At 37.0% G+C, this 72089-nt stretch overlaps 1 protein-coding gene across 1 annotated transcript; it reads right to left on the minus strand.

Annotated features, from left to right (window-relative positions):
- Window positions 1–21454: 21454 nt before the first annotated feature.
- On the minus strand, window positions 21455–34933 carry sall1a (spalt-like transcription factor 1a). Its single transcript, XM_073836063.1, has 3 exons — window positions 34090–34933; window positions 24261–27670; window positions 21455–23057 (listed from the first exon to the last, which is right to left on the minus strand). Exons 1-3 carry the CDS (start codon window positions 34160–34162, stop codon window positions 22617–22619), a joined length of 3924 nt encoding a protein of 1307 aa, XP_073692164.1. The 5' UTR covers window positions 34163–34933; the 3' UTR covers window positions 21455–22616.
- Between the last annotated feature and the right edge of the window lie 37156 nt (window positions 34934–72089).

Here is a 72089-nt window from a genome sequence, read left to right on the forward strand (position 1 = left end):
GGTAAACAAATAAAATATTTCATTTGTATAGTATGTTTTTTTTATTGATTTTAAAATTATTTCCTTTATTTGACATTTTTTAATAATTAATTATTAGCTTTTCATTAAAGTCATGAACCCCCTGCAGTTTCTTCACAAACACCAGTTTAGGAAACCTTGATTTTTTTTAATTTATTTATTTTTTTTTGATTGAGATGTATACGTCATCTAAAAGCTGAATAAATAAGCTTTCCATTGATGTATGGTTAGGAAGGGACAATATTTGGTACAGAGACAATTGTTTGAAAATCTGGAATCTGAGGGAGCAAAATAAATCTAAATATTGAGAAAATCGCCTATAAAGTTGTCCAAATAAAGTTCTTAGCAATGCATATTACTTATTAAAAATTAAGTTTTGATATATTTATGGTAGGAAAATTACAAAATATCTTCATGGAACATGATCTTTACTTATTATCCTAATGATTTTTGGCATAAATGAAAAAAGGTATAATTTTGACCCATACAATGTATTTTTGGCTATTGATACAATTATTTGAAAATTTGGAATCTGAGGGTGCAAATAATAATAATAATAATAATCTAAATATTGGGAAAATCACCTTTAAATTTGTCCAAATGAAGTTTTTAGCAATGCATAGTACTAATCAAAAATTAAGCTTTGATATATTTATGGTAGGACATTTACAAAATATCTTCATAGAACATGATCTTTACTTAATATCCTAATGATTTTTGGCATAAATGAAAAAAAAAGGTATAATTTTGACCCATACAATGTATTTTTGGCTATTGATACAATTATTTGAAAATGTGGAATCTGAGGATGCAAATAATAATAATAATAATAATAATAATAATCTAAATATTGGGAAAATCACCTTTAAAGTTTTCCAAATTAAGTTTTTAGCAATGCATATTACTAATTAAAAATGAAGTTTTGATATATTTATGGTAGGAAATTTACAAGATAACTTCATGGAACATGATCTTCACTTCATATCCTAATGATTTTTGGCATAAAAGAAAAAATGATCATTTTGACCCATACAATGTATCGTTGGCAATTGATACAATTATTTGAAAATCTGGAATCTGAGGGTGCAACAAAATAAAAAATAAAATCTAAATATTGAGAAAAGTTTTCCAAATTGAGTTTTTAGCAATGCATATTACTAATCAAAAATTACGTTTTGATATATTTATTGTAGGAAATTTACAAGTTAACTATGATCTATAACTATGATAAACATTGTCTTCACTTAATATCCTAATGACCTTTGGCATAAAAGAAAAATCAATTATTTTGACCCATACAATGCATTTTTGGCAATTGCTACAAATATTGCTACTACTACTTAAGTTTTGTGGTTCAGGGTCACATGTAACATTTAATGCACTTCTTGTTGTTAATAACTACAAATGGAATATATTTTCTTGCTCTTTGTATTTTTATGTCAATATGGTACAAGATTATCCTCTTTAATCAATGTGATAAATGAATTAGGTCAAAAGTAATCTAAAAGTAGTCTGTAATGGATTACATTACTAACTACAATTTTGTTATGTAATTTAGAATCAATAATGGATTACAACTTGTAAGTAATCTAGAAAGCTCTGATAATATATAATAATAAAAAATGAAGTAATATTTAATATTTAATACATATTTTAATACACAACTTAATAAAGGTAGCTTACCGCAGATATAAAATTTTAAAGTAGTAAAAACACAGCTTTCTTTAAAGAACAATGCTGTTATTCATAGTGCTCAATCAGTGTGCATATGTGTGTAGATAGTCGGGGTGCTGATAATGCTGTAAACCCCGGGTAACTCACTCTGCCTCCAAGTCAGTGTGGCCCATTTAAAAGCCTTTGATCCAACCTGGGGTGAATGAGTCACTGACTAAAGCAAAGACACACACACATACAGAGCACCAGGGGTTGCATACTCTCACATACAGCATGGAAACCAATGATGAAACACGTACGCATAGAATGAGATCACCATTGTCCACAGGAAAACACCACTGGTTAGCTATGACTTCAAAACAAGTGTATCTGTGTATGTGATGATACTAAAACACACAAGATATAAACGGAAAGAGAGAGAGAGAGACCCTGAAGGACAGGTCTGCTCCCCGAGGAAGGCCATTAGCTCAGGCCTGGGTTTCATTAGTCTGAATAGTTTAACATTTTAACATGCCACCGCAATGTGTGTGAGATCAGCAGCTACAGACCTGACACCTTCTCATCAACCTCTCCACGGGAGTCACACACATGCACACAAACACATGAAATTGCATGCAAACCAATCCTTCACAAATATCACCTATTCAATATTAAAGTGTTGGGGAATTAATAGTTATATATAATAGAAATACATAATTTAATTACAAAATAAATGTAACTGTAATCTCTTTAAAAAAAACAGAAAGGGGTTACATCAGAATTTCTTTCCCAAATTGCATTGACTGCTCTAAAATATAAGACACCAATGTATCAGCAGTTTAAGACATGTTTATCTGATAACTGTTTTTTTTCCTATTCAGGCTTTTTTTTTCAAGATTGTTTTTTTTATTGTTAGATTGTTATTCAGACACCAAATATAATTATAGTTCATTTATGTAAATAAGGATAGCAAAATAAAGTTAACTATGACATATTATATACCCAATTCTTCATACAGTGGACTACCAGTAAAATTTGGGTCCAAAAATTGATTTGACACTTTGACCTGACCATGTTTTGTTACATACCTTTCTATCAAAGTTATCTGACATTATCAAGAAGAATTTGTTCTGACACAGTTTAACTCTTGAGTTCTCGTGATATTTCGAAACTATAGTGAATAAACTGATAATGTGAGAAATGTTGAAGGTGTCTGAATAAATTTTGGTTTGCCTGTAAAGATGTGATTTCATAAACAATGTCTTGTTATAATTTCAAATCTGTATTTAACCTCAGAATGATAAAGTAAAAAGATGAAGTCTTATTTTGTGGTGGCTGTGCTTTAAAATTAAATTATTATATTTTTAATTCAAGTGATGAAGGATTTTGAAAGTCTGACGGTTATCAGTTTTGAGTAAAACTGTAAGGTTAACACTGCCTGCTTTGCATATTTGAAAATGATTAACAGTTGAAAACATTTGTTAGAAATTTAGAAAAGTAATCAAAAAGTAACACATGCACATACATACATATATATATATATATATATATATATATATATATATATTTATATATTGGAATGTGTTATGAAATGCAAACTTTTAATGCATTTCTGGTATAAAAATAGAAAGATAAAAAGGTTTCTGTATTGTACTAAAAAAGAAATAGCTAAAAGCTAAATAATGTAAAAACAACATCCAGACACAGTTAAAAGTAAAGAGAGAGAGAGAGAAAGTGTGTAAAGGTGGGGGGATAAAAGAAAACTGGCAGAAAGAAAGTCATTATTCTCTCTGTGGCTATGGATAAGATTATATTGGATTAGAAGAATTTTGCAATGCAAATGAAAGCTGGTGAAATCAATAAACTCTGTTCAACTCAATATGCAAACTAATTAAGAGGTAATATAATCAAAGTAGAATAACATGAGGAGCGAGGGTTCTTTAGAGAGAAAACCCAATCAAATCTTTTTATGAGAAAGATAAAATCTAAAGCGATCTCTCTTTGTACAAATGATGACCTGCTCTTTGTGCTAGCTTAATAAAGGAGGCTTGTCTTAAGAGGTTGTATTCAATGTGCATATTCCAATCAATATGAATTACATAGTCTCTTATCTATGGTATCACCAGCAGACGGCTAAACTAATTAATGTTGTATTGAGTGTTTAAACTCAATTATGTTCCAAAGTCACAGAAAGACACAGAGAAATGTTCTGCTCTGTGGGGATACAGGCCCTGGGTTGTTTCGGAGCGGTGCATGGTGCGCTTGCTCTCCCGGCGTGATGTCGTCAAATGATTTTAAATAATTATGAAGCTAGAATCGGTTGATAATTGATGCTGTTACACTCTTGAACAATTGTGAGATTTCTGCTCTTCTTGTTTTGATTTTGAATAGGATGATGCAATAATTTAAAACCTGTTTGTTGATACTAGAGTGTTTTATGGTAAGCTATGCTAACCACTTCTCTCTCTCTCTCTCTCTCTCTCTCTCTCTCTCTCTCTCTCTCTCACACACACACACACACACATGTCGCTTTTCCATCTCGCTTATTCCAGCTGATAGCCCATTTTCTAATGCTAATGGCAGTGTGTGTGTGTGTGTGTGTGTGTGTGTGTGTGTGTGTGTGTGTGTGAGCAGGAGATGTGAGCATCTTTGTGGTATGAGCGCATAGTTTGTTCGTCCGCTCGTGTGTGTGTGTGTGTGTGTGTGTGCGCGCGCGCGCGCGCGTGTGTGTGTGTGTGTGTGCGCGCGCGCGCGTGTGTGTGTGTACCTGGTATTCATCACGTTGTGGGGACCAAATGTCCCCACAAGGATAGGAATACCAGTAAATTTTGACCTTGTGGGGACATTTCTCAGGTCCCCATGAGGAAACAGGCTTATAAATCATGCACAATGAGTTTTTTTGAGGAAGTAAAAGTTTGCACAATCTCCTGTGAGGGCTAGGTTTAGGTGTAGGGTAGGTGTAGGACGATAGAAAGTACGGTTTGTACAGTATAAAAACCATTACGCCTATGGAATGTCCCCATAAAACATGTAAACCAGTGTGTGTGTGTGTGTGTGTGTGTGTGTGTGTGTGTGTGTGTGTGTGTGTGTGTGTGTGTGTGTGTGTTGGCCTGTATCTAATGTGCTCTGACAACGGAGACAGATCTGATTCAGTTGGGGACTGGATGTGGGGTAAGTGTGTAGCCACCCTCAATAGACTTGTTAAAGATTCTTATCACTCACTCACTCACACACACACAAACACAAAGCCATTCATGACACAGGCACATACACACAAAAGCATTCGTAGACATGACACACACACACACACACACACACACACACACACACACACACACACGAAGTTTGTTTCCTCTATTCTCTGTGCAGTCACCCAATGCGTCACTCATTACTCATTAACCAGGTTCACCATGCCTGTATTAAACATCAGAATTTCTGTATGTAAATAATTTGCAAATATTATAATGTATTATAAAACAGTTAGTTCAGGTCGTCTAAATGCAAACCCCTTTCTAACAGTGTTTATACACACTTTTCACTGTTTGTATGTCCGGATAGCATTCCAGAAAAGCTGCCAGTCTGTTTGTTGCTTGGATGAGCAAACATTTATTTGTTTTATTTTATTTTATTATGTTCTTTATTATATTATATTATATTATATTATATTATATTTAGGGGTGGGCATAGATTAATTTTTTTAATCTAGATTAATCTAGATTAAATCTTGGAATTAATCTAGATTAATCTAGATTAAAATGGCTAATTTGAATTCTGCTGAAGGCATTCAGAATATGTGTGCTACCCAAATAATGACTAAAAGTAAGTCTTTGAGAATGGATCATAAAGCTCATAAAGCTGTTCTATGATAATTTGTTGATGAAAATAAATTATGTTCAATTAGATGTACTTGTGTTTACTAACTAACTAACAATGAAATTATTTTTTCTACCTATTAGATTGTGTGTTTTTTTAACGTCAACACCTACCCAGCCCATTACATGTTACACCGTACTTTTATTTTGACAGGTTGCCATGAAGTTTCTGTGTATACAGTATGATATGATGCTAGTTTTCTCAAATGAAACGGTAAAAGTGACACTCACAGCAGTTTGGGAGATTGAGTTTATTTGTTCATGTGAGATGAAAATGCCAAAAATTACCGGGAGCGTCACGTGTGTTTCAGTATGCGTGTAGTAAAAGCTCGTCTCCGCCATGCATACATACAGCTAGGCAAACGGAACATATCAGATTCATATTAAAACGGTCTTTTTGCATTTCAGTTTTCACATACACTAGTCCATATCGCGATTTGAATTAAGTGACAGAGCAACATTTGATTTATGAATCCAAAAAACGACGAATTTACGTGGCATTTCGCGCTATAGTAGATTCTGTTTTCATGAATGGAGGACGACGCGATCCTGTCTGTGTTTTGGTGGAGGAGACTTAAACGCGCGACCATATTCGGTATACATCCGCGTTAAACTATCAAGGTGAAAGTCACCATAGCTTGCGTAGTTTAGACCCAGCTCCTAACCCAAATTTGAGAATAGATTAACGGCGATATTTTTTTTTATCGCACGATAAGAGTTTCGCGTTAACGCAGCACGTTAACGCCGATAACGGCCCACCACTAATTATATTACATTACATTCTGAAAAGTGTACTGTAATGAAAATGAGTAGAAAAATGTATTCAGTACAGTGACATGATTAAAATTGTGAAGTATAATATATATATATATATATATATATATATATAATATATTATGTCAGAATTAAACAACAGCAATAATAATAATAATCTGGTAAATTAATATTATCAGAGTAAAGTTATAACTAAATTATAACAGTAAAATTAGTTATAAGTATTATTACTGTTGTTGATTATGTAATTATATTATATTATATTAATTATATTATATTATATTATATTATATTATATTATTGTTCTTAAAAAAGTTTTATGAGTCTTTGTTTTTTGCTTTTTTGTGCTAATTAATTTATTTTTCTCTCTCTGTTCCAATTTCTCTCTATATAACAGATTTTCTTTTGGCCTTTTGTTGTTTTTTGAAAATTAGTTGAAAATTTCAACTAATTTTCAATTATATTATATTATTATTGTTCTTATATTGATTGTTCTTAAGTGTTAACTGTTTTTTTTTAAATATATATTATTATATTATTTTATAATTATATAATTTTATATTATATTACTGTTCTTATTTTATTATATTATTGTTCTTTAAAAAAATTGAGTTTTATAATTTTTATTTTTTTGTGCTAATTAATTTCTTTTTCTTTCTCTGTTCCTCTTTCTCTCTATATAACAGATTTTCTTTTGGCCTTTGCTTTAAAAATTTCAACTCATTTTCAATTATATTATATTATTATTATTCTTATATTAATTGTTCTTAAGTGTTAAGTTAACTGTTTTTTGAAAATTAGTTGAAAACTTATTTTCAATTATATTTAATTATTATATTATATTATATTATAATTATATTATATTATGTATATTAAGTATATTGTATTATATATATATTATAATTATATTATATTATATTACTGTTCTTATTTTATTAATTTATTGTTCTTATATTGATTGTTCTTTAAAAAATATGGAGTTTTATAATTCTTTGTTTTTTTTTGTTCTAATTATTTTTTTTCTCACTCTGTTCCTCTTTCTCTCTCTATTTAACAGATATTCTTTTGCCTTTGCTTACATCAGTACACATACTAAGTCTTAAGTGAACTGTTATGTTTTAATTAGTTGAAAATGAGTTCAAAATTTAAACTATTTTTTATTATTATTATATTATATTATATTATTATTCTCATATTGATTGTTCTTTAAAAAAATATAGAATTTTATAATTCTTTTGGGGGTTTTTTGCTAATTAATTTCTTTTTCTCTCTCTGTTACTGTTTCTCTCTGTTCAACAGATTTTCTTCTGGTCTTTGCTTACATTAAGTGTTAACTGTTTTTTTTTTTAAATTACTTGAAAATTAGTTCTAATTTTCTAAATAAATCTAAATTATTATGTTATAAATATATCCCTTAAACAGTGAGAATGTGACTGTAATGCAAGCAAGCAATTCTTCCATAATCAAACACTGCTTCTGAAAATGATCAAAATAGCTGTCTATGTGTAGTTTATGTTTTAGCTTTAGTTTACATTTTCCGAATCACTGTTTTTCTTGCTTTTTACAAGAACATTGGGCAGCATGTGTGTCTAAGATGTTGCGATTTGGCAAGACTGGTGTTTACTAGTTTCTCCAAGACCGTGTGTGTGTGTGTGGATGCAGAAGCTAGGTATGCGATGTGTATGTATGTGTGCTAATGGTGTGTGTGAGTGTGTGTCTGAGTGTGTGTGAGGTCTGAGGTGTCATGTGACAGCTGTACAGGATGGCATTTCTTTGACACTAAAGAGTGTGAGCAGCTCTCCAGAATTTAAAATTCAGATTTCAGATTCTGTGCATATGTCGATACGGCAGTCACATCCGCACTGTGAGACTGCCCTTCCTTGCCAGGCAATCTGTTCATCTCCAGCCCTTCATTAGTTCTCATCTCTTCCCTCTCTCTCTCCAGGTCTCGCACTTCTTTTAGCTACTTTGTAGTTGTACTTATTCTGATTATCTAGCAACTTTTTCCCCTCCTAAACAGCACATTTAAGTGATTATTAAATGCTACATTCACAGTCTGAGAGAGTTAATGATTAGAAAACAGTTGACTTAACACTTAGTATGTGTCTTGATGTAAGCAAAGACCAAAAGAAAATCTGTTAAGTAGAGAGAAAGAGCAACAGAGAGAGAAAAAGAAGTCAAGAAAATAACTTAGTTTTGTTACTCATCCACAATTTCACACACACCATGTTTTTCCATATAATGTTTGTGTGAATGCAACTACATTGTTGACAGGAAATCCTGTAACAACCCTCATCAACCAATCCCGGCTCAATGGAACAGTTTAACACACAGAACCGCTTTTCTCATGTCACCTCAGGGTACATGATTAACTCCCATTAAAAAGGTCTGTTGCCGATGGTTACCAATGCCGAGATGGTGACCCCACTGAATGTGTGTTGGTAATGTGGTCTGGACACACACACACATACACACACTCACATGAATACACTGAAGCTATTTACAATAAATACATTTTTCTTCAGTGTTAAATCGTCATTTTTCCATGGCTTTAATTTTGGTGGTATACGTAAGGTAGTTTAGGAAGCTCTCATACTGTGAGACTTCGCAAGAAAATACGCCAGCTTCTTTTTGGATTAATCACAACAAAAGCAGGTACAGAAAGGGAGGGAAAGAGAGTAAATTAAGCAAGTCTCACTGAATGATGTCATGAATATATTTAGGGGATTTGCTTTTAAAACTATGACATATGTTAATGAATGCACATACATTTCAAAACATTTAAGATTTGTGTTGGTTTTTTTTATTTTATTTTACTGCCATCATATTAAAACAAGGATTATTATTAATTATGTATTCTGAGAAATTGTAAATAGATTTGATCTAGCGCTGTATTTCTCAAATGTATGTGTGTGTCTTTCATTGTATTTTTACTCTCTGTGTGGGCCTTTATTCACCTGACTTACCCAAGAGATTCTCTTTATCTAAAAAAAAAAAAAGGTTATTTCATTCAGCCGTCTGGCTTACAGCTTTGAATATAACTGGCTCCATCTTTCCCTCACAGAATTCATGCTTCACTTCACTCCAATAAAAGCTGGGCCTGGCCTGCTGCAGAATGGACCCTAGTGACTGTTTGGAGGCTATTGAGAACGTTCTCCGTTTCATACAGTCCCACTTACAGCTCAACGTTTTCATTAATGGTGGTGAGCGCATTAACCCAGGCCAGCACCCAATTACTGCCAACAAGGGACTGATCCGTCTCAGAGCGCAATCTGAAAATGTTGTCATGCAAAAACAGAGCAGAAAGAGAGAGAATTAGAGAAAGAGAGGGAGGGGGTGGAGGAGGGGATGGAATTCTTTCATTAATTTAACACTCATTAAAGCTTGGGAGGTAGAGCTGATTTTAAGTCCATTAGTTGTGAATGCAGGTGACACTGACAGGACCTCTGAGATTCCTCAATCTGACCGAGTGGGGTGGTTGTTAAAAAAAAAAAAAAAGTTTTTTTTTTTTTCGTGTACTCTTTCTTCCTCTCTATCTCTCCCTCTCCACGTCTCGGTCTTTCTCTCCCTGTAGGAAAATGTACCAGATCTCCATCCATATTTAATCACTGCCATCTGACATCACTTAGAGGTTATGTTACAGAAATGTAGAAGTCAGGGTAGAGTTACATTAATATATAATCTAAAACAAAAATACAAAATGCTTTGAAGTGTCTCAAGACAACTGTCCCTTTCCCTTATCAATTAGCATGGACGACCTGAGAAATTCCTCAGATATGTAAAAGCGATTATCGTGAATTGCGGTAAACTCCAGTTTGAGGCTGATCATCTATCACTGAGTGAGATGTAAATAACACCGGCCGTTGAATATTAAATATCGGAGATGTTTTACGGGTGTAAGTGTCACATGTTCGTGTGTTGAGTTTCATGACATGGCTCCTTGTGGAGCTGGGTGATAGCGCTGACTGATTTGAGTTATGTGGTGAGGAGAGCAGATAATCTTACCTGGGTCAGGCCTACCTGCCTCCATGGTCAGGGAAGATGACACCTGTCTTGTGTCCGCACTGCTGCTGAATGGAAGCGACTGGACCAAAATATAGCGCTGTAAAGATACAAGGCCTGCATTACTGAATGAGTCACAGGCATCACAGGCATCATTTATGTGCTGCTAAATGTCACATGGGATGTTCTGAAAAGTTTTAGAAAGTGAAATTACAGTGCCTTGCGAAAATATTCATACCCCTTCTTTTTTTCACATTTTGTTATGTTAAACTTATGTTAAACTGTTTTAAATGACTTTTTTCCACATCAGTCTGCATTCCATACACCATAATGACAAAGCGAAAACACAATTGTCACAACTTCATAAATGTATTCAAAATAAAAAAAACTGAAATAAGTACATTGCATAAGTATTCATACCCTTACCTCAATACTTAGCTGAAGCACCTTTACAGCTTTAAGTCTTTTTGGGTATGATGCAACAAGATTTGCCCATCAACATTATCTGCCATTCTTCTCCTCACCTCTTCACCTCTCAAACTCAGCTTGAATGGAGTCTGGCAGACATTTTTAGGTTTTTCCAGAAATGTTTGATTGGGTTCAAGCCCAGGCTGTAAGGCACTCTTGCTGTGTGCTTACGTTCATTGTCCTGTTGGAAGATGAACCTTCTGCCCAGTCTGAGGTTCTGAATGCTTTGGACTGGGTTTCCAATAAGGCTATCTCAATATTTTGGTGCATTTAGCTTTTCTTCTACTCTGACAAGTCCCTCAGTCCCTGCCACTGAAAAACAGCCCCACAGCATGAGGCTGCTACCAGCACACTTTCCTTTTGGGATGGTGCTCTGCAGGTGATGAGCAGTTTCTGGTTTCCTATAAACACGATGCTTGAAATTGAGGTTCATCACACCAGAAAATCCTGTTTCTCACAGTCTGAGGGTCCTTTAGGTGCTTTTTTGTAAATTCCAAGTGTGTTTTCATGTGTCTTCACTGAGGAGGATTGAGTCTTGCCACACCACCATAAAGTCCAGATCGGTGAAATGTTACAGTGATGTTTGTCCTTCTGTAAGTTTCTCCCATCTGCATATATGATCATGGAGCTCAACTAGAGTGACCATCAGGTTCTTGGTCACCACTATAGCCAAGGACTTTCCCCATCAATTGCTCAGTTTGGCCAGGAGGCCAGCTCTAGGAAGAGTCCTGGATGTTTCAAACTTCTTCCGTTAAGGGTAACGGAGACTACATGTTTCTGTGATGCATTTTCAGCAGTTAGACCTTTTATTAAGAAGTGTGTGCCTTTCCAAATCATACCCATTCAATTGAGTTTGCCACAGGTTCACTCAAAGTGTAGTAACATCTACAAGCACTATGAATGCTCCTAAGCTAAATATCAGCTGTCCCAGATGCAATGAAATATTGCAAAGGTGTTAAAAAAAACTGTTTTTTGTAGATTGATTTGGGGGGAAAAGTAATTTAAACAGCAGTTTAACATAAGACACTGTACATGTTTTTACCATTGGTTGAGTCACTTACTGCCTAAGTAAGTCTTGTCATCCACAGCACAATGTTCTTAGGCAAAATAGCGTTATCAGAAATGTTTTCATAGTAATGACAGCTTGAGGGTTGTATTTCACAGCAAATCTCTCAGAGGAACACTGACACCCACACAGCAAACTAAATAAACAATGATAAAAAATCCCCATCACAGATATCACACAACAAACACACATACAGTATTCACATACAGCAGACTCTCTCTCTCCTCATACGGTGAAATGAATGCCTCAGCAGATCTATATAACAGTAATTCAACAACATAATCAAATTGTTAGTGCAAATGCTGAGCATCCCATTCTCTTTCCGCTAGTTTCCACCGCACACACATACACAGAGCAATCATACAGTGGACCACTGACCACAGGAGGCTTGGCCATTATAGTACAGCCATAACTAACCCTGATTAGAGCCGTATTGATGGTCTGTGACATGCAGTTTGCTAAAATATGCTGCCCGGTCAAACGGCTGCAATAATGAAGTATATGAGAGTCACTAAGTTTACTCTGTTGTTTTAATATGGACGGATCGATTATCTAATAAAAAAAGCCAAAGGCCTCTAAGAGGTTTTAAACTACAGGGTGGACTCTGTTTCTATTGGTAAGTAAATGTTTTGTGCTGCAGATGCAGAAAATACAAGTATTCTGGGAACAAGTGCAAGTAAACCATGTCTTTAATTCTGGTTATTTATTAATATTTCCTCTCTCATCATTATAGTCATAGATCATTTTTAAATAGTTTAGATTATAAAAGCATAATCTAATTTATTGCTAACATACATCTAAACAGAATTCCCTTTTTTTATAATCACTTGCAGAACATGTCTTCAAGGTTAATTTAGAACTGTTAAAACCAGGCTTTAGCCAATTAAAAATTAACCTGTGAGATATTTGTCATTCATGCCAGATGTCATGGTCACGTCTGGACTGAGAGCATTATAACATCTATTTGAGGCATGCGTTCCTCTTGGATCAAAAACGTATTTGGGTCAGTCACCCTGCCGACCATAGCATCTCAATCAGTAACACACAAAAGCTTCCATACAGGTGTTGTAAATCTTAGCACGTGTTATTCGTGGTGTACTGGAAAGAACCGTTGATATCAGTATGAATGTCTACAGGTTTTTTTCCAGGCCCATAATACAACACTGGAAACTTAATGGCTCCTGTGAGAGACTCCTAAAAAGACCTATCAGGGCCTGTATCTCTATTCCCACCATTCAGAGGTGACAGAGAGAGCTCAGTATCCATTTAGAGTACACGCATACATATTCATGCTGACAAGGTTTATTGCGCTGCCTCACGGCCCTCATCGCAACAGGTTAATATTAAAACTCAGCCGTTACTCCTGAGATCACACCAGAGAGGAAGAAGGAGAAAGAGATGGATTAGGGGGGAAATACAGAGAGAAAACAAGAATGAAATGAACATAAGTGTGATAGACAACAACAACACCAAAAGAAAAAAGAAAAAAAAACAGATCTGGCGCAAAGACTAAAAAAATATTGAGTGAGAGGAAAGATTACTAATATTGGCTGAATAAAACAAACAGGTTTACAGTACATTTACATCTTTTATGCCAGAAATCATTAGGATATTAGGTAAAGATCATGTTCCATGAAAATATTTTGTAAATTTCCTACGGTAAGTATATCAGAACTTAATTTTTGATTAGTAATATGCATTGCTAAGAACTTCATTTGGACAACTGTAAAGGTGATTTTCTCACTATTTAGATTTTTTTGCACCCTTAGAATCCAGATTTTCAAATAGTTGTATCTCGAACGAATATCGTCCTATCCTAACAAACCATACATCAATGGAAAGCTTATTTATTCAGCTTTCAAATTTAACCCTTACAGTACCGCCGCTCCCTATACGCAGAGTACGCAGTCTGCGTAGGGCACCAACTCCCAGGGGGATCCCAGCTGCTCAAAAAAAATATTTTTATTATTTTATTATTATTTATTTTAGTTTTTATATAGCCTATTATAATAATAAATTAATATTAATAATATACATATACAAATAAACAAAAATATAAACGTATATATTGCATTTTCTGTGAACGCAGAGTAGGCTAGTAAGCACACGTGATTACGCGCAGCGACGCGCCTTTACCTCTGTTTACGGCTGCCTATTTGGCCAAAAATGATGATAATAATTGATGAACAATATGCCTGGTCCTGGAAAGAGACATCAACAGTCCGGCGCCGAGAAACGAAAGGAAAAAAAGCCCAAGATGAAGCCCGTGCATCACTTAGGTACGTTCATAATCCTGTGAAACTTTATTTTATTCTGTCGACGTTAATAGTGTTTTTAATGTCGGTAATAATTTCACGACTAACGCATCTTTCTTAATATGAATACAAGCAGATCTAAGTAAACAAAATGACTTAAAATGCATTATATTAAAACACTGAGGCAATAATGATTATTGATTAATAATGACTATATGGTGCCATTAAATAACAGTGTTAAAATACATAATCTAATACAAAATTAACAGTTTACATTACAATTTTAATAGAAATGCCTGAAAAGGGCACCAAAGGCCTGGTAAATGCAGCTGTTACACTTACATGATGATCGAATTCCTTGTGCAATATTGACCAAACATTTAATTAAAATGTCCACATAATCTTTCCTATCATTTCCTCAACAAAAATATGTGGACATCATAACCCTTGTCTGCTTTATTGTCAAAACTGCCACATGTACAGTGCATGTACAGGTGAAAACACAGAATAAAAATATATTTAAAAAAAATACAGACAAATACAAATATTATATATTCTATAAAACACAATTTACAAGCATGGATATGATAGAAAGATAGATAAAAAGGCAGATAACCATGGTTTTTATCATAGTAAAACTACTTAATTTCCTTTTTTATGATTCTGAGATTATTAAATCAATCAGACAACTGTATTAATAAAATCATAGCCATTGGAGGTAACTCTTTTTTGTTGATAAAACTCTTGCTCTTGATCTTGCTATTTCGCTCTTTATTTACCTTTTTGACCAAAAATAACTTTCGTAATATTTGGGGGAGGGGGCACAAAAGTAAATTTCTGCTTAGGGCACCCATTTGGCCAGCAGCGGCCCTGAACCCTTATGACTGCTTAGTGGTCCGGTGTCACATTTATTCATTTAGCAGAGGCTTTTATCAAAAGTGATTTACAAATGCGAAAAATCACAAGAATCAAGTACAAAGTCCTGCAGTGAGAAAAAAAGAGAAATAGAGAAAATGCAAAAGTGCTCTTTCTAAATTTGCAGTATTTCTTGGGTTTCTCATACTGTTCATATGATAAATTTGAATAAACACCAATTTTGTAATACCGAAAGCAAGTTAAGGCAATTTCTAGTATAATTAAGCAGTATGATTGGGTAATTATATACTAAACTGTTCTTGCTTCAAATAATTATAATCAATCAGCAATAATCAGAATTTTAATAATCATTTAGGACAATCATTTTTAAATGTTTTTATTGTATGAATTGTATATTTTATAACCAATTATTTTTGTTAATAAGTAAAATAATACTGTAGGGGACTGATGTCAACATAATGTTCATAATGCCTAATATACAAAATCTCATGAGTGATCAAATAAGAACCAAATAGCAGAGAAGATGTGACTGAAAAAAGTAGGCAATGAATATTTATATTTGATATTAAGTATATTTTACACATACACTACCAATCAAAAGTTTTTGAACAGTAAGATTTAAATTTTTAAAAAATATTTTTAATATTTAAAATGACTTTTCTATTTGAAAATATTTAAAAATGTAATTTATTCCTGTGATTTCAAAGCTGAATTTTGTACTATTTAAATGAGTGCATACCACAATCAATGAGGCTGATCACAGTGTAAAGAAATGCATACATTTATATGCACCTATCGCTAACATATGCCATTTTCCCTTCTTTCTGACAACAGATCCTCCGTTGTCATTGTACAGTAATTGGGAGGATTGAAGAGGAATGTGTGTCCTTACAGTGCATCTTAAGACACTTTGACGATGAGGAAACGTAATCTACAGGATGACATTAACGGAGGAGTGAGCATCTACCTGTCTTTGAGCCCCATGGCAGACAGTGCAGGCTAAGGTTACCGGCCCTCATTCTGATGGTGAAAGGAACACAATCAACCTACTTAATCTCCCACTGCTCTTAAAGGAAGAGGAAACCGATCTGGGCTCCATTCTACAGACAAACCACACAAGAGTACATGGGCTTCATCGTAAAATGGACCTACACATTAAATTACACTCAAGCACTGGAAGCACAGATGGCCTAAATGCAGGCCTTCTCTTCTTTTATTCACAAGGGAAAAAAGAAAGGAGGGAGAGATAGAGGGAACTGTTTTCATAACGGACAGTGTCACCACCCTTGCGGCCCTGAGACTTGGAGAGTGAGCTCCGAGCCCCTAAAATTTAAGGCATTAGCATCAGAATGAGGCCTCCTGCAATAAAACCCCAACAAAAGAACTTCCAGCAATTTCAGCAGTGATGATAAACCCAAGCCTGAGACAGCCATCGCTCTGTGAGAGGGACAAGACCTTACTGTACGCCCTCCCCTCGTACTGTTGTCAGGCATGAGTGCACTAATAAAGTACGCACCCAATGTCTGCCCACTGCCGCCTGGCTTTTAGGACCCCACAGTGAGAGTCCCACCTGTCTATCTAGGGACAATGGCAGCTGTAATACAATATCTCTGTGTGTGTGTGTCGCTCTGTGCCAGAAGAAAAGCTGAAGGAGTGGACAGATAAATGACTCGCAGGCCAGGCCTCTGTCCCACCTCAGGAAACCATGTAGAGTGAACCCGTGGCCAGACCGAGCAGAAGACAGAGCCCTGATTCAGGATTTAGCGGGAGAAAGATAGAGAGAGATATTGCCTATAGAGAGCAGAGAGCAAAGAGCAAAGAGTAACAGAAAGATTAGGAAAGCTGTACTTTTTTACTGAATTGTTTTCATAGGTGGCTTCGCACCTGCTCTAAATTCTGACTTCAGACACAATGCATAAAAGTTGTATTAAAATGAGAGTTGTGCAAAACTTAGAGTTGAATCGTTTTAAATTTGAACGTTTTTCCTCCCTGGTCCACAAAGTCATAAGTCACAAAAGTCATTGTAAGTGGCGTTTCAGATATTTGTCATTGTCTTGACAATCTTTGCATTTCCAAAAAATAAATAAATAAATTATAATTTAATATAATTATATATATAAATATTTAAATATATATAGAACAAAACCATGAGAGTCAACTTTTTGTAATTGAGAGTTATATATCATCTGAAAGCTGAATAAATAAGCTCTCTATTGATGTACAGTATGGTTTCTTAGGATATTTGGCCGAGATACAGCTATTTAAAAACCAAAAAAATTACCTTTAAAGTTGTCCAAATGAAGTTCTTAGAAATGCGTATTACTAATCAAAAATTCAGTTTTGATATATTTACGGTGGGAAATTTACAAAACAACCTCATGAAACATGATCCTTAGTTAATATCCTAATAAAAGAAAAATGTATAATTTTGACCCATGCAATGTATTTTTTGGCTATTGCTACAAATATACCCGTGCTACTTAAGACTGGTTTTGTGGTCCAGGGTCATAATTTTACTTTTCTAACATTCAAAATCTATTCTGCAACCTATTTGCTACCTCAAACATTTTTTCTGTTTTGAAAATGCGTCCATTTAATTTTAAATGGTGCACCAACTAAAAAACTAAATATTATAAAAATTAATTGAAGCATCAGATCAGCCTTAAACCTCTTTTGCTGTTGTGACATGAAAAGTAATATATTTTGTCATTATATTTAAAATATTTATTAACAAAAATGATTTTTTTTTCTGTATATTCCATCTAAATGCATTTATACTTCAGTTCTGCAGCGTTAAACAGTACCAGTGAACTTATTTTTTCATTGTATGCTGCTTGAGATGCAGCTTTCGGTGCTGTTCTTGCGGTGTAAAGATGGCACATGTTGGCTTTGATTACTCTGCCATGATAACACAAACACACAAAGACAGGCTGAGAAATCTTCCTCCATGTTTGCTCTTTCAATCTAAAGGGTCCTCTTTCAGCCAGCTGTGTACACGTCTCAGAGACTGAGACTCTTTCCTCAGGAAATCATGAACCATGAGAACAGAGGGCGGGAGTGAGTTAAGAAAAAGGGAGAAAATACTGGAGTAGTCAGGATGAAAGTGAGGATAAAGGACAACACTAATAACATAGACAACGAACAGATGAAAAACAAAATGAGCAGTGGATCCATGAAGCACAAAAGACAACACTAATTGCCCTAATTGTATCCTTTGCTCCTACACGGCCCACTACTGTCACACTCGCCTGTCACCTGGGAATGATTGACAGGTGGGCAGGTGTGGTGCTGAGCAGTGGCGCGGTCGAGCAGCACTTCAATTGTCCCAAATGTGTCTTTGATCTCCCCTGCGTAGACCAAAAACACAGCAGGGAGTCACAGCCAGCCCTCGGGGCTAAAGCCAGCACAGACAATATAGAGCAGAGGTGGGTCCGTTACGTGAAGAGGTCACACACTCTGTTGAGAACTCCCTGAGGCTCATACACGGCACTGAATCCTGTCAGATCTCATAACCTTCCTCTTTGATAAACTGAAACAACGGCCACCTGCCTTATTGTTCACTCATTCACAGCACACCTCCAGAACTGTACACGCCGCAACGCAAATGCAAAAACTAAATAGTCAATAGAATTAAATACAGTCTATTATTACATCAGCCTTTTCTGAGACTGTGTTCTTAACAAGATAAATCTACATAGCATCAGTCAACCTGAGGTATGTAAAGCCTCAGATTGTAACTTGTTCTCTTCCACATTCCACCACTTTTGTAAAATGTAATGCAATAAATGGCATGTTCTCATAGACAAAAATGTATATATTATACACAAATATTACAGTTAACCAAAATAAAAAAAATGCACTAAATACAACAAACTGACTTCATATCATAAAAAGTAAAAACTAGAAAATGATCAAATGAGAAACTGAAAAGTGGAGAGGTGCACTCAGTTTCTTCAACTTTGTGTGTTTTTAAAAATGCTCTGCATTATTAGTCTCAGAAAATACGTCACGTTTTTTTTTTTTTGCATGGCTGTGGACGTTGCAAGGCAGGGGATAAAGGGTGTCCTTATTAATAATATTATTATTTCAATTATTTTATTCCCTGCTTTAATTGTTTGTCATTATTATTAACAGTGATGTGGTTAGGTGTGAACAATTTCTCACTTTCTCATTGTCTTTCGCATATACATGTACAGAAGACCTTTATACAGACACACACACATTTTCTCTTTCATTGATCGTGTCTACAGCTCATCCAGTGTGTGTGTGAGTGTTTTAAGTAAATAAATAAATAAATAAATCTATTGCTTTATATAAAATTGTCTGCTTCATAAAAACAATTTCAGAGAATGTTAAATTTCAGTTTAAATCACATTATTAGAAATGCATATGTTTTGAGTTGGTATAAATAAGAGTACAATTTACTCTGCATTGAATAATAATAATAATAATTATTATTGTTATTAGGTAGTCTCACAACAAATGACAAATGTGCAGTGTAAGAAAAAATAACATTTATCTGTTTTTGTGCATGAACATCTCTTTTAATTTTCTATTTATTCATGGTGTGTATTTGTGCTTTTTTTAAAGAGAATAAATAAAAAAGAGGGAATTATTACTGAAAAGGAGAAAATTACAATTTACTGAATTAGGAAACATTGAAGAATTAATTTGGAACATTCTGCTTTTTTATTATTATTATTATTAAACTGATTACATATCCGGCCATCAATTATTATTATTATTATTATTATTATAGTTGCTATCAAATTAAAAGTAAAAAATATAACAATTAAAATAGGTATGCATCTCATGGTTCAAACTGCAATTTGATATTTTCTGATATTATGTGATATTTGTTTTTATTCTTTTGTATGGACATCCTAATGTTAACACACATACAGACATAAACACTACGTTGTTTAATAATTTTTAACAATATCAAGAACTGCAAAAAATCTCTGAAACAATTAGGTTCGCATAATAACGTACGTTATAATTAAATTAGCCTATATATTTACCTCAAGAAATGCAGTCCATAATACGTTTGACGAAATTAAAAATATATAAATAGCCTACATAAGAACTGCATTCGTCCTGGAGCGAAGTTTAACGGGTGTGAATCAAACTTGAATTTCGAACACCGATGACAGATGTCATAATTGAGAGGGGTTTCGTGTCAATGGTGTCAATAAAGTACGCGCGGTCTGTCACTGAGGAATCCGGAAGCTGACGAGATGTTCAAACAAAGCGCCTGTCGCGGGGTGCTCAAACAGAGAGCACAGATTGAGAGGGGCGGGGACCCTCTGCCGCTCCCGGACTGTTTGCAAGGGTCATTTAGCATCGCGATCTTGTAAATATTGGGGAATTTAGCCAGCTATAAATCCGGGGAGGAGGCGGCGTGGGGCGAGAGGATGCAAGCCTCGAATTAACAGATCCTGCGTTTCAGGAAGTGCAATGGTGTGTTAAATTAAATGCAGCTGGTGAAAAAGCAGGACATATATTTTATTTTAAACGATGATAGATTGATGGTTATTATTTTTATTTTTAGCTTTTTTTTTTAAAGCCCGCTATAATTCATCCATGCCATTTCCTTAAAGGGTTTATTAGTTTTAAAAGTGGTTGAATAATTAACAAGAAGCAATATTAAAATTATAACAACATAAAATCCCAATAACAGGATATTTTATGCTTTTGTTGGCTTGAAGAGCGACGAAAGCAAATGCCACGTTTCGTTTGTACATCGCAAACTTAATATAAATAGGCTACTTTATATATTTTTTAAATTATCAAAGTGTATGACAATTAGAGTCCGGCCAAAACAAAAATCTCCGGATGAACATGAAACAATTGTAGTATTAAATTAAAGTACAATCTACAAAATATTTTCAGCTAAAAACCAATTCACTCAAAGAAAACGGTTTAGCCTACATGAAAAGTTTTCCTTATGAGACAGGAACGGTGAACCAATCCATCTAAACAAACGCTGAAAGAAAGGGGCTTCTAAAACGATCGATTGTTTAATTAAAGATGCTGAAGCCTTTCAACCGGCAGAATGATGAACTCAGAAATGTGACTTACAGCGGAGCTGCATGTGTTTTAATGAAGCGCTCTGTAATTGCATTTGCATCCTGACTGACGCGCTCTGACACGTTGAAGTTATGTAACCGACTTTGGATTAACATTTCACACGTTTAATGCACTCTGTCGGGAGAAGAAATCCATAGTCCATCAGCCAAAGAAATTCTGCCTGAGCTAAAAACAGAATTATCGACTGAGCAAACTCAACATTTTAAAATGAAAAATACGCATATAATTTAAAAAAGTTAAGATGGTTGAATAAGCTTGAAATATATATATATATATACATATATATATATATATATATATATATATATATATATATATATATATATATATATATATATATATACAATACAAATAAATCATCAAGACCGACACTCTTTCTTTTGGAAAACTGATGTATTTGATTATTAGAGTAAAGAATTACAGTATCGTAGTTGTTAGTAGGTATTAAACTGTAGAGAAACTGGGCCCTAAAAGATCTTCCAACTTTTCAAGAAAGTGCATGTAACAGTCCATATATATATATTTATATAATATTTATAAAAACACTATCGTCATTTGTCCCCAGGCCGAGATGGACCTTGTCTTCGAGTAAGACTATGTACAATTGCTGTAAAGGAATTTGTTGCTCCACATCCGAAAAAAAAAATGTATAGGGCGCGTCAACACATGATGTGCAGTAGATGTCAAACAAAGACGCTAGTACCTAGCAGCAGTTCGAAAGCCCAGCTAAACCTCAAAGATCACACAAGGCATTTTTCCCTCCCATTCGTAAGTGTGTGGACCTCTTCGTGTCGCCATCTAACATCCTTTTATGCTTTGTATCCTATAAGCACAAATAAAGAGTGAAAACTGAATGTAGTAAAAAGCAAAATGAAAATACTAAGGTCTAAATAAACAGCTGAGGTGAAAACTTTTTTTTGTTTTCTTTTTTCTTTTTAACTTCTAAGACAGAGAGAAAAGGACTAACCTATGTCCCTGGATTTATGAAATGTTGATATTTCTCAGAGGAAAGTTTCTACACAGCTTGTAAACCATCTAGCACAGATAAGTGTACAGTATTTACAGCCTTACGTTGCACTTTTTAAGCTCTAAATCATTACATGAACATCAAGTTTTGTTAACACATACTACAGATAGAAAATAATTTAATGCCATGGTGAAGTCTTCTACCAAGAAAAGCTAGTTTCAAAAGCACACTTTAAAACACTCATACAGATTCACTCTGCTGATAAAACAGAAAATAACATAAAAACTAAGTAACTGTTAATATTTCCACTTGGTTTTTCGAGCAAGGTTATAATCACTAATAAATAAGCTCCATAAAACTATAACATGTTGTACATTGTACAAAAAAAGCAAGTTCTCTTCAAACTCCTCTTCATAAAGTCTTAATGGCAAGCAAAAGCTGATAGTTTTTTTCTTGCTTTTCATTCTTTCTTTCATGGACGCATATACGGGAGCATGTGTGTGTGTGTGTGTGTGTGTGTGTGTGTGCCAGTTAAAGAGTGCATGTTTGATCATGAGCGCAACAAAAACGGTTCTCTAGTTGGTCACTATCTCCTTGTCCTCCATGAAGCGTGTGAAGCGAAAGTGAGTCCCGTTCTCGGTGCTGGCCATTTTCTCTAGGCCAGCCAGAGCAGGATTGGGCTCAGAGTTATGCAGCTTTTCCATGCTGCCTGTCAAGCCTCCGATCGGAGAACTGCCCCCATTGCCCACACTCCCTGACAGTGGAGGAGGCAGGCCTCCGTTCTGGATCACAGAGATCTCGTTGGTCTTCATGGCCAGGCCGTTAGAGAAAGCAGCAGCGTACTGATTCCAGAAGCTGGTCGGGTCTCCGTTTCCAACCCTACCGGTTAGGTCCTTTTGGAAGAGCTCGGGGAACTTTACAGGGTTGGTGCCCAGGAAAGCCATGGGACCATCTACTGAAAGCCTGCGACCACGCCGTGCAGGAGCGCTGTTCCACATGTGGGTACCCATATGCACCTAGTGAGACAGAGAGAAAAAAGGAAGTGGAAGCGAAGGGATTAAAGAGCGTAAAAACAAAGGATCAGGAGAGCTACAATGTTTAAAATTTGGAAACATTAAAATGAATAACACGTGAGATGATGCAATGGAAAAAGAGGAGTAGTATAATAATTAGTATTAAAATAGGCCCACTGGAAGCAGCATTTGTCTAATTATTAAAACAAGGTTAAAATGTTGTAACGTTCACTCAGTGAGAATGGTGGTCTGCATATGAAACAAAGCGCCTGTGGTAGACGTGTGTTCTGAGAAAATTGCACTGTCCACTCTCATTGTGCTGGACAGTATTGTATCTGACAGTTGCCCCCAGTTCACCCTTGAAGCATGCAATACATTCTTGCTTAATTGTTGCAACCCTAATAGCACTGAACATTTGAGGTGTAAATTTACACCTCCATATTTTCATATCCTTATGCTACTTATGTGACTCCCCATTCCCCCTTTCAAACTCTTTTTTTTCAAAGCAGTAATTATTTTATGCAGTGAAATCAGACTTCTAAATATTTTACAAAAAGTACGCACTTATTTATTTAGAGGGAAATTTATAATTTGATATTTACATTTCTTCCTGAAAATTCCTATTACGAGTCACATTTTATACAAATTAGTGCAATCACATATCCATGTAAAACCCCCAGGATTCTGTTTATCTGTGTGCTAGGCTTTTTTATTTATTGCGATCAAAGATAAACTCTGGAAAAATAGCGAGCGTGCCACTGCTAAGGGTGGTTGCCGCTGGTAACTGTGGTTAAAGCCTGTTAAGTGAAGCATTCCTGGCTATGTTCCACCAATTTCAAGCTCAGGTTTCAGCCCAAATATTCATATTAATTGGATGACTCAACATTTCCACTTCCTCTTTATTAATTCTGTATACCTTCTGTATAGCTACCATATATATGTATGTAGACACACAAACATTATTCTCTTTCTGCAATGCTGGTGTATTTTTTTATATGTGCTTGTGCTTTACACTTTCCCTGGTCTTATTATTCACAAAGAATTCTACTTATTTTTCCCCATCAATACTTGTTTATGCGGTCAATACCTATTTTGGCTGGCTTTTCGCAAACATGAATAGCAAAACAACATCAAGTAAAATGGTCATTTAATGTATTTCATAAAAACAGAGAAAATGATTTTCATGTTATATAAAGCAGTAATTACCTTGAGATTTCCTTTGGTGGTAAATGCTCGTCCACAGATGGTGCAAGCAAAGGGCTTCTCTCCCGTATGGGTTCTCTCGTGGATTTGCAGGGCGCTGGAGGAAGAAAATGTCTTCCCACAAGTGGTACAGTAGTGCTGCTTAGGCGTCCTCCGTGGTGGGGCAGCCGAAAGTACTGGAGAGGTGGAAGCAGATGAGGTTACCAGTGCTGAGGGCAAGTCTTTTACTTCAGGTTGAAAACTATGCAGAAAGCCGTTGACCTCAGTCTTCATCATAGAGGACAAGGGTCCAACAGACAGAATGGACGGAGTTGGGCTTGAGGCAAGACTGGTGTTAGGCTCAAAGAGCTGGGAGGGCAAATCTCGCATCTGGTGGGTCAGCATATGTTGCTTCAAGTTCCCCTTGGTGGAAAAGCCCCGGTTGCATACTGTGCAAATGAACGGTCTCTCTTTGGTATGGCTTCGGTAATGGATGTCCAAGGCACTCTGGCAGGCAAATGTCTTGCCGCAGATGTCACATGCTGTATTCTTTAAGGTGCCTCGATCACGGAAGGGGAAAAGCATGCTAAGAGGATCTTTTGATGAGTTAATTGAAGTAAGATCCAGAGCTCCAGGACTGACAGAATGAGACTGCATGAGACCCGCACTGATGTGGTCCAGTGACAATGCCCTGTGCTGCTGATCCTCCAGACTAGGAGACTTTTGCTGTTGGTTAGTACCATTAGAGGGTGACGGAGCTTGCATGGAAGAGGTAGATTCAGAGACAGCTGGACTTCCGGCACTTGGGCTTTCGATGTCGCCTCCAAGTGAAGAGGAGTCATTTGTGAATCTGTCTCCTTCCATTACTCCGTTCTCCACTGATTTCCCTTGGTCACACTGCACTTCCTCTTCTACGCCCTGGTTGGCACTCTTCTCATGGCTCTCCATGCCGAACAACTCCTGTGGAGTAGGGGATGAACAGAGGCTGTCTTGAGATGCATCAACTGACTTTGGTGTGTCTGGAATGCTGCTGTCTGGTCCATCCTCGATTCCTTCCATGTTTTCATCAGAGAAGTTGTCAAGATCATCAAAGTTTCTCTCATCAAACGAGCCAGCGTCAGATCCCATGGATTCTGGGTAGTTGTCAGGAAGAGGGGTGTTAGGGATCTGGCCACCCATGTGCATGCGAATGTGCTGCTGAAGTACCACAGCATTTGTGAACTTCTTCTGGCAAATAGGACAAGAATGCTGGACCCTCAGTGGTGGCATAGCTCGATGGACACTGTAATGAGTCTTGAGGTTGCCCTTGGTGGTGAAGGCACGACCACACACTTTACATTTGAAAGGCCTCTCCCCGGTGTGTGTGCGGTAGTGCATTTTGAGTGCACTCTGGCAACTAAGAACACGATGACAGATAACACACTCATTAGGGTCTGTCACTTTCCTGTCAATGTTCTCAACAAGTTGCTGAAGCTTCGATGTTTCTGAACCTTGGAGAGGATCGAGCAGACCCCCAAAAGGAAACTTAGCTTTGAACTGTTCTGACATCAGGGGCATGAGTGGGTTAGTGGCCATCGGAGGGCTGTTGGAGGTGGTGTACTCAATGGTACCCTCCACTGCAGAGCTCATGTTTGTGATTAAACTGGACGAATGGTTGATTTCTTCAACTTTTTCATTTGAGGTAGGCAGAGTTGTGCTCTCCCCTTCTTCCAACACACTATCTGTGTTCTTCATGGGTGCATCAGCAGGACCTGAGTCGCTTTTCGCGGAATGAGAAGGGCTGCTTATAGCCACTGAGTTATTCTCTTCCTTCTTGATGAATGGAGGCAGGCTTGGTATAGTTGGTGGAAGTAACATGCCAACAGACGATGTCAGAGTAGACAGAACAGGTTTACTATCAAGCCAGCTAGTCACTGGCTTCTCAGGAGGCATAGACATACCATATGGAATGCCAGTACTTGTAGGAATATTGTCTAGATGCTCTGGGACAGGATATGGGTTCATCTGAATGTGTGGATACTTTTCTTTATGACGCTGAAAATGAACCTTCAAGTTACCACGGGTGGAAAAGCGGTTGCCGCATATGTTGCATTTGTATGGCCTCTCCCCTGTGTGAGAACGTAAGTGAATCTGCAAAGCACTGTCACTGCCAAACACCTTGCCACAAAACCTGCACTTATGCTTGAAAAATGTATCCTCAGAGCTAGTCTTCGGTTCAAAAGAGGAGACATTAGGTGGCTTGCCTTTTCTTTGCTGAGCAAGTGCAGCCAGTGAGTTGAGATCCTCAACTGTGGTACCGACACTGGGCAGTGCACTGGAGAATATTGGGTTGCCTGGTGGGGGCTGAGGTAGAAGGGTATTAGCCACAGGATTCAAAAGGCTTCCCATTGCAAAGGCTGGTGTGGATGACTTCGCAAGTGATGGATTTCCTAACTGAGGATGCAAGCTTCCTGCATTACCTGGCCTCTTTTCTGAAGGTTGGGTGTTAACTGTAGCTGGACCTGGTGCTCCAAGTTTTTGAGATGACTCTCCCACACTGGAATTGTTCTGAGGTAGCTGCACAACATTAGCCATCTGTTTCAAACTGCTAATGCTTGCAGACTGGCTAGCTATGCTCTGTGCTAACCCTGCAGCAGCTGCCAACTGTTGAGACAAATGGGAACTAAGAGTGGTTAGCGGGCTAGTACCTGAACCTAAAGTCACAGGGGAAGAACTAGGTGGTGCTTGGAGCTCAGGTGACTGTGAGGCTAGCAGAAGAATCTGGTGACGAATCTGCTCGATGAGCTGTAGCTGATGGATCTGCTGCTGCTGTAGGGCCAAAAGCTGCTCCATGAGGGCTGGCACAGCCACCCTTTGCCCTCCTGCTGCTCTGGTCTCTTGAGAGAACTGGGCCACGGCCACTTTGGTGCTCTGTAGGTTTTCAATAATGACGTTGCTGTTGATCATGGAAAAGTTGCCCAGCTCAGTCAAGTTACCCAGCTGAGGTAGTGAGGCAGAGATGACAGAGCTCCCCAGATTGGACCCAGTGCTGCCTAGAGCTCCATGGCTGCTCCCAACGCCACTGAGCGGGCTGCCCCCTGCCATACGTCCACTTCCATCATTATGGGGTACAGAGACTCCTGACATCTCCGTGTCCATGGCCTCCTCTTTGTCAACTACGTTCTGCTCCAAAAGGTCGGTCAACTCTGCTTGATCTGCGTTATTAGTTGTATCATTCATCTGCTCATCAGGATTATGAGGAGAGGAGCCTGGGGAGAAGGTTCCGGAAGGAGACGCTGGATTTTCATTCACAATTAGAACTAATTGATTCTTAGTGCAATTCTTCTGGTGTTGTTCAAGATCCGATAGTTCAAAGAACTCTGCGCAACATCTGCTGCAGACATGGGCACCCGAGTCTTTACAGGGGGAGTCGTCCGGGTTGGTCTCTGTGTCCCCTGCAGAGGAAAATAAGAAGGGGGAACAGGGGGATTAGTGATTAGAGATGTTTTGTATCTGAAGAAGCAGCTTTATCTGTTCAAATTCTTTTGTTGTTAATCTTCTGTTAATCAGTTTAATGCTTATCCCCATCATACGTTCAAAAAACAACCATCAAAAAAGAAACAAATACCAAATAGGACCAAGGAAAAGGCCTCCACACTATGTAGAGCTATGATGAAACAGGATAAGAAAAGAGACAAAATCAATAGCACTTTTACAATACTGCTTAAAAGTGATCTTTGAAGATGTGTATCAAAGTCCCATCAATTCAACCACCTTAGGTAATCATTTTCTTCAGATAATCCATCAAAACATAAAAATACTATGAACTGAGAACAATGGGCCCTAATGAAATTTCATAGAGGGCCATTGATTTCCAATATTTCATACTCCTCAATGTCTACATGTCCACTAGGCACAAATCAACCATTTGAAGGACTTATTAGACTTTCAATTTGCTGTCAACTTTGCTCATTTTCAACCAACTGCAGGCATCTTGGACAGGTTATCCCTGTCACTAAACTAATTTGTATCCAGTCAGCCTGCAATCAGGATCTGACAGGAACAAGTAAGCCTTTGGCATTCAGATTGCTGCGCACTCTACAGGAGCACTGAAATTCACTCATACCAGGCTAAGCATGAATGAAGTAATTGCATAATCATCCTGATACAGAGAATTGTTTTTAAATGATTTGGAATAGTAAATAATTATTACATTTTTAGGTAATCATTTATGCAGCATTTTCAATGCAATCATGTAAAATGTAAAATAAATGTAAAATAAAAAAAGTAAACAACCGATGAACATTTGGCTAAGCAAGAAACTCTTTGCTTGATTAAACAAGCGTTAGTTAGTAAGTGTACAGTAATAATATCACATGCCAGAACGCATGATGATTTTTATTCAAATTATACAGTGGAACAGGTTGGGACTTTTTCCAGAAAATGAACCATAAGCATTTACAAAAGAAAGCGAGAAAAACTGTTCTGTTCCCTCCCTCCGTTCTTTTAGGGCTGTGGCCTTTCTCCAGTTTCCTCATTCTTTCTCACCCCACCTCCTCTCTTTTTGTCCCTCAAAAATCATGCTGTTTAACATACAAGTTGATTTACAAATTGCAATTCTCTATGAGTCCCACTCATTGTGGGGCTTCGCTCTCAACATTTTCATCATCGTGGAGATTCATTTGCAAATGAAACCCCTGCAAGAAGTGTGTCCCAGCCCTGTGGAGAGACAGGATGGCTCCCCATTGTTCCCCAGCATGGGAGTGTCAGAGCAGGGGAGAGGGGCGAGGGCCCAGCCTGCTCATCACGGCTGGCTCTAAAGCAGATCCTGTTTAATTCAGGGATTATCTTCCCCCTGTCTCTCTCTGAGCTGGAACATCAGATAACGTTAAAGTTGCCATGACAGTAAAGCCGTGTCTCACACAAACGATGTGTTGCCCAGACGGGAAAAAGTCAACTTTTTTGATGAAAAACTTTTAATATTAAAAGTCTGTTGAGGTGAGGTTAATGAAAGGGAAAATAATGAATATAGCATGGGAGTAGGTAAAAAGATTACTTGGGAAGAAATTAAGGATTGACGTAAATCACACCACACTGCTTATTAGAACAAATTATTTGTCGTTTTATATATATTACATATATATATATATATATTTCAAAAAAAATACTACACACTAACAGTCATTTTTTTAATCTACAATCATATAACATAATAACAATTCAGTCCAAAAATGAAACAACTTAAATGTATTCAGTGCAACCTGTTGAGGTCCCTTTTTGGTTGAGGACCAAATTTCAGTAACTAATCTCATCACAAAATAAAAATACAAACAACCGTTTTTTTCTCTTCCTCAGTAAATATGTATCGCAAGAGACTTACTAAAATATGACCAACAGCAAAAGTCTTTGAAAAGAATTCAAAAATAAATTTCTGGGGCCCTCATCCTCAAATCTTATGACATGCTCTTAACAGGACAAGTTTAAGAGGGAACTAGTGGGGGGGAAAAAGCGTAAATTGCTATGCACAGAAGATGATATTATATCTTTACAAATGGATATTCAAAGGTTACATCACTGTGGACTATTCAAATGTTACAAAAAGTTTAAAATTATTAATTTCATCAATATATTTAGAGATTTAAAAGAAAATACGTATTCTAGAATGTTGACTTTAAAGCTATCAATTTCCAAAACAATGATTTGACGATCATTATCTGACATGTGAATGATGAAATTAATTATGACATATCTGTCCAAAGAGACATTTTGATACAATCTTTGACCTGTAAATAAAGCATGCGCTATATTCTGCATGTAAACACTGGTACAAAAAGTAAATAGATAAAAATAAAAATTATACATCAGCATGCCCAAAAACAAATAAAATAAAATTGAAACAAATAAATTAATAAATTATCATTTTAAATAATTAATTTCAGTTTAAAAACAATATTAGCCAATTGAAATGAATTTTAAAACACATTTCTCAACTATAAAAACATTGATATTGGAGAATTTAATTTTACTCAAACGACATTGTGAAATGGCAGCTTACAAAGCCAGATGTGTGTCTATACGTAGTCACTCTAAAGTACATGGAAAGCAAGAAACGATGCTAGTTTGTGAACGCTATTGTACGCTGTGCACAGCTGTGTGCTGAGCTGTAAATTAGTGAGGCAGAGCTAGTTTTGATGAGAACAGTTCTTTACAGTGTGATGGCTTTGGGTCATCATTCAGCATGCTACAGAGCAGGTCAAAAATCTCATCCCAAGCAAATCAAGACAGAGAAAAGAGAGAGAAAATTGGTGATGTGGTAAGTAAAAAAGAATGGCTAGAAAAAAAGAGAGGATAAACATACATGAGAATAATTTGTAATGTCTACGTTACTTTTCTCAGCTGCAGGCGCCTTGCTAGTTGTGACTTCGAAGAGTGAGTTACCATTCACTCAGAACCTCCTTGTGTGTCCCTTACTATCTTCCACCCGCCCTCAACTTTCCTGCTTTCCCTTAGCGTCCCTCCCTCACTTTCTCTCCCAAGCCATAGAAAACTTCCTACTGAACACTAGATGGTGTGCCTGGGAAAGGCTTCTCTGCTGGTCCCCGAGCCCTCTTCCTTATGACATGCTCTTAAAAGGACGAGTTTGAGAGGGAAAACTAGAGAAAACTAAAAAATCCACTTCCAAAACTTTCACTACAATAACACTGGCATAATGACAAGTTACAAAATCTCTGTTGTTTGCAATGCTTTTGTGTTTTAGAAGGGGGGGACCTCCCTGACAATCTCTCTGGGTGGGTGTGTGGCAAATTTGCTGAGGTGAAAGGGGAAAGCAGCCACATTGATCTCAATCCACATCACCCCCACCTCCTCACACACACACACCATCCCAGAAAAAAGTAAGAGTCCCTGTTTGGCTGGCTATAGCACAGCATGGTGGAGGTCAGAGACATGGTACACATGAACACACCGTGACCTGATCTCTCCTCGCCTCCCCACAGAGTGAGCCTGGCAAAGGTTAAAAAAGCCCCACATCCCACCCTCAGTGACAGGCCAACAGGGACAGACTCCTCACCTCAGTCTAGCCGTAATACTGCTTTCTAATACCTCACACAGGCCGCAAAGCGTAGGGAGAAAATTAGGTTTTTCTCAAGTGAGAAGACACCAAGGAAGTTTATCTGTACTTAAGACCTGATTTACACCAGAGGTTAAGGAAGAAAAGTTACCAAGCAATGCTTAAGTCATGAAGAAATAAATTTCTCAACTGACATACAGGTTATGCCTTCACCTCTTGCTTTGAATGAGCTGTATTTGGTGAAAATGTGAACTTGGTCAGCTGACAGCGGTTGACAAACATTGCCATTCACTTCTTTATTAAATTGAAAAGGGAAAATCCAGCAATGCCATGATTTTGAAAATCTGTTTTCTTTCCCGTTTCTGAAATTCTAGCATTAATCACATAAAATTCACCTATGAATGCCCTTCGCACGTAAGTCGCCAAACAACTGCTTATGTAAATCTAGGCCTGTTCTCGTATTAATTTTTAATAACACCGAGCTGATTTCTGTACATCTACGTTCTCTACAAATTAAAATAGATATATGTTAAAATAAGGGGATGTACTAAGTATTGCATCTCAACACACAGAAACGCGAAAATCGATCTTTTTTTTTAACAAACAGGAAGAAAAAATGTAATATTAATAATCTTATGTTTTAACGATTATCACTGATGTATGTATTTTTTCTCATTAGCAAACATACGCTACACATATTGTAAGTTTAAGGAAGGTCTTTGAAACTTAAGTTGTGACACTAAAAGCAACTGGTGTCTATAGCGGCCCATGATCTGTAACGAAAAACATTTATTTTTATTTATAACCTCAGATTAAAAGTGAAGAGGAGGGGCGTAAAATAACGTTGATGTTTACTGCAATATTAGAGAGCTAATAGTCGTGTTGTGCCAATAATCGTTATGCATTTTACCTAAAGATTGCCGTAGAACGGTCATTAAAATAACGGTGTGCTATATTTCTATAGCCTACTAACTTTCCTTTTTGCATTAACGGTAGGCTATAAGTAGGTCACTTCTGTTAATTCGTCACATGTTCCACAACGGAATATTGAAAATGGATTTAACTGAAAGCAGAATAAAAAATAAATTGAAGAAAATGATTTGGATCTAGTTTCGATATGGAACAAAACCCTTACCTCTTCAAAGGTCCCATTCTAATCAGAAACATGATAGCCTACAAAACGCTGAGTTAAGCAAGAGATAGGACAGTTCCCCCGAAACACCCCGTTTTAAAACGGTTCAAGTAAGACACTTTACTGGTCAGAATGTTCAGTATGCCCTTTAAATTCTTTTTATAGCTCGATGGGACGTGAGACGGCCTTTGATAAATGCAGTTTTAAAGTAGTAAAACAAGAACAGGTTTAAAATGTGTAGTCAGTGACTGTTGCAAAACCTGTAGTGAGACTTCAGAAACAAAAATGTTCACACACTGAAAACTATTGAATTGTGAAAGACTACATTTAGTACGGGAGCATATTAGGAGGAAAAAAGAATCATTCATATATAATCAGGCTTGTTATATCGTTATTTTACATGTCCAAAGAAAATGATAATTTTATAATACATTTACTAATATTTTGCACTCTTATTTGTAGTTCGAAAAGCGCGGAATGTGTGTGGTAAATAGCCTATACGTTTTAAAAGCTGACAAGGCACTGTATGAAAGATGAGTTTAGTCACAGTGTGGGACAGTGTGTCGGAAACTAGCTACATGGCACGGGCTACTAGCAAGTCAGCTCTTGATCATAAAACTTATTTTAAAACTCAAGTAAAAGCAAACGAACGAGATTACACATTGGTGTAAATTTTCGATACCCCTCTAATGTATGAGAAGGTACAGCAAAAATTAATATGACGCAAAAAGCGTTTAAATTATATAAGTGTGAAGTCATAATGGAAAAGCTCGATTACATGAGATTATGTGATTTCGTTGTCCGATCGCCCGTGACTACACGCTAGCTCAGTTTTATTGTTCTTACTCATTAGCTACTACAAATACAAATACAAATACAAATACAAATACAATACAAAGAATATTTTTAAGAAAATAAGTTTCGCCGACGTATCCTCCTCCAGCGTTAAGGTCGCATGACATAATTTTCGATAACGGAGTGTGATAGGCACAGCTGCTCACTGAGATAACATGGTGTAAAACTATATACAAAAGAAAAAGAATCGTGTAATTAATACGTTTTATGTTGTTTCAGTCTGGGTTTTGGCGCTGCTGAAGTCTAGAGATGCAATATCCTACAGAAGAGGGGAGGAGGGGGAAAGGCTGAAACCATGCGAATCCCCACTTGTGTGGGCAACTTAAACGGGCCAGAACAAAACTAATTCTATGAGCTTTAACTTTCACCAGTGAATGCTGGTGAAGTTTTTAAAACGTTTAATAATGAAACGCGAACTTCGCCTATATTATACTTTCATTCATAAATCAACTTTAGACCGACTTAAAAAAATAAAAATAAAACACGAGAATGGAATAAAGGGATTCTTAGAATCATACAGTACTAGATGAGACGTGTTTTGTTTTAGCGCAAAGTGATAGTTTTGAGTAGTCTAAAACTTTTGAACTGTACTTAAATAATAGAGCTCCTACAGCGGGTCCATTCAGTAGCACAAATATAGCTATAGAGAGAATACGAGAATCAATTCCTTATCTGAGATTAAAAACAAGGGGAGTCAGTCTAAATACGTTAAAAGAAAAATAATAAAAAAATAAAGTTAGAAATCCTTTTTTTGTAAAAAAAAAAAAAAAAAAAAAGTGCAGCGCGAGTTTATGTGTGTAATAAGGGCTTGAACTCACCATTGTGCTCGGTTAGGACCAGCTGCGAGTCGGACTGGAAATGCTGCGGCTTCGCTTGTTTCCTCCGCGACATGCTGGCTCACGCATCAGCCACGAAAGAATAAAAAATTACTATCAAATCTGCTCAAAATTACGGAAATCGAGCCCATCCACCGCGCATGTGTCCTGTTATGATTATCAATAATGCCTCGCGATTAATCATGGGAGGGGGGTGGAGGGGGTCCTCTGAAAGGCGATTGGCACCTTGCCAGCCCCCTATTCAAATGAAGTCTCTTTAATCAATTAGCCGCTGATTTGCTGGGGACTCTTGTCTCTCTTGCTGCTCCCACCCAATGAGTTGATCCGTGTGGAAGAAAGGCTGGATTTTCCAACTCCCTTTAGATACAGTTTAACCCTTCTTAGCAACCATCTGGTGGCTACGTTAGAGCTTAACTTGGCCACTACAGGAATGTCAATTTCTCTTTCGAAAGACCAACCGTATCTTTTGATCTTTCTGGGCATCAAACTGGCGCTCAAAAGTTGCAATTCGCCGAAAAGTGTCCGGGTAGCCAAACTCTCTGCCAAAGGTCTTCCAAAGCCTTTCCAGTGGCTTGATGTTTCAGCGCGTATCGCGTATCCTCGTTTGTGATTGGCATTAAAGTTGCTGTAATTCAGCCCCTGGATGATTGCAAGTGCACCGCTTCTAACCAAGTCGTTCTTTCCTCAAGGCAACGGTGTTAAAAGTAGGTCGATCAACGGAGTTTCGTGCGTAATGGCAACTATCGGCGTCTCGAAAGTCCAAAGAATGTATCAAATGTCCCAAATCAGATTCATCTGATTATTGCCGAACGGGATCAGTAACACGTTTTCATCACACGCCGCATTCAGCGAACAAACAAACTTTAAGGGCCCATGCAGAACGGTGAGAAATCCTCAGCCCCACCCCTCTGCTATTCTATTGGTCACTGCTCTGTTCTATCATAACTCGCGCTCTCTGTCCCTCTCAGTCTATGCACCCACCTCTCCTTCCCACTCTCACTCTCTCACCGAGCGACCGAGAGACAGAGGAAGCGCTCGGGCTTCACATCGAACCGCTTCGGCTGTGCGAATGCATCCCATGCAGCCTGTTTGAAAATCATTTCGCAAAACAAATTTTGCTTTTTATCTTTCGATGCGGCAGCCGACAAGACAGTCCTCATGCAATAAATCTTTAGTGCTAAAATGTTACAAGTCGCACAAAAGTAAGAAAAGTCTGGAAATCATAAAGAAAGTCTTTGGAAACAAGTATATTTAGGAATCGATAAAAAAAACGAATTCTTTTGACGAGGACATGTGCTATGTATTGACACTTACTAAAATCCTTAGAATTTTTAAAGGTGCAATAATAATAAATAAATTGGACTAAACATGATCAAAAAATTGATAAAACAATATGAGAAACGTATTAATTTGCTTCAACCTTTTCCAAGTGATTCAGCTGATAATAGACAAATTATCTGCTTAAGCACTTATTGTTCAAAAATTGAGAATTACATATTTAAAATGTTCAATAGCATACATATGCAAAAGAAAATGTGTTTTAATAATTTCACATGCGTGAAAACAAAATTGACATTTTTATCACTCCAAACGAAGTTATCTGTTCTTGTTAATTTACGTTTCGTGTTATTCAAAATTCAGTCTAAAGTGCTACTTTGATAGGATTGCATTTTGAAAATAATACTAATAAAAAAAAATAATAATATGAGTTATTATATTAACAGGCAGCGTTTTAAAGAGAAAGATTCTCCCTCTGATTGCACTGCAGCGACCTGCAAAGCTGAAGATTTATGCCCTGGAAAAGACAAACGAAGCTATCAGTCTAGCTGATTTTGAGAAATGAAGATAATAACGTTACTATAGGTGATGTCTCGGATGCCATTATTTCTCACTGAATATTTAACGAACTGCTGCCGGCGAGATGGATCAGGTCCTATAGCGTCAGCTATCTATACTTAAGGCGACTGTTATTTACTTATTAATGAAAGAAGAGAGGGAAAGAAGAGAGGAGTAAACGGAGGACGTGTACTTTTGCTTGAGAAAAAAATGATATACGCAGGAGAAATCAATATACTACTTACCTTTAAAGCACACGAGATTGTGGCTGTGTTTTAAAGTTATTTAGATTGTTTAATTTCTTTATTACACGTATGGCCTATAATGTTTTCCACCCGTTCACATTAATTGAATATGAACATTAATATTTTTTCCGAAAACATTTTTCATGACATGACTAACCTCTAATTCTATCTTTCTTTTTCTTTCTTTACTACGTCTTTTAACAACTCATACAATAAATTATGAAAAGTCAAGACAACACCTGAAAATCATACCGTGTCATAAATGCAAGGAAACGGACTGTGAGAAGGGAGCAATATTGTGATGTCCCCGGTGAGAGGATCGATGCTCGGTTAATTGATGTGAGTGTTGGTGTGGGGCTGTAAACACGCTGATTTGCAGCTCAGCCGAGCGCGAGACGCTATAAATGAGATTCCCCGCGCGCGCTCGGACCATCACTGCGTGAATGACACTAACGGCGAGAAATTTGGGCTGTGACTCGAGAGAAGTCAGGGGTGCACCACAAGAATGGGGGTAGGGGTTAAGTGAAAGCGCTCAAACACTCCCTCCCTCCCACTATTATGCGCGGCAATTAATTGGCAGGGCTGACAAATGTTTGGAAATATTATTTGGTGACACCGCGTTACCGATGCGCACGAGTTTCATTTTAAAGTTTAAAGACATCTTCCTCAGACTTGAGAACATTTATTACGACCATATATAAATCTTTAAGATAACGTTTCTCTTATATTGAGCAAAGCACAAGTCAGGGCTCTTTCTAGAGCGCAGATGCTCGCGCTCACTTGGGGTGTCACGCGCTAATCGATAAGAAGCATATAGCAGCGGGAGCGCGTGGGGTCATCATTCACCATTATCACTGACAACCGATAATTGATCATTCCACAGAAACAGAGGGCGTTTGACCGCATAATTGAATAGCATAAGCAGTATGGATGATTTTTTCGCCTTCGCGTTTGTGGACGCCACACATCACCGTTTTATGTCTTTTATCTCTTTCAAAACGAGTCCCTTTTTGTAGCAGAGTTCAACATGTAGCTTTCAGCGAGGAGCTGAACTGCTGCACGCTCTGCGTGGAGAATTACAAACAGTTGGATCACACTTTAAACAGGATCAAGTCGAAACAGTGGCGAATGTATAAAATGTTCAACTTTATGTCACAGGGAAAAGCGCGTCCTCGCTGCATCCTCCTAACTGTTGAGCTATAAATGAAAGATGTTTCTCTTCACTCTTTCCTCTTGAGGAATTTGATGCTGCTTTTTTATCAGGCTGATTTACACTCTGCCTGTTGGAGGTAGACGCACGACTGTTTTAAGCCCCGTTTATCCACATTCATTTGCGCTCGATCGCTTCTTGCAGGATAAGAGTGGAATGCAAAATGCAGTGGGGCATTCACAGTTTTTAGAGATGGGGATCAAAGTAAAATTAAAAGCAAGGGAAGAATTTTGAATTTGAATTATGATTATGAATTATTTCTTCTTCTTCTTTAGAAAGTGGACAAAGTTTAAGTGTGTATCTGGTGTTGTAAATTGCGATCTTGTCTCCATGGCAGGCGTGATGATCATGTCAAGCGGCAGACAGTCGCCTCCTGATGACATCTACCATCTGTTATCAACAGATGACGGGGATTATTGTAGCCACCGAGGCATTTTTCTAATGTGTTAAGTTCCAGACCTCAGGGTGTGAATGTTTTATATTACAAATAAATAACATATAGTTTATTTACCTTTATCTACAGCTGCTCTCTCTGTTAATAATCAATAGCTAACTGAATTTATGTGATCAATATTGAAATACATTTTTATTTTATTATGGAAATAACTTTCTTTTGCATCATTTCATTAAAGTAATGAACAAAAGAATAGGCTAAACATGATATAAATACCCTCTGATTTTTCAGACATAGCCTGCATTTTATAAACAAGAGGTGAAGTGTCAAACATGTTTAAAATATTTTAAAAACTACCTGTCAGTTGTATATTTGCAGAAAGGTATGCCTTAAAATACAGTACATGGCCTGAAGGCATAAATCAAGAGATCACTGTGGAGCTATTGTCCTCTAGTGAACCCACCCTCCCAGTACCACAAATACAAGCTCACAGCCAACATTTGATCCAACATAGGCTTTACCTCTGTAATTGTTGCAGTCGTTTGTTTTCGCACGGTTATAGACAGAACTACTGTACTCTCTGCCTTTCTCCAATGGTGCTGCCTGAGAAAACATGAATTAAAAAAAAAAGTTATGTGCACAAGAAAGGGAGATTATGCTACTTATAGTGAAGAATCAATACAAATTTATCAGTTAATTCAGTGACAGCCTCAGTCACATATAACAGAGAAGAGTCATCTGCTACCAGTGCTCTACAACTGTAAAAGCCCAAAATAGTGAAAAAAGAACACCACAGCACAAATTAAAGAAAAGAGATGAAGCTGTTGCACATGCTCGGATGTCCTGATTTTTAATTACACATACTTCCAACAAGCATCTAGCTGTTTGGGATAGAGGATTTCAGTGTCGAGTTTCTAGGAGAGAACAAGAGGATGGTCATGGGGAGGTTTTACGTTGTGTCCATGTGTGCAATGAGAGTGTGTGTGAGACGGAGCAAAAAAGAAAGAGATGTCTGTAGAGGTGTGTTATCTTCAGAAACGGTTAAATGACTGATTTAGGACTACTTGTCTCAGTTTATACTGGCTTCAAAACATAGATAACAGTATTCTTGTTTTCACTATTTCTAAAAGTGATGCAAATGTACAATATCAATCAATTTATGATTCTGCACATTTGACATGTTGAATTCATCCTATTTAAATACTGAAAAACAAAGACAAAGTAAATATATATATTCCATAACATAAATAATTGTAAGAATGCTTACGCTAAAACAAAATGACCACTTTAGTCAAAACATGCGTGGTCTGTTTCAGCTTAAGTGTGAAAACTCTCACAAACAAAAATCTCCATTAGATGTACTTACGGTTTGTTTAACAAACGAAGAGAGCAGTGCTGATGACGACTGGCCTACATGAATCACATCCACTTCTCTGATGACACTGATGAATGGTATTTGGAGTAAGAGCTCTTCAGCATGTTGTAGTGATAGAGGGAGACCTAAAAACAATAGGACAATAAGACAAAATTCAACTTAAAAATAATCTAATTGTGCCTGGATGTCAGAGAAAAGAGGAAATTCTCACCAATCCACTTCGCCTGAACACATATATGGACACATACACACTCACGGATTCAGAGTGAGTCAGTGTGTAACAATGAGAAGAAACAGTGTGACTTCAAAGCAGCTTATGCTTTAAGAAAAATACATAGAAATCACTAATAAGCCAATGAGCAGGAATTATGTGAATAGATTAACAAATATAGGAAACAGCAGATAATTGACTTTAAAAATGTTTTCAAAAAGGATGAAAGTATCACTTCTGGCTTAAGTGATATTTTCAGCCTGTAAAGACGGATTTGAAAAAATCCCTCTGTTTCCGCATGAACATTATGATATGATTTTATGATTGTTGAGCGGTTAAGAAATTTCCAGCACATTTCGGGAATAACTGGGATGACATTTGGACAAGACATTTTGAGTGTGAGAAATGTAAAATGAATGTTTCAAGATGTTTACTCTTTCATTCACATCTTTCCAGCACCCAACAAAGGAAAAACGACATTAAATTCAAGCTTTTCATTTTTAATTGTTCTTTAAAACAAGCAATAACACACATTAGACGGAACTGGGGTTTCGGTGGTTTGAAACTGCCACTGTCTGGAGGGAGGATAAGCAATATGTGAGTCTGTCTTTGAAAAGCAGACTAAGCAGTCTCATTCACAAAGACCACACAGTAAAACACATGCACACTCGCTGGAAAGAAAACCAAAAAACAAGTATGACATTTTCAGCATAAATAGTGACCATTGGAGCCAAAGATGCTGAGGAAAAATATCCTTGAAATTCAGCGCTAAGTTCTTCTCTTTCTCCCTCTTATCTCTTTTTAAAAAAACATAATAGTGTTCCTGTTTATGTTTATAGCTTCATGCAACAAAACTTGTTTGAGTACAACTACTGACCTACTGACCACCCACAGCAACAAACACACACACACACACACACACACACACACACACACACACACACACACACACACACACACACACACACACACACACACACACACACACACACACACACACACACACACACACACACAAATGTTCACAGGTTCCTGTGCAGGGAAGTTTGCTGTTGTTTTTATTGCTTCCTTTTCCATTGGCTGGCTCCCTCCCACATGTCCCACTATCACTTCCTTTCTTCCTTTGTGCAGGTTTTAGAGAGCAGTGGCAGTGCTAGCCTATTACCCTCTCTGGCCCAGTTTTCCCGTTTCTTTATCCTTCTTTCTCTATCTCAGGCGCTTTCTAAGATTTCATGCCCTTATTCTCTCCCTCTGTTTCGCTCTCCTTCTTTCTTTCTCCTTCTCTCTCTCGTTAATATTCACAGTAAGAGCCCAGGCACTAACAAAGTCTCCTCTAGAGTCACAGCCAACTGTGGCCCTGTGAGAACAAACATACACAGCTGACAAACATCTACAGGAGGTGCCACTAGATCAGTCTCCTTCAGAGGAATCTAAATTATTATAATGGTTCACAGGTCATATAAAGTTCTTTATGTACATGTATGTATTCTAAAATGGACCATTTGGAACAAATGGACCGGTTAACCATACATAAACATTAGCGTGCAAGAACATAGGCACAAATCAACTGCTCTTTAGAAGCATCTATAAACTTCTTAGCTAAGCTATTCTAATGGGTTTTTTTATATTCATACATTTAGACTCTCTGATGACAGTGTGTGTGCTGTATAAGACACCATTATGCACATTTATCTCCTGGTGTATGTGACAGGAAGCAGACAGTCTATTGAAGACCTTCTCTTGATTTTAACAGGCTCTGATTGGACAGCAAACTCGCATTAAGGCTCTATTGATCCTCCTGCCGTTTCAGAGGTGATCAATACAATTGATTAGAGGAGGCTAAATCTAATACAATAGAAAGTGTGCGTTTCTCTGTCTGTATGTGCGTGTAGTAAAACATAATAATAATAATAATAATAATAATAATAATAATAATAATAATAATAATAATAATAATAATAATAATAATAATAATAATAATAATACATAAGCTCAATAAACAATTTGTGCAAAGTGAAAAATACACAGTTTTCCACATATATGTGACCATGGACCACAAAACCAGTCATAAGTACTACTTTTTTGTAATTGAGAATTATACATCATCTGAATAAATAAGCTTTCTATTGATGTATGGTTTATGAGGATAGGACAATATTTGGATGAGAAACAACTATTTAAAAATCTGAGGATGCAAAAATCAAAATATTGTGAAAACTGTCTTTAAAGTTGTCCAAATTAAATTCTTAGCAATGCATATTACTAATCAAAAGTTAAGTTTTCAATATATTTACAGTAGGAAATTTACAAAATATTTTCATGGAACATGATCTTTACTTATTATCCTAATGATTTTTGGCATACAAGAAAAATTGATCATTTTGATCCATACAATACATTTTTGGCTATACTACAAATATACCTGTGCTACTTAAGACTGGTTTTGTGGTCCAAGGTCACATACTTTTACAGTGCCATTTTCCAACACTCCAACCTTTAAAGGCAAAGAAAATTCAACACTAATTAATAAGATTAATCATTTGCAAAATGGTATCAATTAAACACACAAAAAGGGTATGAACTAGAGTACATGTTCAGCAATTAGGAACAAAGAGCTTCTCTTAGCCATTATTGTATGTTAATCACTTATTACTATGCGCTAATTATGATGAATATAATTATACCGAGAGTTCTCATTGGTCATTAGTGGCAGGTTTATAAAGAAAAGGCAAATTTGTTCCTTAATTTTGCTGTTAATGAGATTAAGTATATTAATGATTCAATTACACAATGTAATGTCTGCTGCTTATAACCTTTGCAGCAAGGGAGATTGATTGTATCAGTAATGAGAAAAGTGATTTATCTGTCTCAAAGGTTGTTCAAAACGAGAAGCATTATTTCTCTACACAAACCGTTAATTTGTTAAGTGCACTTAACTTGCCCCCCTAGTTAATGGTTATTAACTATTTGAATATTAACAATATTAATGTATTTCATAATCGGTTATGTCAGTCCGTTAAATGTTATATAATCTCTCCTATGCTTCAGTAATGGTTTGTAATTATCCTGTCCAGCATTCTCACTCAAATTTATTTTATAATAATATTAAAATGACATAGGATCTCCTGTCTTTAAATGGATAGTTCTCCCAAAAATGAAAACTCTGTGATTAATTACTCACCCTTGTGTTGTTCCAAACCTGTAAGACTTAACTGTTTAACTTCTGAACACAAATTAAAGTATTTTTGATGAAATCCGAGAGCTTTCTGACCCTGCATAGACAGCAATGCAACTACCACATTCAAGGCCCAGAAAGGTAAAGACATCGATAAAATAATATTCTTGTAGCATCATAAAATTACAGATGAAACAGTGATGTCACATGGACTATTTTAACAATGTCCTTACTATCTTTCTGAACCTTGAACGTGGTAGTTGCGTTGCTGTCTATGCAGGGTCAGAAGGTGCTCAGATTTCATCAAAAATATCTACATTTGTGTTCCAAAGATGTGCAAAGGTCTTATAGGTTTGGAACAACATGAGGGTGAGTAATTAATGACAGAATTTTCATTTTTGGTTGAACTAACCCTTTAAGAGAACCCCCTCTAGTTTGATTATTATGCTGATTTTAATGATTGTCAGTGCTACTTTCTGCCTGACACTAAATAACCTAATTTTCTTTTAAGTTTTCAACCTGCCCATTGCCCATTTAAAGGCAAGCTGACTTAGAGGCCCAAATGAGAGTTTTTTGTAATGTACAAATACAATAAGAGTGAATATTTACCACGAGCCTGTGAGTTAGTCATGGGAGATACTTGTCAAAAACACACACAAGACATGTAAACATGCCAATGCTCTCTCTCAAACCCCTGACCCCAAAACACCACCAGAACCTCGCATAATTTAATGTCACAAAATCAAATTGACAAGAGTCAAATTGAATTTTCTCACCAAATGCGGCTGAAATTTTTAGACATTCTAAATATACAGAGAACATGCTTAAACAAAGCATTTGTTTGTCGGGAAGTCACAAACAAATAGAATTATGTAGTGTTCACAGATTTAAATAAACGCTTGTGTGTGCTACTGCACAGTTTAAAAATACCACCGGGATTATTGGAAGAGACAATAATTGGATTGTAACAGTCAAGCAGATGCTTTCTCACACCACATCCAATTCATAAAGCCTCATCCTGTCATTGGCGATTTGAAAAACTTCTGATGGTGTAATCGGTCCACATAAAGGCCCATTCATTTTATGTGTTTATTTGTAGATTCTGTTGGGGAGGATGAGAATGTAATAAAAAGTCTAATTGTTTAATAGAATGTGATACCTGACATATGCTGTCAATAAACAGGAAAAAAGCTAGTCGGCTAGTCGGGTCATTATCCTCAAACCTCAAACCAACTTTGACCTGCTGACCGTGTGGTTCCTTAATGAAACTACTTTGTGTTAAAAAGAAAAGTTTGTGTTAAAGAATGAATAAATATTGAATAAATAAATGTTTATCTTATACATAAAATATACATAAAGTCAAACAAGGGAGAAAAAGAACGATTATGTGCTAATGAGATTTAAATAGTAATTTGATATGATGTAGTCAAATGCTCATAAAACAAAGGCCCACACACCACGTAAGCACCAGTTGAGATGGTTCTGATAGTCATATCCTTCATTCATCACATCGCATTCAAATGTAGTCAAAACTTTTCTCACTTCAATCTAATAACAGCAAAACCTCTGAGAATTTAAACCGAATAAAAGGTGACGATTCTGTCCATGAATTATAGCTGCGAATTTAACCAGCCGTTTTCTCAGTGGATTCATTTCAAAGCGTGATGATAGGCAAGCAGGACAAAGAGGAAAAACATCAGTCATGGGCTGTTTTATCATTTCAATTTGAATAATGATAATATACACAGGCTGTGTGCAGACATATCTTACACCTAACAAATGGAGAGAGAGAGAGAAGAAGAGGGAAAAGTGAGTAGAGAGGCTGGTGGTTTGGGGGGAGCGTAGAGGAAGTAGAAACGGGGGGTGGTCTGAGGTTGTGAGCAGCAATTCCTCTTTGTTATCAAGTGAAATGACTCTACAAATATGACAATAAATCACGTCGGAAATCAATCTGGGCGGAAGCGACTGGGAGGCGCTGATAATGCATCAATCAATATTTAATGTTTAGAGTTTAATTAATCCAGCACTGGAGAGCATTCTTTAAGTGACAGAGAGAGTGTGAGCGAGAGAGAGAGAAAGAGAGAGAGAGAGAAAGAGAGATGGGTGCAAAGTGTTTCAGCACAGAGATGCTCCTCTATCAAAGCACCTCTCTGTGTGGAGAAGGCCCATCACTCCTTTCCTCTCTCATTCTTTGTGGCTCTTTTTCACTTCATTTGTTTATACTTTTCCGATTCATCCATCCACAGATGCGTGCAAGAGGTTACCTGTGGGCGAAAAGGTATGTATGTGTAATGCTCTTGTGAATCGTGATTGTGAAGTCTGAACTCTCTCTCTCTCCGTTCAGTCACCCCAGAGGGCAGCCACACAATTACCGCGACCGCATACACAGGCTGACATTTTGATCCCTACAGTAGTGTTGGGTCAGTGATCATGCTGTTTAACATCGTCACGCAGAATCAGCCCTCAGTGATAACAAGACACACCAAGAAGCACATGCTGATGAGATATGATCCCCCTCTGCCTCTCTCTCATCCTTATGGAGATTTGTGTAAGAGGCTCTCGAGACAGGCTAAGTAGCTTACCTGAGGGAGTTTTGATTTTCTTCCATGCGGTCTGTCACAGCTCTCCTCCTCTTAAAAAGAAATAGATAGATAGATAGATACATAATATAGATAATATAATATTTTTATTTTATATTTTCTTTGTAAATTATAAAACTTTATGTAAAAGTAATTTATTATTTATGACATTTATGATCAGGAAATATTCGCATGTCACTCTCTCTCATAGTTACATGGTGAGTAGATCCATGGCCCCATCATTTTGAGGTAAATGTGTTCAAAAGTCTGAAAAATCTGTGTGTAACTTTAAAGAATGTCACTACTAAACACCATTTTTCTATAATTAAACACTTTTCTGGGAGTTATTTCATAACATTTAGTTTTTATGTACAACTGTTCAGAACTGTTCAGAACTGTGCTGATTAGCATCTTTAATCTAGCTTCAAAAGTATCTAAAATTGTCAGTACCAAAACATTTGGTGAAGTTTCGGGTAGTGACATCTTTTTTTCGGGTGTTATCCAGTTAGTATGTTTTATAGTGTTTTTTGTTCACAGGTTACAATTCTGTAATGTGATGTGAGTGCTACCAAAACATACTACTGTCACTACCGAAAAGGAGCTGTCACAACTGAAACATGAGATGTTTTGTCAAAAATAAATAATAATAAATAGTTTTTGGTTCAATGTATATTCAAACTAATAAATACTTAATTTTGAAATCAGTATGATCAACTTTTTGCCTTGTATGAAGAAAAAGTGAATTCAAAATACAACAAATCTCATAAATCAAACTTGAAATATTGTTAAAATTCTAATTGCTATTGATTTATATCTGAAAACATTTTAATAAAAAAAATATATTTACAAGGAAGATGTACACTGTAAAAAAGTTGTTTCAACTTAAAATAATTTGTTACCCCATTGACTTAACATTTTTTAGTTTAGGCAACTTGAAATGTTAAGTTACTAAATGTTAATTTAAGTGACAACTGGAATATTTTAGTTGACTAAGGTAAACATTTTAAGTCGGCGGGGTAACAAGTTATTTTGAGTTAAAACTAAAAACTTTTTAGTTTTAGCTTTACTAAATTTTCTTATTAAATTATGTTACTGTGTTTCAGTAGTGACAAATTTGGGGAGTGGTTAATATTACAAAACTACCTGAAAATACAATATGAAACTTAACTGAACAATTACGAGAAATGTGTACCTTTGATATACAATTTACATACATAAAAAAAGTGAATGGCCCATATATAAACAAATAAGTAAGTAAGTAAGTAAGTAAGTAAGTAAATAAATAATATATTAAAAAATGTCTCTGCATAAATCCCTAAATAAAAAATATATATAATTAATTTAAAATACATTTATTTATTACTAGTACTTCAAAGCCATTAACATATTTATTGACTTTTCAATTTAGACTGATATAAAATTATAATTAAACTTTATTTGGAGTATTTCTTTAGTGCACACTGCACATTTCATAATATTATGCTCAAAATTTGTTTTAATATCACTATTAATAAGGATTTTATAATCTCTATATAATGTCAGTTCCCCTTCAGTCGTTTCACTACGACGTTACATGGGAATCGCTTGAGAGTCCAATCGTCTCTGAGCCTTATTCAAAAGGCCAATGAAAATTGGCGAGTGGCATTTGCATGCTAAGCCACGCCCCGTACATACGGGTATATAAGATGGCGGCATGCAGCCAGTCATTCAGATATTTGCTTCAGAGCCATTCTGCTCGAGCCTTATCACTGCTACAAAACTTCACATTCCTGCTTATTACAGCTCTTCTCTGCTGACGTGCTGCCATCTGAAAGAGTTGAAAGCAAGTAAAAGAGTGTTTTGGCAGCCGTCAGCGGTATCCTGTGGGCGGCCGTTCTCACGGCCATCAAGAAGTCTCCTGCGCTCCAGCGAGCGAGCCCCCCTGAGTGCACAGAAGTGCCTCGGTTCCTCCCTGGGCAGACCGGGACTAAAAGAACAATTTCTCACGGCTGTGTAAAACGTGTATAAAACGGCCGGGAGCTTCTGTGTACTCTAATATCGCCACATTTTCACAGAAAGAGCAAATTTCCTCACCTCTGGGGCCTCGGCCCCGAGTTCCCCTCTCGAGCAGCACTTACACTCCTTGGAACCGGACTCGGAGCCTGATATCGCCAGCGCGGGAACCAGGGAAGAAGGTAAGCGTTGCTTCTCGCAGCCAGACTCTCCCCCAGAACCTTGTGTTCTCTGGGGACAGTCCCCTTCCCTCCCCTCCTCCAGGCTGCCCCACCGCGGTCACGTCGGTCAACGTTCCCTTGATACCGCTAGCGAGCCGGTTGGAGGCTTGGCTTCAGCTTCCCAACCCCTCGCGGTGGTTGATACGGACGGTACGTCTCGGCTATGCGATTCAGTTCGCCAGGCGTCCGCCCAGGTACAGAGGTGTCCATTTCACTACTGTCCGTTCGGACACGCATGCCGCTGTCCTGCGTGCGGAGGTTGCAGTCCTACTGAAGTCCCTACTTCATCGTGCCCAAAAAGAGCGGTGGGTTAAGACCCATCCTGGATCTCAGAGCTCTGAATCGGTCCCTCCTCAGGCTGCCGTTCAAGATGCTCACGACGAAGCGCATGCTAACCTGCATTCGTCCCCAGGATTGGTTTGCAGCCATCGACCTGAAGGACGCGTACTTTCACGTCTCGATCATTCCTTGTCACAGACCCTTCCTTCGGTTTGCCTTCGAAGGTCGAGCGTATCAGTACAAAGTACTCCCATTTGGCCTGTCCCTCTCTCCCCGCGTCTTTACGGAAGTCGCGGAGGCAGCCCTGACCCCTCTTTGGCAGTCGGGCTGTCGCATTCTCAACTCTCTCGACGACTGGCTTCTCGTAGCTCACTCGCGAGATCTGTTGTGCGAGGGACCTGGTGCTTCGGCACCTCAGCCATCTGGGCCTTCAGGTCAACCAAGAGAAGAGCAAACTCTCCCCAGTGCAGAGGATCTCTTTTCTCGGTGTGGAGCTGGACTCGATCAATATGACAGCCCGCCTCACAAACGAGCGCACGCAGTCAGTGCTGAGATGTCTGGACTTATTCAGACACAAGACAGCGGTTCCTCTCAAGACTTTTCAGAGGCTCCTGGGGCATATGGCAGCTGCGGCCACGGTTACGCCGCTGGGCTTGCTTCATATGAGACCGCTTCAGCGCTGGTTACACGATCGAGTTCCGAGACGGGCATGGCACCGTGGCACACTTCGGATTGGCGTTTCCCCGCAGTGTCGCCGCCTTTTCAGCCCGTGGTCAGACCCTGTCTTCCTTCGGGCCGGAGTGCCCCTGGGACAGGTGTCCAGGCACATCGTGGTCTACATGGATGCCTCCACCACGGGTTGGGGTGCTATATGCAATGGGCAAGCAGCCTGGGGCTCCTGGACAGGACCTCAGTTGTTGACTGTGCTTCTGGCCCTTCGTCACTTCCGATCGACGCTGCGTCAGAAGCACGTGCTTGTTCACACCGACAGCACCGTGACTGTGGTGTATATCAATCGCCAGGGCGGCCTTCGCTCACCTCGCATGTCACAACTTGCCCGCCGTCTGCTCCTTTGGAGTCAAAGTGACTGAAATCGGTACGTGCCATTCATATTCCAGGGGAACTCAACCGTGCAGCGGATCAGCTCTCACGGCAGTCCACCCCCCATGGAGAATGGCGACTCCACCCCGAGACAGTCCAGCCGATTTGGAGTCGTTTCGGCCAGGCTCAGATAGATCTGTTCGCCTCCCCCGAAACCTCCCACTGCCAGCTCTTTTACTCTCTGACCCAGGCTTCCCTCGGCAGAGATGCCCTGGCACACAGCTGGCTTCTGGGGCTCAAGTACGCCTTTCCCCCAGTGAGCCTCCTTGCACAGACCCTGTGCAAGATCAGGGAGGACGAGGAGAAGGTCTTGCTGGTTGCGCCATATTGGCCCACCCGGACCTGGTTCCCAACCCGGAGGAGGCAGACCCAGCTTCTGCGCTGCTCTGCCCTGTTCGTGCTCTGCGTATTTACGTAGACCATACTCGGCACTTCAGACGCACAGAGCAGCTCTTTGTCTGCTTCAGAGGTCAGCAGAAAGGGAATGCTGTCTCCAAACAGAGGTTGGCCCATTGGGTGGTAGAAGCCATCTCCCTGTCCTACTTATATCAGGGAGAGCCATGCCCCTTAGGTGTTCATGCCCACTCCACTAGGAGTGTTGCCTCTTCCTATGCGTTGGCTCATGGCGCCTCACTAGCAGACATCTGTAGAGCTGCGGGCTGGGCGACACCTACTACCTTCGCTAGGTTCTACAACCTCCACGTAGAGGCGGTATGGCTGGGAGGATGGCTGGTGTCGGCTTGCTGCGCCATTCCCACGTGGATCCGTGCGCCATTTCCCAGAATGTTCCCTCCGGCGAACCCTGGGTCCTCCATGCCCCGCAGTCAGGCCTAGATGCGGAGTAGTCCCTGACTGTGATCCTGCCTGGGTCTCCTTCGCCCCGCAGGTTGTGGCTTATTTTTTATTTTATTCCAGCGGAGGAGACCGTTGTTTCCCTCGTGTATCCCTAAAAGCCTTTATGGATATGTTGAATTATTCTTATTTCCACATGTGAAGATCTCATGTGCTCCGCCCCCCAACCCATGCTTCAGTACATCTGGCATCCTTGCGGGGCCCTCTCTACTGGCCCCCAGGGCGTTGGGAAGGTTACGTTACAGTCTCCATCTGCTGACACGTCCGCCTATCAGCACGTGGGGTTGTGCGTAACGTGGCGTCTGGGTCGTGGCCTGTTCCATAGGGTCTGTTCCCATGTAACGTAGTGAAAAGACTGAAGGGGAACGTCTAGGTTACGAAGGTAACCCTCCTTCCCTGAAGGAGTGAACGGAGACGTTACATCCCCTGTCACGACCCTGGTGTCGCGCTGACGCCGGCTCGATCCGGCTCTTCAGCAAAAACCTGAATGACTGGCTGCATGCCGCCATCTTATATACCCGTATGTACGGGGCATGGCTTAGCATGCAAATGCCACTCGCCAATTTTCATTGGCCTTTTGAATAAGGCTCAGAGACGATTGGACTCTCAAGCGATTCCCATGTAACGTCTCCGTTCCCTCCTTCAGGGAACGAGGGTTACCTTCGTAACCTAGACGTTTTTAACTGCAGGATATTTAAAGTGAACCTAAAGTATAGTTGCAAAAGTTCCACTTTATTACACTCAAATATACTTAAGTCTATCTTTAGTTGAACTTCAGCATCACTTCTGCATCATTTAAGTACATTAAGCACAAAATTAATTTAGCATTTTCCAATTTAGCAGATTTTAAGTATACCAGATTAGTATACTAAAAGTACAATTGCAGGGAATTTTTATTAAGCACATAAATATGTAAATGTATTTGTAGTATACTTAGCACAAAATAAATGTATTTCAAATACATTTTAGAAAATTTTTAAAACAATTTCAAATCATTAATTCATATTGAAATACTGTTAAATGCTTTTCTTTTTAGCTTATGTTTTAAGCCACTTGTGTAAGGCTTATATTATTATTTGCAGCTAATGTCTAAAGATTAACACAGGACTCTGACATTAGCAGCAAATAATAATGTAAGCCTTACACAAGTCAAGAGGATGTGTCATAACTGTACTTATGAAATATCTCATCTTTTGCCATCATGCAACTGTGGAAAGGTACAAAATATGGCAACATATTTCACGGTCAATTATGACAGCTTTTAACGTCCATTTCCTTTGGTAAAGTGCATGCATGTGAATGTGGTGCAAATATGTGTATTATCTTCCTGTTGTTTTGTAATAGGAGTGAAATTTATGTCTTGCTTCATAAAGTGGAAAGGATGATTTTACTACACACAGTCCTAGTTTGCATCAGTCCTAGTGTAACTGCCTAAATATCTATCAACAAATTCATTAAAAGGTAAATCAGTATCCAATCAAATTATTTAATCATAAAAATTAGTTTGACTCATTTTAAAACGTTGTTAGTACAGTCCTAAGCATTGTAAAAAAAACACCTGCAATGAGTTTAAGAGAAGAGTAGTATCGCTCTTAAACCCCGGTAGCCAACGGCACACACTATTTATGCCTGTCAAAGCAGAAAAAGCTTTATAACACAACAGCTGCTTCCAACACGAGACTAGTTACACACTCATCACGGATAGAGTCAATCTGTTTGGGTCCATAATGAAACATAAATATACACACAAATGCAAATACACACGCCACATAAACACACATGCAAATCTACGCTATAGCATGCTTACACAATGTCAGATACAATGTGCAACTTTATACAACATAAATCACTGACATAGACTCCACAAACCTGTCTTAGTCTTGTGTCCCTTCAACACACAATAGTGTGCTGTATGAGGGGACAGCATGCGTTGCCAGTTGCACATATCTGATTTGCTACACTCATTAAAAGCAGGAGCAAAAGCAAGCAGCTTACAGAGTAAACTATTGCAGGGACAGAGGAGATTTATGATTTATGTTTAGTATTAGAGTTACAGATAATATAAAATTGAGTGTGAAACGGCCAGACAGACAGACCGAGGTCAGTCAGACAGGAATAAGACACTTTAGCCCTCGCTGACAGTTGCAAAGACTCTGTTAACACATTTTAACATGTGCAGTTGTGAAGCTTCTTCTCGTCACTAGATCCCACCTTTGTATGGTTCAACATCTAGCCAGCCAATAAAAAAATATTGTTTTTTAGTTACTACAGCAGCATGTTTAAAATAATATTAAAGGTCATCAGATGCCCAAGTTCATATGATTCCTTAGGGTCTTAATGAAAAGTCTATAATATTTGGTTTAAAATTCTCAATAGTAGTGTAATACACACCCTTTACCTCGTCAAAATCAGCTCTGCAAAAAATCAACTCATTTTATTGCATGGTCCCTTTAAATGCAAATGAGCTCTGCTCGCCCCGCCTCTCTCTGATGTGGGATTATGAGCCGTAATGTTTACTTTAGCCACATTTAGCGGCGTTTAGCAGCAAAACTTGCCAACAAGCACATTATTAAGAAAGGCTGTTTGCAAAGATGCATAAAAACCCCTTATACTCACTTCTGCTGTGGGTGAAGCTGCATCAGGAACGATTCGCATCAACTAGATGCATATGTAGACCGGGATCGGCACTTTCCTTTTTAAAAATGAAAGTAACGTTATCCTCTGCGTCTTCAATAACTCAGATGTCGGGAGTAAATGACTACTGCTATGTTCATTATTACATCCAACAACAGAACACCTCAATCTGAGACATTCTTGTCTTCCTCTGCACCTGAGTCACACAATGGCGATCAGAGTCGGACTGTTTCAGCTCGGTGAGGGCGGGTCTAAGGTAAGGCTCTCATGTCAATCAACTATCGTGGGAGCGGCCTCTGTCGGTGTGCCTTCACACCGATAAGAAGCTGAGAATGACCTGATTTTAAAAAGGGGATATTACTTTTACTATTACTTATTACTGGGTGAATTTTTGTCATTATAGGGTGGTTGTGTACACACACTGCCAAAACACATTAATGTTAACAACATGTAAAAGTTTGTTTTGCATCCGATGACCCCTTTAACAATATTTTGTCTTGATTTTGAAAGTAACAGCGTCTGCTACAAATATAGTGCATCCAAAAGTCACCAACTGACAGTATTTGCTAAAATATTTGACTTTTCCTGATTTACCTAGAAATTTATTCATCCTTGACATCTGATAACATTCAGAAGAGAATGAAGCTTCGAAACACTCCAGAATCACCTTCTTAGACTTCACATGAAACACATCTTGAAAAGCCCTATGCCTAATGATATGAGTCATTTATGGGAATCTGTACCAAATCTGTATTTACATGTACAGTGGATTACAACACAGTAGCACCCTGGCTATGTATTTGTTTAGCAGTGACGGGTTTGCCAATGACCTTGCAAATTACAAATTCCACTTGCAATCACATTTACTGTTATTGGGTGAAAGTTCACAGAAAAAAATCATTCAATAGGAATCCACAGAAGTGTGTTTCCCTTGAAATTTCACATATAGTCACACAAATTCACCACACTGGCTAACAGAAAGCTGCTTGTTTTGAAAGTAACATTCTATGCTGTTGACCATAGACTTTGGATTTTTTTTGCCCATGAATTTCAGCAATGTGATCACAATAATATTAAGATTAAAAAGGAAACTTTTCGTGTAATTTGTACCTTATCATTTAATTTCCTCTCACATCATACTATCATTTGATAAAATATGAATGAATAAATGTTTGAATATACTGTCTTTTGGGGGGCACTAAGATTTTTGTTTTGAACGAAGTACGTTTACAATGCCATTCAAAACCTTGGGATCAGTAAGACTTTTAATGTTTTTTTAATGGAGTCTCTTATGCTCATCAAGGATGTATTTATTTGATCAAAAATACAGAAAAAACAGTAATATTGTTAAATATTATTGCAATTTCTAATATTAGTTTCCCATTTTAATATATTTTAAAATATAATTTATTTTGAGACACAGCACTGAATTTTCATCAGTCATTAGTCTAGTCTTCATTGTCACATGATCCTTCAGAAATCATTCTAATATGCTGATTTATTATCAATGTTGAAACTGTTGTGCTGCTTAATATTTTTTGGAACCAATGAAACTTTTTTTCTTTGATGAATAAGGTAAAAAGAACAGCATTTATTCAGAATAGAAATAAAGTCTTTTACATCACTTTTTATCCATTTAACACATCCTTGCCGAATAAAAGTATTCATTTCTTTAAAACAAAAGAAAGAAAACATTACTGAGACCAAACTTTTGAATAGTAGTGTATATTTTAACACTAAATTTGTATTTTGAATAAAAACTCTTAGGGTTAGGGTTAGGCTTTTTAATATTTTATTTATCAAAGAATCCTGAATAAAGTATTGCAGGTCCCAAAAAAAACAGTAAGCAACACAAATGTTTCCAACATTGATAATAAATCAGCATAGTAGAATGATTTATAAAAATGCTAAAAATACAGCTTTGATCACAGGAATAAATTAAACCCTAACCTAACCCTAACCCAAGTTTTAATTGATTCCTGTGATCAAAGCTGTATTTTTTAGCATCATTGCTTCAGGCTTCAGTGTTACATAATCCTTCAGAAATCATTCTAATATGCTGATTTATTATCAATGTTGAAACTGTTGTGCTTCTTATTATTATTTGGAACCTGTGAATTTTTTTTCTTTGATGAATAAGGTAAAAAGAACAGCATTTATTCAGAACAAAACATAAAGTCTTTTACATCACTTTTTATCCATTTAGCACATCCTTGCCAAATAAAAGTATTAATAAAAAAAAGACAGAAAAAAATAGTATTAGTAGTGTATATTGTAACACAAATTTTGTATTTTGAATAAAAACTCTTTTTAATTTTTTATTTATTAAAGAATCCTGAAAAACGTATTGCAGGTCCCCAAAAAATATTAAGCAAAACAACTGTTTCCAACATAATAAATCCGAATACTAGAATGATTTCTGAATGTTCATGTGACACTGAAGACTGATGCAATTATGCTAAAAATACAGCTTTGATCACAGGAATAAATTAAACCATAACCCTAAAGTATAATAAAATAGAAAACTGATATTTTAAATTGCAACAATGTTTCACAAACATACAGTTTCTTTTTCTGTATTTTTGATCAAATAGATACAACCTTGATGAGCATAACAAACTTTCTTTAAAGAACATTAAAAATCTTATTGTTCCCAAACTTTTGAACGCCAGTGTATACTCACTAACACTGTATCTATTTGGGTTAGGTTTAGGGTTTAATTTATTCCTGTGATCAAAGCTGTATTTTTAGCATCATTGCTTCAGTCTTCATTGTCACATGATCCTTCAGAAATCATTCTAATATGCTGATTTATTATCATTGTTGAAACTGTTGTGCTGCTTAATATTTTTTGGAACCTGTGAAACTTTTTTCTTTGACGAATAAGGTAAAAAAACAGCATTAATTCAGAGTAGAAATAAAAAGTCTTTTACATCACTTTTTATCCATTCAACACATCCTTGCTGAATAAAAGCATTCATTTCTTTAAAAAAAAAGAAAGAAAACACTTACTGACGACAAATTTTGAATAGTAAAATATTGTAACACCAAATTTGTATTTTGATTAAACACTCTTCTTTTTAATCTTTTATTTATCAAAGAATCCTGAATAAAGTATTGCAAAATATTAAGCAACACAACTGTTTCCAACATTGATAATAAATCTGGATATTAGTATGATTTCTGAAGGATCATGTGATACTGAAGACTGGAGTAATGATGTTAAAAATTCAGCTTTGATCACAGGAATAAATTACACCCTAACACTAACCCTAACCCTAAAGTATATCAAAATAGAAAACTGATATTTTAAATTGCAATAATATTTCACAAATGTACAGACTGGAGCAATGAGGCTGGAAATTCAGCTTTGATCACAGGAATAAATTAAACCCTAACCCTAACCCTAAAGTATATTAAAATAGAAAAGTGATATTCACAAAATTAGCTTTTGAACGGCAGTGTATACTTACTAACGCTGTATCTGTTTGATCAAAAATAGAGGAAAAAATAAATATTGTTAAATATTATCACAATTTAAAATATATATTTTTTAATTTAGGGTGAAAATTTCCCCATTTAGATTTTGCTCATGCATGCAAATGTGATAATAATCACCGAAATTTAGACAGTATTTTATTTAGCCATTATAGACCTTATTTAGACATAATTTTATTAGCTGTTATCTGAACCAGAATGTTATCTCCATTATTTAATGAAACTTATGAACAGAACATCATTACAAGACCTGTCAGTTATTATAGGGTGCTCAATATGTGACTGTCATGCTATAGACAAGTTCTCAGTTATAGTTATATAAAACTGTAAGTTTGTGAAATATTATTGCAATTTAAAATATCAGTTTTCTATTTTAACATACTTTAGGGTTAGGGTTTAATTTATTCCTGTGATCAAAGCAAAATTTTTAACATCATTGCTCCAGTCTTCAGAGTCACATGATCCTTCAGAAATCATACTAATATCCGGATTTATTATCAATGTTGGAAACAGTTGTGTTGTTTGATAAATAAACTATTGAAAAGAAGAGTGTTTATTCAAAATACAAATTCTGTGTTACAATATACACTACTATTCAAAAGTTTGGTGTTAGTACATTTTTTCTTTCTTTTTTTTTAAAGAAATTAATACTTTTATTCAGCAAGGATGTGTTACAATAGATAAAAAAAGTGATGTAAAAGACTTTATATCCATTTTAAATAAGAATAATGTGACACTCAAGACTAGACTAATGACTGATGAAAATTCAGCACTGTGTCACAAAAATAAATGATAAAGTATATTAAAATGGCAAACCAATGTTAGAATTTGCAATAATATTTCACAATATTCCTGTTTTTTTTTTAAATAAATACAGCCTTGGTGAGCATAAGAGACTCCATTGAAAACATTAAATGTTTTTGCATATGTTTAAGCATACTACAGATGACAAAGCTGTCAGGAAATGTCATAGAAATGAAGAACAATTTGTGCAACTAAGTGCTTCTGCAAACCTGGCCATGATCAGATGCTGTATTTTTAGTCTGGACAGCACTGCAGCATTGTGTACTTGGATGATCAGAAATGAGATTTTATGGATAGCATACTTTGCAATCAACTTGTTTAAGGAGTTTCATCTTGGCGGTCGTTGCTGTTCTTTTAAAAGCAGTCTGAAAAGTTGAGATGTTTAACAGCACTTTGACAAGCCTCTTTGATCCTTGGTGACCTGCAAACAGCGCTTCTCCCGTCCTCTTGGCTCCTCCTCAGTGTTTAATACAGGTGAGTGAGTAAGTGAGTGGAGAGGTAACGGCAGGGTGAGTGGGCATAAGGGCTTTTAAAAAAGCTCTCTGATGTGGTCACCTAAAGACACAACAAATGCCCAGAGAACAATCAAAGCTACAAGGACACCTACAATTAAGAATACAAATAAAACTGCCGAGAGTTAGTGAGAGAGGGGGAGAGAGTTTGTTTTGTCTGACATAGCGTTCTGGTTTGATCAGTCCGGGCATGTGATGATGTCATTGGTTTTATCATCCGTTTGATTAATCCTTCTGTCAATTTGAACCCTTATTTCACTGCTGTGGTTTTTAGAACGCATCCAAGCTGATTGCATATAAAGTCAATGGCACTGTAATGAGAGCGATGTATGTGTGCTTATTGGCATGAGCGTATTTAAGTGTGCGTGCCTTTGGAAACTTTAGGAATGTTGCATTTCAGTGTCCGTCGAAAAGTGCCCCCTCCTGAGTGTGCCAGACAGAGACTACAGGATTAATCTCTCCTGATCTGGTAAACACTCACTCCAAGAAGATTCACATGCACACACATTTTAACTAAAGAAAATGTGTATCTCTGGACATGCCGAAAAAAAAAAAAAAAAAACAGATGGAAGATGTAATGCATTTAATCTGACTATATATGTACAGATTGAAGCCTGAGATTAGGAACACAGCCGGGCTTGTTTCAAAATAATTATTGCCAAGCTAAATTAAACTCATCCTCTTAAAAACGGAAAACATACGTAGCTGTTCCACATACCCATTAAAGACCAGAAAATCCTATTGTGATTCCTGACATCGCTGTAAATGTATGTGTGGTATTTGGCCTGATAATCCCTTGTGTAAACATGTTTTACAGAGATGTTTTTAAAAAGATGTTGAGTTTCATTTTATAGAGAAGATTATTTTGAAACTGATAACAAAATACCACCAGATGTGTAGTTTGTTTTTCAAGTGAAGATTTTAAGATGTTGTTTGTTAACCAGCATCGGCATATTTAGTTTAATAGATTGTTTTGTGGAATAAAAAATAAACTAACAAAACAAACAAACAAAAAAATTATAAATAAATAAATAAATAAATAAAATAAAATAATAAATAAATAAATAAAAATACATTAAAATAAACTAAATTTTATACAATTTTATAAAATAAAATAAAAAATAAAATAAAATAAAATAAAATGTGACCCTGGACCACAAAACTAGTCTTAAAGGTAAATGTTTTTAGCAATACATAAGCTGAATAAATAAGCTTTCTAATGATGTATGGTTTGTTAGGATAGGACAATATCTGGAATCTAGAATCTGAGGGTGCAAAAAAAAAAAAAAAAAAATTAAATTAAATAAATAAATAAATACAAATATTGAGAAAACTGCCTTTAAAGTTGTCCAAATGAAGTTGTCCAAATTAGCAATGCATATTACTAGTCAAAAATCAAGTGTTGATGTATTTACAGTTGGAAATTTACAAAATATCTCCATGGAACATGATCTTTACTTAATATCCTAATAATTTTGGAATAAAAGAAAAATTAAACATTTTGACCCTTAATACTAAAATAAAATAAAATAGAAAACAATTTAAAAGTTTGTGGATGGTAAGATTTTATGGTTTTGAAAGAGGCCACTTATGATCATTAAAAGTGACAGTAAAAATAATAATATTGTGAAATTTTAATATATTTTTTAAATTATTGAGTTTTTATCATAAATTACTCAAAAAACACTTTACAATAAGGTTCTACTTGTTAACTATATTAATGTATTAACTAACATTAACTTAAAATGTGCAATACATTGTTACAATATTTATAAATCTTTGTCATTGTTACATACAACTAAATATTGTTAGCTCACGTTAGCTCAGATCCATTAAATAACATTAATAGATACAACTTTTGATTTTAGTAATGTATTAATAAATTCTGGAATCAACAATAACTAAGATTAATAAATGGTTTAGAAGTGTTTTTCACTGTTAGTTAATGTTAATTAATGCAGTTAATTAACAAATGGAAAATTATTATAAAATGTTACCAAATGTCACATGATCCTGAGAAATCATTTTAATATGCTTATTGGTGCTTAAAACATTACTTATTATTATTATCAATGTTGAAAACAGTTGTAAAAAAAAAAAAAAAAAAAAAAAAAATATATATATATATATATATATATATATATATATATATATACAGTCAAGCTTGAAATTATTCATACCCCTGGCAAATTCTGACTTAAAGTTACTTTTATTTAACCAGCAAAAAAAAATTTTGACCGGAAATGACACAGGCTTCTCCCAAAAGATAATAAGACAATGTACAAGAGGCATCAATGTGAAAAAAAAAAATTCTCAGCTTTTATTTACATTTGAACAAAAAGTGCCATGTCCAAAATTATTCATACCCTTTGCAAACTGTCACAGTTTGCAAAGGGTATGAGAAAAATCCAGATGAAACAAAAATTGAATTGTTTGGCAACAATGATGTAGCCTTCATTTGGCGTAAAAAAAGGAGAAGCCTTCAACCCTAAGAACACCATCCCCACTGTCAAGCATGGTGGTGGGAACCTAATGTTTTGGGGGTTTTTTTAGCCGGTGAACCAGGGAAGCTAATCACAGTAAACAGCACCATGAAAAAGGAGCAATACATCAAAATTCTCAATGACAACATCAGGCAGTCTGCAGAGAAACTTGGCCTTGGGCACCAGTGGACATTTCAGCACGACAACGACCCAAAACACACAGCAAAAGTGGTGAAGAAATGGTTAGCAAACAAAAACATCGTTTTGCAGTGGCCCAGCCAGAGTCCTGACTTAAATCCAATTGAGAATCTGTGGAGGGAGCTAAAGATCAGGGTGATGGCAAGGAGACCCTACAACCTGAAAGAGTTGGAGCTCATCGCTAAAGATGAATGGGCAAAAATACCAGTGGAGACATGCAAAAAGCTGGTCAGCAATTATAGGAAGCGTTTAATTGTTGTAATAGCCAATAAAGGCTTTTCTATTGATTATTGAGAAGAGTATGAATCATTTTGGACATGCCACTTTTTGTTCAAATGTAAAAAAAAATAAAAAACAAAAATTCCATAATGATGCCTCTTGTACATTGTCTTATTATCTTCTGGGAGACGTCTGTGTCATTTTTAATAAAAAAAAAAAAAAAAAAAAAACTTGCTGGTTGAATAAAAGTAACTTTAGGTCAGAATTTGCCAGGGGTATGAATAATTTCGGGGGCTTGACTGTATATATATATATATATATATATATATATATATTATTTGTTTACATTTTATATTTTTTATTATTATTATTATGTTTTTTTGTGGTAACAATTGTACTTTTATTTTGCATTTTTACATTTTTTATTATTTTTTTAAAATCAATTTAATACATACTTGTTGAATAAAAATATTAATTTCATTAAAAATAAATGACTGACCCCAAACTTTTGAACAGTAGTGTATGTACATTTATATTACGTGTGTTTGAATTCCTGCTGCATTCAGGCTTATCATAGAGTGATTGATTGAGCTGTATTTAGCTGTGCTGTACAGTAGCTTGGCAGCGGTGCAGAAAGGGGCCTTGTACTCCATTGTTCTCCAGCTGTCTTGGCCACATATGAGAAACAAATGAATAATTCTGCCTTTCATTCCATTAACCGAAAGACAAGGCATTTATCCAGGTCTCTGTCATGAGACAATACCCTACAAACTTATCTCTCTCCCACCCTCCTCCACGTCCTTCTCATTGTCCCTTATAAACGGGCCCCCCTCCCAAACTCACACACAATCACGCTATCACACTCCTCTGCTAATTGATGGCGCAGTCAGCGTTGTATTGAAAGGACCGATCTGTGTGCGTATACATGTGCATGTCTGATATGTCCCGAGCTGGGTGGCTAAAATCGCTGCTCTCCATGGCCCAGGCTGGTCTTTTGTGTCTTTTATCAGCACGTAAACCTGTAAATCGCAGATACCGTCTGCAGATCCTGCTCTTTACAAAACCACACAGGTAAAACATTTACCACCACGACAAGACCAGCACACCCTCTCTCTGATCTTATCACGGAGGATGTTCACATTGAAAGCGGATACTTGGTACTTTGTTTTGGGATTGGGATCCCAGTGCGCACACACATACTCTCATAGCCCCTCCAGGCAGGGGTCTCACCCTCGTCTCTGTATGATGTTATCTGACGCACGAAGACCCTCTTTCCTCTAATCATAAGCCCTGGTGGAAATGACACTATACAATTTAGTAATGGGAGTCTGCATGCCTTAATACTACAGGAACCAGGACACAGCCTCCAAGGCACTGAGAGGAAAATGAAAGAGAGGGAACGAGATTTTAAAAAGCACATGTCTGAAGTCATTAGAGGGTCTAGGTGTGCTTAAGAAGCTGGACATGATTTAAACACCTCCCCAACAAGAGAAAAAGTGCTACACGAAAAATGCACTTTGACATCTACAATTCTTACTTTGGTGTTTGTTGTTGACGATGTTGTTTTTCTGCTCCGTCTCGTTTGAATGTTAAATACCAAAAAAAAAAAAAAAAAAAATCCCTGTTTAAATAAAGCCCTTGTCCTTTAGATCCTCTTCTCTTCTTCCCCGGCTCTCTCCCCCGCGAATATTCCTCTCCATCCTTTGCGAATGGCCCTTGGCCATATAAAGTTGTTTGGTGCCAGTATCATGCTTAGAATCTCAATGCCTGAACTCTCCTATGCATTCATCACAGGCCGTTCTGCGAAGCAACCAAAATATTATTACAACTTTCAAACCCTGTCATCATAAATTTGAGAAGAAAGTTGGAAAGAGACAGGGAGATTATATTAGCTAGATAAGAGTTTTTAAAAAGAATAAGAGAAGAGAAGAAACAGGTGGATTTTGGGGGCTGTCAGAAGAGGCATTGACCCCTAAGTAGCCAGACTCAAAATCTTTTTTATTACTGAGTAAACATAACAGATAATTAATGAATTGTATTACTTATATCAAGATGATTACATTTAATGTAATTTAAAAGATTACTATGTAATATTTAAATTTAAGCAAAAACATTTATTAATTTTAATTACAAAAACATAGTGTTTAACTGTGTCCCACATAACACTGTTACTGCAAGATCTTCATGATCTACATTTTTCTTTTGATTTTTTTTATTACATTTATTAAAATTAAAATTAAACCACACAGGGTTTACATTTGTATTTAAAGGAGAAGTTCACTTCCATAATGAAAATTTCCTAATAATTTACTCACCCCCATGTCATCCAAGATGTCTATCTTTCTTGGGTCGAAAAGAAATGAAGGTTTTTGAGGAAAACATTCCAGGATTTTTCTCTATATACACTCTTAAAAATCAAGGTGCATTAAAAGGTTCTTCACAGCGATGCCATAGAAGAACCATTCAGTCAAAGGTTCTTTAAAGAAGCATCTCTTTCTTACCTTTTTATAATCTGAAGAACCTTCTTTTGCCACAAAGAACCTTTTGTTCTTCAGGTTCTTCAGATGTTTAAGGTTCTTTATGGAACCATTTAGACAAAAAAAGTACTTCTATGGCATTGTGAAGAACCTTTTTTTTAAGAGTGTAGTGGGTTTCAAAGGTGGCCAGCAGGTTGAAATTTGTCCATCTTACAGTTTCAATGCAGCCTCAAAGGTCTCTACATGATCCTAGCTGAAGAAAAAGGAACTTATCTAGTGAAACTATCAGCCATTTTCTTAAAAAAAAAAAAAAAAAAAAAATGTATATACCTTATAACCACGAATTCTTGTCTTGCACTAGCCCAACTTCCGGCATTACGTAGACACGTTGGAAAGGTCGTGTGTGACGTAGGTGGAAGTACCAACTCAGTGTTTACAAAGCAAACGTGCAAAAGAAAGTCAAACGGCCTTCACAAAAAAGGTAAAAAAACGATGTGGAGGAGGAGAAAATGGGATGTAGTTTTTCGCCGTATCCTACCTTTTTTAACCAAAGTACACAGACAAAGGACTAACCATGCGTGACTTTTCCAACATGAAGTTGTGGATGCACATCGCAGAGCTAGTGCAAGATGAGCATGTGTGATTAGAAAGTATATAAATGTTTATTTTTTAAAGAAAATGACTGATCGTTTTGCTATATAAGACAGGTGATTCGTGTAGAGCCCTTTGAAGCTGTTTTGAAACTGCAGTTTGGACCTTCAACCCGGTGGCCACCATTGAAGTCCACTATATGGAGAAAAATCCTTAAATGTTTTCCTCAAAAACCTTAATTTCTTTGCAACTAAAGAAAGAAAGTCATAAACATCTGTCACAAATCTGCATGAAGAAAGGTTAAAAATGCCAGTTTGCTGAATCTGATGTCTGTGATTCAAATATTCCTGAATGTCTCCACTTCCCCTCTACCCCTCGAACCACTAAAGTGAAACTCCTAGGAAAGGAGATGAGGCGAGAGCGCTGCAAATAGTACAAGTGTTCTCATTTGCACTGTGTTTCATTTTCCATGGGTCGTGTTAACCTGACTGTGGTGATTATTCTGTTCAGGGCAAAAGAAGAGAGCGACCAGCTGCGCTGTAATGGACAACACACACACACACACACACACACACACACACACACACACACACACACACACACACACACACACACACACACACACACACACACACACACACACACAATCCTTACAAAACAAGACTGTAACCTCTCTCTGGATCAGCCTGCACTCACACACTTCAAAACAATCCACAAACATTAAGCACACACTGACTCTTTTCCACCGTGTCTAATAAGTATCTATGCTGTTAATAAATGTCTGAGAATGGAACTCACTCATGTGATGATAAACCCTGAATTCCATTTTTTTAAATTACCACGACCTTTTGAGTGTACGCTCTTAAAAATAAAGATGCTTTAAAAGGTTCTTCACAGCAATGCCATAAAAGAACCATTTTGTTTCCACAAAGAACCATTCAGTCAAAGGTTCTTTAACGAACCATCTCTTTCTCACTTTTTATAATCTGAAGAACCTTCTTTCGCCACAAAGAACCTTTTGTGAAACAGAAAGGTTCTTCAGATGTTAAAGGTTCTTTATGGAACCATTTAGACAAAAAGGTTCTTCTATGGCATCGTGAAGCACCTTTATTTTTAAGAGTGTAATGAATAAAATATTACCCTAAATCATTAAGGTGGTTTCAAAATTGAGATTAATATTTGTGATTCTGCAAAGAATTACACAAACAGGTACTACACTACTTTATACAGTATATTTGCATTCATAAGATTAAATACACCTTATAGATAATAACAATTTCGCTGAAAATTGTATTCATTAAAATATAATTATCCAGTTTAAAACATAGTGGATAGTTGCTCACGAGCCCCTTGTTTGTTCTAAGCAGTTAAACTGTTCACTGTTGTTCAGAAAAAAATTCTCCAGGTCCTGCACATTCTGTACTTTTCCAGCATCTTATGCATATTTGAATCCTTTCCAGTAGTGACTGTATGATTTTGAGATCCATTTTTTTCACTGAGGACAATTGTGGGACTTATACAATCAACGATTACAAAAGACAAACTGTTGCTCAAAGCAAAACATGATGCATTAAGACAGTAAACTTTCTAAAAGGATGGAATTTATTTTGTTTAAAGATCATAAAGTATATATCTTTTTTAGTTTTTATTTATTTTTTTATTTAGCACTGCCCGTTAAATATTTACATATTTCCCAGAAAAAGAAAAAGAAGAGGAAGAAAAAACCCCTGGAACTTACTGCATCATCTTGCTTTATTGAGCATCAGCGAATGTTTGATCCTTCTGTAATATTTTTGAGTCCCTCAGAATTATAGTCAGTGCTGGAAAGGGTTCAAATATGCAGAAGAATCTGGAAAACCAAAGAATGTACAAGACCTGAAGCATTTTTTCTCTGAAGAACAGTGGACAGTTAAACTGCTCAAGACAAACGAGTAAAAAAAAAAACAGTTTTAAGATCTCTTTTATTTGATCAGAATAATTAACTTAAGCGTAAATGTACAGTTTACATTATAACACTAAACACCAGAGAAGTGCAGCAGTGTCTTGACAGGCCCAAACCACTAGGAAGAAGAGAAGGAGTGAAGTGATAATGGATGAAACATCTGCTGATCTGCAGGTGTCCTTCTCTCTCTCCCCCCTCCTCTATATTGTTTATTTTCACTGTGTTATTGTAGAGTTACAGATATAAAGAAATATTGTGGAGATGTCGTAAACTGCATTAACCGATCAAGTGAGCCAATAAATACAAGATTAGATTAGTAACCTTTTTCTTTATAAAATTACGTCTCTTTGACATGACAGCTTTGCACTTCATAGAGGCCAAATATCTGTGACTGATGCTGAATAAAGCCTGTTTGACATGGCACATGGGAGCAACACCGCAGTGTACCTACAACACATAGACAGTATTTACCAGCTGTGAAATATAAATGTCACAATTTTTTTTTTATTATACTCTGAGCCAGAAACAGGCTTAGATTAGTATTTCCAGTAATAATGGCAATTAAGTGGGCCATTGAGAATTATTATAAATACACTACTGCTTAAATGTCTGGGGTCAGTAGGATTGTTTTTGTTTTGTTTTGAAACAAATTAGTACTTTTATTCAGCAGGAATGCATTAAAATAATTAAAAGTGGCCATAAATGCTGCTCTTTCAAACTTTCCCCTAAAGAAAATGCATCACGGTTTCCACAAAAATATTAAACATTGACAATAAGAAGAAGAATTGTTTCTTGAAAATCAAATCAGCATATTAGTATGATTAGAATGAAAAAAGAGTCATAATTTACCTGAATTCACCTAAATGCAGCTTAGGTGAGCATAAATAACTTATTTTAAAATGATTCTAAAAATGTTTTACCACCCCCAAACTTTTGAATAACAGTGTGATTGTCATAAAATCTTATAAACAGATGAAGTCAAAAGTTTACATACAGAATCTGCAAAATGCTAATTATTTTACCAAAATAAGAGGAATAATAAAAATGCATGTTATTTTTTTATTGAGTATTGACCTAAATAAGATATTTTACATAAGAAATGTTAGCATAAAGTCCACAATAGTCTGGAGCATCAGTGTGTGGAACCTTCTGTAATAGTTGCATATGAGTCCCTCAGTGTGGAATGATGGATCATTAAACAAAACAAACAAACAAACAAACAAAAAAAAAAAAAACCCAGCTGTGGATCACTCAGTTAACAACACAGTATAAAGAATTAACTTTTGTAAACTTTTGAACGGGGTCATTTTTATATATTCAATTATTATTTTCTTTTGTGGACTATATGCAAACTTTTTTATGTGAAATGTCTTATTCAGGTCAGTATTAAATAAAAAAGAACACAAATTTTGTATAATCCCTTTTATTTTGGTCAAATAATTAACATTTTGCAGATTCTGCAACATTTGACTGTATATATTTAGCAGATGCTTTTCTTATCCGAACCTGTGGTTTTTTGATGCTTATGCTGGCAGTGTGAATGTTGTTACCTGCTAGTACGAACACTGAAGTAAATACACACCACTTACAAAACGCACCGCGAAACAAACCTATGACTTAACCTTAAAGTGACTGTGTTTAACTCAAGATGAAGAGGACATAATTTTTTAGCAAATGCAGATGGCCGCAGACTTAAAAGGGCCATTAGTGTGGGCTAGTAATGGGGAAAAGATAAGAGGAAAACAATGCTCAGAAGATAGAGGGAGGGGTCGGGGGCCAGGCCAGTCTTCAAAGAAATATCCATTTTGCCATTAGCTCAGTTTGAATTGATTTTTTCCCCCTCAAACACTAAGAAACAGATGCCAAGATGCTTTTGTTACATGGTCTGCAAAAAAATTACGTCGAGAATTGAGAGATAGAACGATAGACATGGAGAGAGGGAGAGAGAGAGAGAGAAGAATCCAGCATCTTTGAGTCCTTTGATTGCTATCTTGGGGCTATACAGTGCAATTACTGGCTGGAACCATTAAAAGACTTGATTACAGACAGGCAGGCCAGACAGTGAACAACAGACACACATACTAGCGTCAGACCAGGTACTGTCATCCGGACACGGCCTCACACACATACACACTCATAAACTCTTCCTCTCGCTCTCTTTTGCGGGACGACGCGCCCTAAAGCTGTCGATTTATCCGCCCAGAATGACCAGGATTTCCAATCGTCCTCATATTATTCACACACACTTCCATCCGAACATGTTTCCACATGTAGTATGTGGGGGGTGAGGGGGAGTGAGGAGAGCAGAGGAGGGCTTGATCATTTGTTTTCAGTTTTCTCACAGCTTTAGGGCTGGCACCCCCTCTCCTCTTCATTTACTGCTTTTCTCGACCCAGCCACATCTAAAGCGCTAATAATTACAGGCCTCTAAAACTGGCCGCTTTAGGGCAGCTGGAATCAGATTTTTTGGCCTGAATATGTCTCTCTCTCTGTGTGTGTGTGTGTGAACAATGTGTGGGCATGCGGGAGTTGTTTGGGTCTGCGTGTACTTGTGTGTGTGGCAGAATGTGCTTGTAGTAGGAAGGTGTAGCTTGTACCTCCACCCTTTTTCATAGTTTTGATTCCCGCGCGTTGGTTCGGCATAGTCAGCGAGTCTTTACAAGGCCATTTCTTCCTCTGAGAGGCTTGTAGTAGTGATTAAATATATCCCCAGAGCAAGGCATCAATTACTGGGATCACACGGGCCCGGCTGGCTGCTGCCGCTTCGCTGGCGTCCGCACACCAACCCGCCGCTGCAGCCAGGGAGTGGTGTTAAGAGCCAAGCCTGGCTAAGGAGCTCCGTACTGGGGCCAGACATCAGCCTCTGGGGGCAAACTCTGGGAGAGGCTCCAGGGAACGGGAGTGGGTGGTGGAGGGGTGTTAAGTGGCTAATGTGCCGTGTGCGTGTATGGATTTAAGAAGCTCTGATTTTAACTTTATGGTAACAGAATAATTTGTTAACATTAGTTAATATATTTAGGTATTATTAACAGTACTTTTACAGCATTTCTTAATCTAGATGTTTGTTCATATCTATATTTACCAGAATAAAGTTTTATATTCTGAACAATAACATTAATACAGTTGAGGTCAAAGGTTTACATACACCTTGCAGAATCTGAAAAATAAGGGATCATACAAAATGCATGTTATTTTTTATTTAGTACTGACCTTTATATTTCATATAAAAGATGTTTACATATAGTCCACAAGAGAAAATTATAGTTCATTCAAAAGTTTACATACCTTTGATTCTTAATACTGTGTTGTTACCTGAATGATCCACAGCTGTTTTTTTGTGATAGTTGATCATGAGTCCCTTGTTTGTCCTGAACAGTTAAACTGCCTGCTGTTCTTCAGAAAAGTCCTTCAGGTCCCACAAATTCTTTGGTTTTTCAGCATTTTTGTGTATTTGAACCTTTTCTGTCCATCTGTTGTCCTCAGTGTGAAAAGATAGATCTCAAAATCATACAGTCATCGTTGGAAAGGGTGCAACTACTAATAAAGAATTTGTTGGACCTGAAGGATTACTATCACTAAAAAAAAACAGAAAAAAAAAAAAAAAAACAACAACTGTGGATCATTCAGGTAAAAACACAGTATCAAAAACCAAGTGTATGTAAACTTTTGAACAGGGTCATTTTTTTTTTTTTTATAAATTCAACTATTATTTTCTCTTGTGGACTATATGTAAACGCCTTTTATATGATATATCTCATTCAGGTTAGTACTAAATAAAAAATAACATGCATTTTGTATGAAAATAATTTTGTGAAAATAATTAACATTTAGCAGATTCTGCAAGGTCTATGTAAACTTTTGACATAGATTCTGTATATTATGAAGAAAATACATGATGTATAAAAATGTATAAATTTTTTTATCATTTCAAAGTCATATGAAATAAAAAATAAATATATTTATAAATTAACATCAAGTTAGATGAACAAATGCTGTAATGCTTAGTTTATGATACCTAATGCATTAACTACTGTTAATAAACTGAACCATACGCTCTTAAAAAGAAAGGTTCCAAAATGGAGTTTTCGCAGTGAAGCCATAGAAGAACCATTTTTGGATCTCCAGTGATTCTAAACCAACAGAACCAACAGTTATTTAAATAACATTTTTTTCTTTTGGAAGAACATTTTAAGAACCTTCTGCCACTATAAAGAACCTTTTGTGTCATGGACATTTTCCAGCTACTTCATGGAACCATAGATGCCAATAAAGCATCTTTATTTTTACTTTAAAATGTTATCACTCCTTTTTTTTTTACTTTCAGAGAAAGATTGACAGAGAAACATTTGACAGACTTTTGACAGCAGCATCCATGACTGACTGCAGCCACTAAGCCAAAAATCATCTCCCCTTTTATCAGAAACATATAAACATCTGCAGTCTCGCTCAGGAGGCCGCAGATGTTCAGAACTCATATTCTCAGGTCTCATGCCCTTGTCTTTCTCATGACAAATATCTCTGATGTTATTGGATACTTTGTGAGCTCAATAGCTTTTTCTGCCACTGTCTTCGGTTCCCCTGGGAACGGAAATCCCTGTAACTTCAATGACGGTGGTCTCAGGTTGATGACCTCACCTCTGGAATGGCAGCTATGTTCTAAATGGAACTGTGGAACTTTTTCATTCACTTTTTTCATACGCTTCATTAGCACCGCTGATTCCTGCCTTTATGCACCTGTCAGAGAGAGACTTCCACTACAGTTAAATGAGAAAAAGAGCAAGGGGGTGGGGGACAGAAAAGTTCAGAACAGTACAGTTAAAAAGACATTTTTAAGCTAACAACTTATAATAATTTATATGAGATGACAGTCACAAAATACTGTATGACTTGGCTTGTGTGAAAACATTTTTACCCCCCCCCCCCCCCCCCCAAAAAAAAAGAAAGAAAAAAAATAAACTTTTGTAAAATACAACTTTCGTAACTTCATAAATGGCTGGTGATTATGACTTCTTCCTTTGGATGTTCCACAGGCTGGCACTTGGTCATTGCACAACACCACCCACAGAAAGACAACAGGGAGCCATATTAAAATCATTATAAATCAGACCAAAACATGTTCAAAAAGTTAGTCTAACTTTAAAAAAGAAGAACTATATATAACAACCTAATGATCACATTTCATATAAACATGTAACCTGTAACAGTGTTTTTCACCAGAGTTGTAATTACTTTACGGAACTTTGCAAGGAGCCGGTCCATCGGTTATGTGGTAAGAAACTTTGAAGGAAAATCATGTACTCTGTAATCTGAGTTTAATCCATGTCTGTATATTTCTCCTACTTCTGATGGTTTTGCCTCGTCCTTCTAGTCTTTCTCTTTTTCTCCTCTCCCTCGCTTCAGTGAGCTCCAGGCGAGGGGAGGGCTGAGGGGCGTTTGGAAGCCCAGGCTGAGCTCTCTTACTGGGCTGTAATCCTGGCCAAATACCCCTGCCTCTTTTTTCTCTCTGGAGGGGCTTCTTTTGTCTTGAGGGGAGTGAATGGGTCTATAGAGGCCGGCAGGAAACCGAGGATGTGTGTGTGTGTGTGTGTGTGTGTGTCTCTGTCTGAGAGTGGTTTTCGCCAGTCGTTCGTAACAACAGAAGAGATTTTTAAGGGTGATGTCAGTGGCATTAATAAAACCAAACAACTGTCATATGGTTCCATGTAAAGACTTGCTGAGTGATGACAAATAGCACTTTGTCATCTTGAAATAACCCTCAGTCATACACACGCTCTCTCTCCCTTAATGTATCTGCCCACATACCCTCTCTGAATATGAATGTGTGTGTTATGTATCTGTACCTGTACAAGTGCATATATCTTTTTTATTGTGTAAGCTAACCATCTGTTGTTCATCCTGCATCCGTCCTCGAATGTACCCTCATGTCTCTCTTTCTCGGCCTGTGTGCTTGAGTAGTCTGACAGTGGAGGGGTGCTGTACTGGAATGTGGGCTGTGTGTATTGTTTGTAAAAATAAACCATCTGGACAAAGATATTCACTGAGAATTTATATTAAACAGCTGAGAAAGCAGAGCTTCTGAACGTAGCGGGGACGGGTTGTGATGCAACAGACCACACCACGAGACAGCAAGAGAGAAAGAGAAAGACAGACTTTACGACTTCCGATTCATATATTTGGCTTGTATGCCAGCTTGAATGTCATCCATCATGTTTTTATATTAAAAAAAATCAGTTTAAATATTGAGCTTATTTAGCTATTATGAAATTTGACACAATCAACCAAATACAATACCCTCTTGTTCACCAGTGATGTCATATACTGTACTTCTCTTGGTTGAGGTCTTGGTTAGTCATGTCGTGCCAATCACACATTGATGACCTAACAGGAGAAGAAACCTTTCCACACACACACACACACACACACACACACACACACACACACACACACACACACACACACACACACACACACACACACACACACACACACACACACACACTCATCAACATGGTGGCTCGCAGGCAAACTAAATAGCTACAGATGTGATTGGTCTGCATGCAGCGGCCATCTGGCCAAGTCAAATATTGCCTCTGCAGATTCTCACCCTTCTCTTGCTCTCGTTCTCTCTCCTGATACCTATCTGTCTCTCTCTGATGTATATTTGTCTTTGGCACTGCTTCATTGTCCATACTCACACAGAGGTGTCTGTCAATTTCAGATCCACCCAAAAACGCAAGGCGGAGTGTTGCAGCGTGATTGGTTCATTCTCTGGATGGCGTCACTTTCCGCCAATATCTGTGAAGTGTCTGACTAAGGTCCCGGTTAGACCTAGTTTAACATCCGTTTTAGGTGGTCCATGTGAAACAAGACAATGCTAAATACAGTTGCAAATGGCATCCAAAACTTTATGATATGTCCACTTCGGCTACATTTAGAAGTGGTTGAATTCACTTGGCAACATTGTGATTGAAGTGTAAACATAAATGGACTACAAAGTCCAGCAATAGCAATAGCAATAGTTGTAGCAATAGCCAACAATGCATTGTATGGGTCAAAATTATACATTTTTCTATTATGCCAAAAATCATTAGGATATTAAGTAAAGATCATGTTCCATTAAGATATTTTAATACATTTTCTACTGTAAATATATA

This window comes from Garra rufa, chromosome 3 (genome assembly GCF_049309525.1).
Source record: "Garra rufa chromosome 3, GarRuf1.0, whole genome shotgun sequence".
NCBI lineage: Eukaryota > Metazoa > Chordata > Actinopteri > Cypriniformes > Cyprinidae > Garra > Garra rufa.

What these genes read in the sequence shown, in the direction of transcription:
- sall1a (XM_073836063.1), bottom strand. Translation starts at nt 34,162, where the DNA reads ATGTCGCGGAGGAAACAAGCGAAGCCGCAGCATTTCCAGTCCGACTCG. An exon ending in GGTCCTAACCGAGCACAATG is followed by an intron (nt 27,671 to 34,089) that starts GTGAGTTCAAGC and finishes TTTCCTCTGCAG; the next exon opens with GGGACACAGAGACCAACCCG. An exon ending in CCACCAAAGGAAATCTCAAG is followed by an intron (nt 23,058 to 24,260) that starts GTAATTACTGCT and finishes CTGTCTCACTAG; the next exon opens with GTGCATATGGGTACCCACAT.